We start from the raw sequence: 72,089 nt of genomic DNA on the forward strand, positions 1-72,089 counted from the left end.
CAAATTTGTTTCCACTTAAAGGGGAAATATCTAATATAGGCCAACCTGTAGGACATCCATATAGAGAATATAATACTATAACAACTCCAAAGACATGTCAATACAACCAGGCATCTAGAGCAATGGTAAAGATCATGCATTCCTTCCTCTGGGTCCTGGGTTTGACTCCTAGGTATTGAGGTTTTTTTTTAATTTATTAGACCCCAGCGGCACAAAAGGTACAAGTGACACGCAAGCCGTCGGGTCCCACAGGCCAGATGGAGATGGAGAAAGGTCCCACAGGTACATGTGACACGTGAGCCATTGGGTCCCACAGGTCGGATGGTCCCACAGGTATACATGACATGCAAGCCATTGGTTCCCACATGTTAGATGGAGATGGAGAATGGTCCCACAGGTACACGTGACACATAAGCCATTGGGTCCCACATGTCGGATGCTGAAGGGTCCCGTTGGTACACGTCGGACAGAGAAAGGACAATGCGGAGACTTTTATGATGAATTACAAGTGTCATAGATGAGTTACTGTAGGTCCCATAGGTACACGTCGGATGGAGAAGGGTCCCACAGGTACACATCGCATGGAGAAAGGATCGAGCGGAGACTTTTATGATGAATTGCAAGCATCACGGATGAGTAATTGTAGGTCCCACATGTACACATCGGATGAACAAAGTACCATGTGGAGATCTATGATGAAGCGCCGTTTGTTATAGATCAAATATTGTTGGTCACAGATGTGTAATTAGTTCAATGACAAAGCCCTGTTCTTCACAGTAATAAAGGAGATCATCACAGATGAGTCACGCGAGTGATCTGCGATGAAACCCTATGGTCTTCTATGGTGTTTTTGTGATGATGTCTGATTTCATCATAGATAGGGAGGGTTGGAGGATCATCACCACTGATCTATGATAAAATAAAAATATTTGTCATAAAAAGAAATCTTCTATGATAGTTTCGGATTCGTCATTAAGATTTTAGTTATAGAAGTGGATATTTCTCGTAGGGATCCAAGTGTTGCTTGACTCCCAAGTTACTCGATATGACTTGCGCCGGCAGCTAGACATGACCCACTCATGGGGGCTACATACATAGGCATGCCCAAACATCACTACTATAGATTTACTTTTCACTATGGCCACTTTCACTGCCGTAGCGATAAAAGCGTCGGTGTGATACTTCCACCATTGGTTGGATCAATAGGGAGGCCTCGTAAGGAATGAAACCGGTAGTTGAAAACCATCAATGCGGCGGTGGTAGTGGGGTTGAATTCCACCATAGTTTAGAACGCTGAGCCGACTGGGATAGGCATTATGGCCGCCGGCGCTACATGACCGTTTGGTGTACCGGTCGTAGTAAATTCAGCGTGAGTTATTTCCCCATTTCCCAAATACCCACAACACAGTTGCATCACCATTACCTTCCTATGGAGTATGCCTCATCTTCCCTGATGCTTATATTAACTGCTCCTCTCTGCTTCTCCATCTTCAAGGTTGCCCTATTTAAGTCGGGGCTAGATGCACTTCTTGGCAATCCACACACTCCTTCCTTAGATATAGATTGATATAGACAAAGCTCTTGAACCAACCATCTATATTTTTTTTATCGCCATGGCGCTCCTTCTCCAACTCCTCTAGCAGCAGCAGTGCTGTTGGGAGAAGGCCTTCAAGATTGGGTACTATCGGCTTCTAGAAGCAGTGGGGGTGGCTCGATCTAGGTGCTAGTGGAAGTTTTGTGACTAAGGTGGTTCACTTATTTGGGCAAGCCAAGGGGAGTACTCAATGCACTTTGGTATCCCTAGTTTGCCCTGCACATTTCTTGTGCCGATTCACCATCCTGGCGCCCTGGCGATCCTCCTTCCTCCGGAGCAGCAGCGATGATGGCGGTGCTTCTCTTCCACGCCCTCCTCGTGACCATGAGATGTGAGCACCACCATATCCTAATTGACAAAGAAGTTACTACACAAGAAATGTGGACAAAAATGGTTTCCTTCATTTTTTCCTACTGCTAAACTTACATGTTGACAATTAGTCATCCTATGCAGGAATGCACATGCTCAGGACCATGAGAGGTGGAGATGCTCCTCTTGCTCTCTCTCTCTTGACCGTGAGAGGTGCAGCAGGGAAGGTAACACACCTCACTGAGATGCTCCTCTTCTTGCTCTCTCTCTCTCAACCGTGAGAGGTGTAGATGCTAGTGGAAGTTTTGTGAGGTGCTGCCTCGTCCTTAGCTTGCACTGCCTGTCTCTAGATTCGACTATGGGATGTACCAGTACTCGATAGGTCTTTGTTATTGTACACCTAGTAGTCTTCGATAGGTCTTTGTTATTATACAACTATGGAATGTAACTGAAGTTATGAATGAAGTTGCTGTGATGATCGTTACTGTGTCGTTTATATATAGTTTTTTCTTTAAAAACAATTAATAACTGAATGGCGATGCTTGTGACTCTATTTTTTAAGTGTCGTAGTATTTGCCTTGGATACATAGACGTGAGATAAAGCACCTCATTGAGATGGTGCTGGGGTGGAAGTATTTTCCTTGGTTAATTTGCAAATTGTTTTGTTGTGTTTGCAAATTATCCTTATTGTAGCTCCCGTCGCCATTTCATATGGCGATTCAGCATTAGTGTTAAATCGCAAAGTCAAGGGAATCAAATGGTCCATGTGATCTCTTTCCTACTCCATTGCCTATGACTCGCGTGGGTGGCCGTGGATGTCACAGATTTGGACTGTTGCCTTTCCCGCTCGTGTTTATTAGTGGAGATGACTTGAATAACTTGCATTAAGAAATTGGATAAATGTGCAAGGGAATCTGAACCGCATCATACAAGAAGGAAGGTAACTGTAATGAGTTTAGAAAAGAATCATACTTGCGTATCATTGTATTAAGGAGAATGAAGAGTTTATCATACAAATCCCCATCATCCAAATATATACATATCAACATTGATCTACACAGAATCTACCACATTGATCTGAAGAAACTATCACACTCATTGCGGATCCTACACTCCTCGCTGTAGAACATAGCCCACTCCTCCCAACCTTCCCATCCTACATGGACGCCGCAGCCTCCGCCTCCACATTGATGTCTATCGGGGACCAATACTAGGGTACCCAAAGAGGAGGGGCTAATGGTCATCCACATTAATTCATCCAAGCAGTCAAGTGCGTGACTACAGGTCCAACCTACCCATAGGCGTGCAAGCTCCGCTTCGCCTGACCTCTGGGAGTGAACTCCGCCTCGCCCAACCCTTGGGTTTGCCCTCCACCTCGCCTGGCCTCTAGGGGCAGACTCTGCCTCGCCCGACCCTTGGGTTTGCACTATGCCTTGCCCGGTCTTTGGGGGAAGACTCCGCCTTGCCTGACCCTAAGGCCGTGGGCCCCACCTAACCCCAAGGCTATGGGCTCTGCCTCGCCTGACCCAAGGGTTTGCGCTCTACCTCACCCGGCCTCTGGGGGAGGACTCTGTCTCGCTCGACCCTGAGGCCGCGGACCCCGCCTTACCCTAAGGCCATGGGCCCCGTCTCACCCACCCTTGGGCTTGCACTCCGCCTTGCCCAGCCTCTGGGGGAGGACCCCGCCTCACCTAACCCCAAGATTATGGGCTCTGCCTCGACCGACCCTAAGGCCGTGGGCTCTGCCTTGCCCGACCCCAAGGCCGCGAGCTCTACCTCACACGACCCTTGGGTTTGTGCTCCACCTCACTTGGCCTCATGGGGAGGACTCTGCCTTGCCCGACCCCAAGGCCATGGGCTCCACCTCCCCCGACCCTTGGGTTTGCGCTCTGCCTCGCCTAAACCTAAGGTCCATAGGCTCTGCCTTGCTCGACCCTTGGGTTTGCGCTCCACCTCACTCGGCCTCTAGCCGTAGACTCCGTCTCGCCCGATGGAGACCCATGCCACCGCCAACCACTCTAGGTCCAAGTGTATGGGTCTAGGTCAAAGCTCTGACACCAGGGAAGAGACTGGCATGCCCCGATGTAACCCATGGCCACAATGGGCCATACCCGAAGATTCACATCAAGAACAACATCGGGTGTATTGGTGTTGTTCTGCCTAACCCTCATGCAAACACTAACACGCACGTCAATTCACCATGATGTCCACTAGGATAGAGTGGAGCGCCATGACCGGCAGACGACGCCTGTGCATGGCACTAGTGATGGATAGGGCCACAACATGGAGCCATCACTATTGACATCTATAGGGTCAGCGGGACCCATGTGAAGGATAAGAGGGACTCGACAATCCTGAAGGACTTCCTCCCTCTCACTCGTTCTTCTCCTTTCCTCTGCTATAACCCGTGCTTTCCCTTGGCCTATAAAAGGGAAAGCAGGGCACCCCATGAAGGGGATTGATTCAGGCCAGACCCGATCAAATCATCATGAACCCATCGAATCACCTCGAAATGATCAGAGCACGAGATAACAAACACACAAGCACACGGTTGAGCAGCGACTGAGCTCTTGGCACCCGTTCATTCTTTCCACTAGAGACTTGGGACACGCCCCTATCTCACCCATTTGTAACCACTACTACAAACTTTCAGTGCTAGTAACATGAGCAGCAACGATGAACTAGATGTAGGGACATTTAGCCTAAACTAGTATAAACCTCGTGTCCTCTTAGCACACCATTCAAGCTAGACACGCAATATTAGAAATTTACTCGTCATTGGAAACTCTAAACACCGACAAGTTGGCACACCAGGTAGGGGCCTTTTGCGTGTCTCGACACCCATGCCAGGCCTCAGATGGCTAGTCACAATGTCAGCTGGGTCTCGGGCACGCACGTGCACTTTAGGGACCTGGACTTCATCATCACGACGGAGGGAGAGTTGGCGTAGGCTCCCACCACCGTCCACCCACTCCACTCTGCCGGCCTCAATGTGATCACCGAGGCGCTTGAGGAGCTATAGCTAGATGCACCAGAGGCCCATGCCCCTAGGAGCAACCAGCTCCTCGGCTTCGACTACGGGAGGTTAGAGCGCCAGTTCGATGCCTTCCTAGGACCCTGACCGTCCTAGGAGGACTTGCACCATCTCACCTTCTCATTCACCAATGTCATGGCGCAGCTTGCCAAAGGAGAGCCACTCTCCCTGGAATACCTAATCCAAAGTGCCCCGATAGCGCTCCCATCCGGACTTTGCAATGCCGCAAAGACCGTTGGCCACCTTATGGCACAACACACGCCTCCATCCCCCATGAATGACGAGTTCGTAGGGATGAGCGAATATGTCGCGGAGTCTATCCATGACCTCCTCGCATGAGAGTCAGAGTCGCCCTCTAGCTCTGACTCCAGCAGAGGGAGCCATCACCCCTCTCCTGAATGTTTCATGGTAGGTACCCCCAAGGGACATGTCAAAAGCATCCACAAGGAAGAGGCTACCCCAATGAATGACCTCGATGATGAGGCTGAGGGAGATGCAGGGGCCCCACCTTGCCTGTGGGTGGAGCAGCTGAAGGCCCGGCACCAAGAGCTCGAGGAAGCACAACTCTAGCTTGAGCAGGAATGTGTGAAGCTCAAGCGAGAGATTGAGTGCCACGGAGATGGTGGGTGTGCATGCGCCATGGCACTTGACGTGGTCAAGCAGCTTCTGAAGAAGGCCTCGATCCTGGTCCCCCCAAACCATGGGGAGCTGCTTCTGCTCTATATTGTGGCCACCATGCAAGTGGTCAACGCCGCCCTAGTGGTAGAGCGAGAAGAAGAGGGACACGCCCTTAAAGTGCAGCGTCCCATGTACTTCATTAGAGAGGTCTTGTTAGATTCCAAGACCTGCTACCCCCAAATACAAAAGCTCCTATACACCGTCCTTATCGCCAAGAGGAAGTTGCGTCACTACTTCGAGTTGCATCTGGTGACGGTCGTGACGTCCTTCCCTCTCGGCAAGGTCGTCCAAAACCAGGATGCCATGGGAACAATCATGAAGTGGGCACTCAAGATGATGGGTCAAGGTATTTCATATGCCTCTTGGACGGCTATCAAGTCCCAAGTGCTGGCTAATTTTGTTGCAGAGTGGACCGAGGTCCAAATACCGCCAGCAGCCATTGACCAAGAGTACTAGACGACGTACTTTGATGGATCGCTGATGAGGAAAGGCGCTGGTGTGGGGTTAGTCTTCATTTTTCCCCTTGGGGTATGCATGAAGTACATGGTTCTCCTCCATTTCCCCTCCTCCAACAATGTGGCCGAATATGAGGCGCTCATCAATGGCCTGCGCATCGCCATCAAGTTGGGTATCCGATAGCTTGACGTTCGGGGCGACTCCTAGCTGGTCATCGATCAAGTCATGAAGGAATCAAGCTGCCACAATGCCAAGATGACTACGTATTACCGAGATGTTCGCCAGCTAGAGGACAAGTTCGATGGTCTCGAGCTCGATCACATCCCAAGGCATCTCAACGTGGTGGTTGACTCACTGGCGAAAGTGGCATCGGGCCGAGAGCCGGTGCCAACGGGCGTCTTCACTAGTGATCAGCATAAGCCCTCAGTCCACTATGAGGAGCCAAAACAAGCCAATGATGGGCCGCCCGCCCTAGGCTCAGGGGCTGACCAGTCGACGGCTCCATCCGACCCCAAAGTCATGGGGCTTGAGGAGGATCCAGTGATAGAGCATGACCCTCTAGCCGACTGGAGGACGCCCTACCTCAACTACCTCCTCCGTGAGGCACTACTGACAGACAAGACGGGGGCTCAGCGACTCATATGTCACGCCAAGTCATTTGTCGTTATCGATGGTGAACTCTACACGCGAAGCCACACCAGGATCCTGCAGCGCTGCATCCCCATCGAACAGGGGAAGCAGCTGCTGAGCCATATCCACGGTGGGGTCTATGGTCACCATGCCGCACATAGAACCCTGGTCGAAAACACATTCCGACAAGACTTCTACTGACCGACTGCAGTAGCCAATGCCGAACAGATTGTGCGTACCTGTGTAGGGTGTCAATACTACGCTCGGCAGACCCACTTGCTAGCCCAAGCACTCCAGACGATCCCCATCACATGGTCATTCATGATCTAGGGGCTCAATCTGGTCAGACCTCTCAAGAAGGCACCCAGGGGCTATACACACTTGCTTGTCACCGTAGACAAGTTCACAAAGTGGATAGAGGCTCGATCGATCTCCGTGATCAAGTCCAAGCAAGCCATGCTGTTCTTCCTTGACATCGTCCATCGCTTTGGGGTCCCGAACTCCATCATTATGGACAATGACACACAGTTCATCAGAAAGAAGTTCCTCTGATTCTATGATCAATACTACATCCACGTCGATTGGGCCACCATGGCGCACCCCCGCATGAACGGGCAAGTCGAGGACGCAAATGGCATGGTCCTACAAGGCCTCAAGCCTTGGATCTTCAACCGGTTGAACAAGTTTGGTGGACTATGGGTCACGGAGCTTCCCAGCCGAGCCACCGGCTACACACCATTTTTCATGGTCTATGGTTCCAAGGCCATCCTCCCGACCGACCTTGACTATGGATCACTAAGGGTTAGGGCGTATGATGAACAGGGAGCCAAGGCATCCCTCGAAGATGTCATGGACCAGCTAGATGAAGCATGCAACGTCGCCCTCCTCTGCTCGGCCAAATACCAGCAAGCGTTGCACCAGTACCAAAGCCATCAAGTATGGGGTCGGGCCTTCAACATCGGGGACCTGGTGGTCTGCCTTGTCCAGAGCTACAAGAACCGCCACAAGCTCTCTCTACCATGGGAAGGACCATATGTCATCGCGGAGGTGCTCCGACCAGGCGCCTACAAGCTCAAGACCATCAACGGCATAGTCTTTGTCAATACCTAGAACATCGAGTAGCTACATCGCTTTCACCCTTAATATATGCACACTTTCTCTTCTCAGTTTTGTTATCAACTCCTTGATCTTTAGTGACACATGATCCCAACAAAGGCAGGGGGTCAGGACTCACTCAGGGCTAATAAGAGCGTAACTATCTGATAGACATTCTCTATGACCGACCCTTTCTCATGTTAAGACCCAGAAGCGAGGTTTGCGAAAACAAACGCTAAGTAAAACTAGTCGGACTATGAGAAACCTATGCCCCAGCAGCTACGGCATCTTTACTCACCAGCGTGATCAGAGTTTTTTCCGCACCCTGGGCTTTTTGGCCTTAGCTATGGAAAGAGTTAGTACGCATCTAAGAGTATATCCACCTGGCAAACATTCTCTATGCCAGACCCTCTCTCATGTTGAGACCTGGAAGCAAGGGTTGCGGAAACGAACGCTGAGTAAAACTGGTCGGACTGCGAGAAACCTATGCCCCGGCAGCTACGGCGCCTTTGCTCACCAGCGTGATCAGAGTTTGTTCACCCATACCCTGGGCTTTATGGCCTTAATGATGGAAAGGGTCAAAACACACTAACCTTTTTATACGAAAAGGGGACAAGGGTTAAAAATCTATTAGGCCATAACGAAATTTAAGAGCTTGTCCACTTAATACAAGTTCTCCACCTGGCGTAGCTGTCTAACTAATTTCTTAGGGGGATGATCTTATCCTCTATCTCTATAGGTAAGTCCTATATTAGTGGGTCACACAAGTCAATCGAACGGCTTGGCCACTGCCGAGAGATGGGTAAGGAGCAGTAGGATGCCCCATGAGGGTTATTCTAACTCTGTCATGAACGACAGACTTAGATTCTACTCGAACATATCCGGTAAGAGCTCCCCAAACCAGTCACTCATGCCATCGAGGTAATTCCTATGCCAGTGGGTCACCCAAGTGGATTGGACAGTTCGAGCCGCTATCGAGGGACGGGTCACCCTTAATTTACACATGTTTTCTCTTATTAATTTTGCTATCGAGCCCCTGACCCTAGCAATGGCAAGGGGTCGGGTCTCACTCGGGGGCCAGCAAGAGTGTCTATTCGGTAGACACTCTCTATGCCCGACCCCTTCTCATGCTAAAACCTAAAGGCAAGGAGTGCAGAAACAAACGCTGAGTAAAACTAGTTAGACTGCAAGAAACCTATGCCCCAGCGGCTACGTTGTTTTTGCTCACCAGCATGATCAGAGTTTTTATCCCTGCACCGCGAGCTTTAGCCTCCGCCTTCCTAGGAAGGGTTTGGAGGGGCCCACCTATAGAATCTCCATCGAGGAGAGGCCGGTAGGTCACCCAAGTCGATCGGACAGCTTGGCCCACTGCCGAGAGATGGGTAGGGAGCAGGGGTATGCCCCATGCAGGTTACGCCAACTCCATCTCAAACGATGGACCCATATTTCACTCAAACATATTCAGTAAGAGCTCCCCAAACCCATCACTTGAGCCATCGAGGAAACTTTACCAACCCCCGCTTCTACTTTCCGGTGCATGATCATTCATTCATCCATTCTCATGCATGCATTCATACATTCATTCATACATTCATCCCATACATCCAAGCATTGCATATGCAATTGCTGCATCACAACGCTTCACGTCACGCCACGAAGCGATAGTCGTCTCATTCGATATGAGTGGCAACCGACCAAGGTTCAAAGGCCGACCTGTGAAGGGATCAAGGACACCTCACGTCAAATAGAACCAGGGGAGAAAAACATAGATGAGCCCCAGCGGCTCTTGCCCGACCCTGCTTAGAAGAGGATAGGGACATCTCAACCTTCTCGGTCGATCCTAATCTTGAGCCAAGCCCATAGAATCTCCATCGAGGAGAGGTTAGCAGGCCACCTGAGTCGATCTCCAGAATGACTTAGGCATCTACCGGGAGGTGGGTTAAGGAGCAGTGGAATGCCACATGAGGGCTATGTCGACCCCATCAACGAACGACAGACCCATATTCCACTCAGACATGCCTGTTAGCAAGCTCGCCGAGCGCGACACTTGAGCCATCGAGGCAAGTGTCGTTAGCTCAACCCCTCTGCTTATGGAAACTGTAGATGAGGTGACGCATGAAACTCGGCCAACCCCTACCGAGCCCAATGGGGCTCGAGGGCTCGAGTCGCCCGACCCTAACTCGGGAATCCAATTGACTAGGGTTTGAAGGCCGGCTTGCAAAGGGATAGAAGCCGCCTCACGTCGGACAGAGCCAGGGGAGAAAATGTGGATGAGCCCCAGCGGTCTTTGCCCAACCCGCTCAGAAGTAGATAGGGTCATCACGACCTTCTCATTCAATCCTAACCTCTAGCCAAGCACATAGAATCTCCATTGAGGGGAGGCCAGTGGGCCACCTGAGTCGGTCTCCAGAATGACTCGGGCATCTGCCAGGAGGTGGGTTCAGGAGTAGTGGAATGCCACATGAGGGCGATGCCAACCCCGTCACCAATGATGGACCTAAATTCCACTCAGACATGCCCGTTAGTGAGCTCACCGAGTGCATCATTCGAGCCATCGAGGCAAGTGACATTAGCTCAACCTCTCTGGTTGCGAAAACCATGGACGGGGCAACGGTCACAAAGACAAGCCGACCCTCGACCGAACCCCCCGCTACGCGTGGGGGCTCGAGGAAAGTTGGACTCACAAGGAGATCGAATGCGTGGTCGTAGAACGATGGCTCAGATCTTAGGGAGGGGGTACGTGCGAAAACTAAGAATAACATTTTTAAAACAAGAGACTCTTTCTCCTACTAGTTTCGCTATCCTCTCCTCGATCTTTAGTGACACCTGACCCCAACAACGGCAAGGGGTCGGGTCTCACTTGGGGGCTGATAAGGGTACATATATACCCTTTCTGAAACAATCGCCATGCCCGACCCCTTCCTCATGTTAGAAAACCTAGTGGCGAGGTTCGTGAAAACGAACGACAGAGTAAGGCTGGTCGGACTGTAAGAAACTTATGCCCTAGCAGCTATGGCACTCTTGCTTACTAGCGTGACCAAAGTTTCTTGCCTACACCTCAAACTCTATGGTCTTAACAAATGGAAGGATCAGAACACATTAACCCCTTTTCACACATAAAAAGGGAGATAAAACAAATTTGTTCACATCGAAATAAAAGAACAGACTTGTTTGAACAAAACACAGGGGTCAAAACTTGTCCAATTAATACAAAAATGATCGTCCGACCCATCTAACTAACTAGCCCCTCCGAGGAGAACTACATCTTCTATCCTGTTTGCCAGGTCTTACGAAAGGGGAGCCACCACCACTTCCATCTCCTCCAGCTCATGGACTTCATAGCTAGTCACATAGCCGTGGCTCATCGTCTCTAGATTGATGCTATCCCCATAATGAGAATGAGCAATCATGAAGGACTGATTGACTCTGGCGTGAAGGGCACTACTTTCGAGCTGGCACACCTGAGCCATGATCTCAATGGCTCGAGCCGTGAGCGAGCTGGTCCCCTCCGACCGCACCACCTAAAGGCCATCGCAGACCACTTCGAGGGCGGCACTCAGGATACTGAGCTCATCACTCTCCACCTACAGATTCCTCCTCACCTCGGCGAGGTCCATGGCTAGCCTGGCAGAAACGCTCTTAGCCTCTAGCTTCTGGGTCATCGTGCTTTCGAGCTTGGTCTAGAGGGAGCCAACCTTCTGTTGCGCATCGTTGCACTCTTGGTAGGCCTGGTCGTGCTCACAAAAAGCCTAGTCGCGCTCCTTGTGAGTCGTGCCACATTCCGAGCAGAGCCTCTCCGTAGTTTGGAGTAGCTCATCCCTCTCCTTGCACAACTGAGCTACCGCCTTAGCATCTAGGCTCATCCTCTTCTCTAGGGCCACGAGCTTCTCCTTAGCCCCTAACCTTAGATCCATTTCCTTCTCAACCTCACCTAGAATGTTAAGGATCCACTAATGGGTCTTGGTGTCCCTCTGGTGTAGCTCATCCCACTCCTTCTTGAATCTGGTAGCTTCTTCTTCATCCTTCTATGACCTCACCGATAGGGCCTCGAACGCTTTCTTGGACTCGTAGGCATCTTGACGGGCCTCGGCCACCCACGACTGAACATTGGCCACCTCCTCGGTGAGGGGAGTCAGCTCGGCCACCCTCTGCTGGGTGGCAACAAGCTGAGCGATCACCTCCCCATGTAGCCATGCCTCCTCGATGAGGCGGTCCTAGGTCTCCTTCTATTGACAAAGGAACCGAGACTTCCCCAGGCTACGAGCTATGAGGGACTACAGGAAGACGATGATTAGGATACAAAAAATAGAAAAAGGAAGATAAAGGCAAGAAGTAGGATGAAGCAATACCCGGCCAGAGGGAACGACGACATCACACAACGCGCCCGTGGCATGGTTTAGGGCCTCGAGCACGGATGCGATCCAAACATTGAGGCTCTCCCGCTCCATGCTCTCGGTGGCGCCGTCAAGGGTGAAAAGCATCGATGCCGGATCCTATGGATTCGTCCATCAGAGCATGGGCTTGCCCCGCACAGGCGGGCCGCTGCACACCGACGTCAAGACTAGGGTCGACTCCCCACCGGCTCCAAGTGCCGCCGACCCCTCTCGCTGTGACGTCCTCACCAGGACGCCCCCTCCGACGATGGAAGGGATTAGCGGTGTGGATGCCGACCTCTCTCCCAACACCATGACTCCTGGTGACCCCTTGGCAATGTCCTCCTCCATTTGGTCCATGCCAGGAACCATTGCTTGGACCACCGTTGGAACGGGTTGCGCCGGTGCCTCGGGTGTCGCTGCGGTTGCACCCGGCTGTGACCCATTTGTCACGGCCAGCGCCACCTCCACTAGTGTCAGCAGGGTCATGACTGGCTGCGCCACACCCACCATGATTGGTGCCATGAGCATGGTCGGTAGCCCCATCCGTCTCGCCATTGGCAGCGGTATCGCAGCCATCACCAGCTGCTCTGCGACCTCCGAAGGAACCCCTTGAGCGAACACGGTCACACTGGCACCGCTCCTGCCTGAAACGGGCATGACACCAGCCGATGGATGTAGCCTCAATTGGAGGGCGACGCTCTTCTTCAGCACCAGCGCCAAAAGATAATGCTGCCTACCGACGCTGCAAGGGACAAAAAGCAAAAGTCACAATGAAATCCGACCGAAACAGAAATAAATAGAGGAATCGATAGCTCACCTCAGCGCCGTTGGGCGGTAGATGCATTTGGGGGGCGAAGCCCCTGACCCTCGCTCTGACTCATCGGAACAAGGTTGTTTTGAGCCCGCCCCCTGCTCTTGGGCAGAGGGGCCGGCTCCCCTTGGCTCTTGAGGCATGATGGTGGAGCCGCCCGCCTCTGCTGGCACCTCGGGCGTGATGGTAGAGCCACCCACCTCTGTTGGCTCCTAGGGCCAGCCGACGGTATGTCCCACCTCTGCCAGCCCCCCAGACATACCCTCCCCTCTATGGAACAGGAAGGGTCCCGACACCTACAAAGACGAACCGATACCTATCAGCGCATCCTCGTTCTCTAGGTTTTCCCACTTGATATCATCGGCTACCTTGTCATCATCATCATCGTCATCGCTATCGGTGTCCTCCCCCCGTTCCTGCATCTGCAGCTTCTACTACTTCTTCCTCTTCTTGTCCTCCTTCGCCTTCCTTAGCCGCTCACCCTCGGCGTGATTCACCGTCCTCATGACCGAAAACCTTGGCAGCAGTGCTAGGTGATCCATGAGAATAAGGTCCCTCAGCTGGTCCCATCCCTCTCAAAGTTAGTCTCAAGGGGTCGGGAAATCGATCAAAGAAAAGGCAGAAGAAAGGGGGACTTACGAAGACGATGTAGCCTAACTCCGACCGCATCGGAGGATGCCTCGGCACCGGGTAGATGAAGTCAAGGGCGGCACCTGCATCGTCCCACAAAGGCTCCATTGCCTCTTTGATGTGTTGCGCGATCTCAGAGTTGGGGAGCGTCCCCTCGGCGAGCACCGTTCCATCAAACGACACCTCAGGCGCCATCGCATACAACGAGAGTGCGCGCGTCATCAATGGCGCCACCCTCCTTGCGTGGTAAGCCCTGATGATGCCCGACCCCTTTAGGCCGTTCTCCTTCAAGATGTGGATGGCGGCGATGTGGTCTCAAATCTTCTTCTTGACCTTCTCCAAGACGCTCCACTTCCTCCACTGCTCCAGGGCCTCTTCGATCAGGCGCCTGGTGAACTCCGGCAGAAGGGTGGCGGCATTGTTCTTGAGGTAGAACCACTGCGAGTGCAACCCCTTGTTGGACGTCGAAAGCCGCATGGACGGGTACTCGCCGACGCAATTGCTCCAAAGTTGGATGCCGGCGCACCGCATCGACATGTGCAGCTCCTGCCTACCACTCTTTTCCCTCTTCTTCTAGAGGGTGATGGCGAAGAAGTGCCTCCACAAGTCGAAGTGGGGGATGATCCCCAGAAATCCCTCACACAGGGCGACGAACACCGCCATGTGCTGGATCCTATTGGGATTGAGATGCTACAGCTCGATCTTGTAGTAGTGCAACAGCCCCCGAAGAAATTTGTGAGCGGGGGTCACGAACGCACGCTAGTGGAAGTGGGCGAACGACACCACATAGCCATCTGGCGGCAACGGCAAATCCTCCTTGCCGGGTAGCAACCACTCCTTGGCCGAGGTCCGTGCGCGGAGAAGACCGCGACGGACGTGGCCCTCCATGCGCTGGAAGGTGATGTTGGAATGGCACCACGGATCCATTGCAGGTGGGGGCAGATGGATGTAGGCTTAATGGTGGCAAAGATGCGGAGGCAGGAAACCTAATCGATGGCGGCGGCGGCGTGGCTACGGAGGCAAGGATGCAACGTATGGAACTCGGGGGGGGGGGGGGGGCTAACCCTTTGGTTTTATAGGGGTGACAGGCGCAATGAAACCAACCTCCCACCTAGATCTCTGCACCTGCCACGACATGCCACCATGACTCACCACGAGGCGTGCGCACGCAACCTGTGTTCGTTCATCGAAAAACTCGCTGGACATTTCACCTTCCCGAACGGGCCATGACCCGTCACAGGTAAAAGGGATACGGAGCTAAAGACGCTCCTATGGCCCATCTAGGCCTAGGAGTTCGAAGGCTGGCCCACCGATGGGTTCAACAACCGCTCTAGGCACCTTTAGAGTAAGGGGAGGAAAAGGATCGCCCCGCTAGCGGCCAGTACCCGAGCGCACGAGCGCTGCAGGCATCTCGGCCCACATTCGAGTCTCGGCCGGATTCGATCCATGGTTTTTTCTCAAAGAAAGGCAGAGAGCCCTCGAGACCGATCGAATGGACCCAAGAACTATATGGATTGAACGCTGAGAATCTGGAGCCAGTCACTAGCTGACCCAAGCCGCATCCCCACGAACGGGATGTCAGGGCCACACTCGGACTAGCCCGTTGATAGCTCATCGAGCACCATGATTCGTCCATAGAGGAAAATCATGACATAGCTCGGCCCCTCCATTTTTATTGGAAAAAGCGCTTGAGGGGTGACAATCACGAAGATGAGCCAATCCTTGGACTTCCACAAATGTCGAATGCTCGGTCACAGAACGACAGACCCCCATAGGGGCCGAAATCAGAAAAGACCTTTTTTGACCTACCAGATCTCACGGCTATACCCCCGAGGGGTCTGATCTTGACGAAAGGAAATCACTGTCCCCAGGTCACGTCGTGGGCGACAAAAGAAGGCCAAGGCCCTCAGAGTCCTCCTGTTCAGAAAAAGCCTCCGAAGGAGTATTCTACTCCTCCACAGGCTCGGGGGCTACTGTCGGGGACCAATACTAGGGTACTCGAAGAGGAGGGACTAATAGTCATCGACATTGATTCATCTGAGCAGTAAAGAGCGCGACTATAGGTCCAACCGACCCCTAGGCGTGCAAGCTCCGCTTCGCCCGACCTCTAGGGGCGGACTTCGCCTTACCCGACCCTTGGGTTTGCGCTCCGCCTCGCCCAGTCTCTGGGGGCGGACTCCGCCTCGCCCGACCCTTGGGTTTGCGCTCTACCTCGCCTGGCCTCTGGGGGAGGACTCCGCCTCGCCCGACCCTGAGGCCGCAGGCCCCGCCTAACCCCAAGGCCGCGGGCTCCGCCTCGCCCGACCCTTGGGTTTACGCTCTGCCTCGCCCGACCTCTGGGGGAGGACTCGGCCACGCCCGACTCTGAGGACACGGGCCCTGTCTCACCTCGAGTCCGTGGGCCCTGCCTTACCCCAAGGCCACGGGCTCCGCGTCGCCCGACCCTTGGGCTTGCGCTCCGCCTCACCCCGGCCTCTGGGGGAGGACTCCGCCTCGCCCGACCCCGAGGCCACGGGCTCCGCCTCACCCAGCCTCTAGGGGAGGACTCCGCCTCGCCTGACCCTTGGGTTTGCACTCTGCCTCATCCAGTGACCTTCTTCTCGCCTCCTTTTCTTCACCAAGTTGATCCCAATCAACTCCAACAACTTCTCCTTTGCAAATATGCTAACATCACCAAGTGTACACCACCATGTGAATGTGTGTTAGCATTTTCACAATCATTTTTTAAAGGATTAGTCACTCAATTCACCACACCACTCAATCCTAGCAATGATGCAAAGTTAGATCACTCTAATGGCACTACATGACCGATATGCAAACAAGTTTGCCCTTCTTGATAGTACGGCCATCTATCAAAGACCCGGTCATAAACTTCTCTACACACCTATGACTGGTGAAATGAAATGCCCTACAAATATACCTTTGTCTTGCGCATTGCATTTCATCTCCTCCATCGTTGATGCAACATGTGCACCAACCATATCACAAATGATATGATCCACTTCATATCATCACGTGACCTTGTTGGTTTATCGATCTTGACCTCACTTGCTTTTCACCATTGCCTTCGTCCATCGACGTCAAGTCTTGCTCAAGCTTCACGCCACGCTGTCCATCGCTTCAAAGCCTCTAACTTGCCGTTCACGCTTATAACCGGTCCATCAAGCAAAGTCTTATCTTGATCTTCTCCACCTTAGTCACATGACTCAATGTCATGTCTCATATGCAATGAGTCCCTTCATCACATGTGTGAGCGTTGCAACAAATCCAAGCCACCTTCTCCGTCATGGTATGAGTTGCTCACACAAGTGTATCTGTGAACTAATCACCAGTGTATCTTATATTTAAATACATTAGTCCACCTAGGTTGTCACTCAATTAACAAAACCAAACAAGCTAGTGACCTTTCACGCTGGCATGCTCGCCAACTTCGTGATCGCAACTCACCAAACTCCTTTTATAATAAGATGTGATTTTCAACCTTTTCTTCTTGGGGAAAACAAAGCTTGTCTGAACAGAAGCAGAGGTGGTGAGGCCGGAGAGAAAGTCCACACAACTTCTATGCTGTGGAAAGTGCCAAAGGGGTATGTTATTTTTTAGGCTGGCTGACACACTACTGGCTGTCCTGAAATCCACTGTTATGCAAGGCAACAAAATTAAAAGTGGGACATGGAGTTGCATTGCTGCTGCCACTGCCAGTGGTAGGCAAGATTCCATTCCATTCCTTCTGATTTCTGAAGAACCAGTAAACACCAAGACTACTTCATCTTCCCTTGCAGTAAATTTGAAGGTTTGATCAAAACATACTATATAAGAAAAGGAGGCATCTATCTTCACTACTGTAAGCTGTCTGAAAAAAACTTTCACTCGTTATGTACACATCAAGTATAGAAGAAAACTTTCACTAGTTATCTGTAAACTGCATTTTGAAAGAAAATCCAAAAGAGCCCAGGGCTGTCCCAGGGGGCGTGCAGCCTGGGCGACGGCGCAAGGCCTCCAAGTATATAGTACCATTACTCATATAGCTAAGCACAGCAGGTATTTGTTTGATTGTTTCGTTAGCCCGATAGCATCGCCCATTAGCAAGCCTATTGGCCTGATAGAAAATGATTTTTCGGCCAGCCGCATGGATGTCGTTTTGTCTCCTGACTGCTGCGATCCCAATTCCCAAACCTGATTGTCTCGACGTCTCCTATCGCCCTATCGGCCTCGACGCCGCGTATCGCGAGCGTAACAGACTGACGGCAACGCGGCGAGGCACCCAGGTGAGGCGCTGAGGCCCTGAAGGTAATTAGTCATTCATATTTCTGTTTTTTTTTCAACTCATTCACAGTCGTCACAACGAACTATAGCGAGTAGCAGGTCGATCTCTAAATTTTGTTCTTTTGATCTTTTCATCTAGACATCTACTGGAATAGTGCTCAAAGATTGAAGCCATGTATACTGCAAATCGGTCTAGAAAATTTGAATCGGGTTGGCAAAAGGGTAAGAAAAAACAAAGAATAGAGAACTCAGAAAGGAGCTATGGATAGGTTTATTACAAAACAATCACAATCACAAGTGTCATCTGATAATCCGACACCTGACCCGGGGCAAGCAATTGACACTAATGTTGACAATGATCCTATAAATCCTCCAGAAAATAATATTGAAGTTGAGGAAGCTCTTCCTGACAACGCAAACACTCATATGGACAATAATAGTGATGACTTGAATCCTTCTTCGGATGCCGGTGAGCATATCATTGGAGATTTCATTTCAAAGAACACTAAAAGAATGATGTTATTTAAGTAAAGATTATGCAACATAGGTACCATTCTTGACATATCTTATTGCAAATGTAATACATTATATAGTATATTTTATTTTAGTCCTATTTTTTCTAGGCTAGTAGGCCTCATTTTTTTAGTTTCGTCCAATGCCTCGGATTTCCATGGGACGGCCCAGAAACAGCCTATGAATCAGACTCTGCAGCTCTGCCGGCACTTCCCTGGCGACCCCTCGGCGCCTACGCCGGGTTCTTACCAGGGGATTCCCGAAGGACCTGACGTGGATCCACTTGGGCACAGACCATTTCTCGCCTTGGATCACCGGGCAGCTCCCGTGGAGGCTGAGCGGGTCTGGCTCCCCGTCGACGTGGAGGCCGAAGAAGAGCACGGCGTCGCCATTCACCGGTTTCACTGCATGCAATGGAACAAGCAAATCTATCAGCCTCGCCATGTTCAGACTTCGATCAGGTTCTCGGAGGTTTGGAGCCTGATGCTTCTGTTCTTGAAGACAGACATGGTGTGTGTGTGCCAGATTTTTACAGTAGGTGTGAGTGAGATTACCTGCCAATCCTTTGTGTGCACACTCAGAGAAAGTGTCATCCATGGGCTGGGATTCCTATCCCTGCGTGCTGGCAGTGTCAGTATACCACATTCATCAGTTGATAAATAGAGCACTCTGAGTGGACAGACACCGCAAGAACATGGAAATGGAGTCTGTGGGTACCTTGGCATTGGGGAACACGGTCTCGCCTCCCTTGTCGACAGTGGACAGGTACATGAGCACGGTGGCGTACCGGTGGCCTTCCAGGACCTGGTTGATCTTGTCGTTGAAGTAGTCGAAGTGCGGATCGTACCAGCATTCTCTGTTGAAATCAAATCACCCTTTGGTTATTACGTATGTCAAACGGCCTCACCGGCCTGAATGTAGTAAATATACAACATCCTAAACTGAAGAGAGTCATAATATATCTGAGTATGCATTGCATGCTACTAATTTCACCTTCAGGAATTCATTCAAAGAAAAATCCATGCCGCAATCCTCTCTTCGATCCTACTCACCACCGGGTCCTTGGCAAAACAAGAAGAGATGAAAACACGTTACTGTCACTCTGTCAGTCAATATAATGGAGCTGGCAAAATTCAGCAACAAATTCATTCTCAGCCATTTGTAACACCACCAAAATCCTGAACTGGTCCTGGCCGGCCGGATGGTGCGAACACTGAGTGCTGTGCCAGGAAGCATCAGCTGCCTGCGGGCTGCAGCCATCGTCAATGGACCAGGGATGGCTACTGATCGATCTCTGCAGCCTTAGTAACTGCTGCACTGCACAGAGGGGAGGGAGGGAGGGAGGGGCGGTCAGTGGTCCGATCCGGCGACTGACGCCGGCCGGCCTGGATGTTTACGGGTTGCCGGCCGCCGGGGCAGTCGGATCTCCAGAGGAATGCAGCTGCTGGTAGAGCATTGACCGACCTTGCAATAGCTGTTTGCTGTGGGAATCAAAGATTTTTTTTTTTGAGATCGTGTCTTGGCACGTTTCATTAAGCAGGAGTAAAAGTTTTGTTACAGAACTGTCGAGCTACAGTAATCCAAAGATTACCGAAACCCACAGCCCACACCTCTCACACTTCTCGCACAAGGTTGTGATTACACGAGATACTATTTTGTGACTAAGACAAGGATACACCTGAAATCTCGTCCATCCCGACCATATCCAAGTTTATGACCAACGGGTCAAATTCCCCAACGAAAAGAAGCTGCAGCGCCTCCTGCTTGGAGGCCGATAACGGCACCTGGAAGGTTGATTTGTACTTGCGCACCGTGTCAGAGTCGACGTTGGGCGAGCTTGCTACGACTTCCGGCTGAGTCCGCTTCGTCTTCCATGACGTCCTCGACGACGACCAGTGTCTCGTCCTGCAACCTTCCATCCGTGGCAGGCACGGCGGCTGTGGTGGCTGGGGGTGGTGGCACGGCGACGGAATTGGGTCCGGCCGCCGTGGGGGTGGCGTGGAAGGGGGTGGCGAGGAGGGATAGGGAGGGCGACAAGCTCGGGGCTGGGGCAGACTAGTGGGCGGTCGCCGAGGTCGGAGCATCCAACAGGGGCGAGGTGGGCTCCTCGGCCATCGGCTGCGGCGGCCGTGCGTCAGGACCGCCGTCGTTGGCACGGGACCCATCTACCGGTGGGGGACAGCCGGCGTGCACACACTTGGCCGCGTCGCCAGGGCCTGTTGCTGGGAGGGCAACCTCCAGGGGGCTTCGCGAGGCCGCTGCGGGCCGCGGCGAGGGCGGCCGCGAGGCGGCCTTTGCTGCAACAGAACCCGCGCGCGGCTGGGAGGTGGCCGCGGCACTGGGAATCGACTCCGGCGTCGACAAGGAGGCAGCCAACGGGGATCCGCTCGGGTCAGATGCGGGCGGCGACCGCCGCTCGGCGTTCTCGCCGTCGACGTCGCTGGCAGTTATACCAGAACTCTGCTAGCGGAATGCACTTCAGCCACTGTCGTGGGCACGAATGGACGAAGCAGCGGAGGTACGTCTCCAAACATTGGTTGACTCGCTCCGTTTGGCCGTCCGTCTGTGGGTGGTATGCCGAGCTCATGGGCAGTGTGGTCTGGGCAAGGCAAAAGAGCTCGCGCCAGAACACACTGGTGAAGATGCGATCACGGTCACTGACGATGTGTGTTGGCAGCCCATGAAGACGGTAGATGTTGTCCAGGAATGCTTGAGCCACCTGCTGCACAGTGAATGGATGTAAGAGTGGAATGAAATGGGCAAACTTGTTAAACCTGTCCACGACGACCATAAAGCAGTTTGCAGCACCGGATCGTGGGAGTCCGATGAAATCCATAGACAGGACTTGCCAGGATTCAGTAGGAACCAGCAGTGGAGCCAACAAGCTAGGGTAGCGAGCACGATTAGGTTTGCCCTGCACACAAACTGAACAAGCAGCCACAAAATTCTTGACATACCACACCAAGCAAATAGTTTCTTAAGCTTGCTGAATGTAACTGGGAACCAGAGTCACTATCGGATTCAGCTTCTTTGCCGAGTGCCTCAGGCACTCGGCAAAGGCCGATATACACTCGGCAAAGCCTTTGCCGAGTGTTACACTCGGCAAAGGGCGCTAGGTAAATAGTTTATCGGCAAAGACCTCTTTGCCGAGTGTATTTTATCAGGCACTCGGCAAAGCCTTTGTCGAGTGATAATCTAACACTAGGCAAAGAAAAGTCGCCGTGACGGCGAGCGCCACCGTGACGGCGGCTTTACCGAGTGTCAAGGTCAAGCACTCGGCAAAGGTCGCCGCTCTGCCGAGCGCCGTTGGCTCAGACACTCGGCAAACAGGCGACCTTTGTCGAGTGCCTGACCCGTGGCGCTCGGCAAATCTGTGATGTTTGCCGAGTGCAATGGCCTTTGCACTCGGCAAAGCATCGTACGTGACATCTTGTGCGAAACCTTCTCAATTTTTTATCACAGCCTCCACATATGATATCATGACATCTTGACAAGTTTCATGATTTTCGGACTTCCTTTGTTTTTATAGAATTTAAAAACAACTCGACCGTAAGTTCGTGATCATGTTTCGTGAACAAGTTGTTCGAAATTAGTGGTCTATTCCTAGATACGGCCTCACATTATACTAAATAACATGAATATCATTTTTCCATTCATTTTTTTCATTATTCGAATGACTAGCTGTTATAATTTGAATTATCCAAAAAAATTCAATTAAATGAAATAAATTAAAGAAATATAGAAAAAGTCCGAGAAATGTGCCACATTGGAACATGAAGTACCAGGTATTGTATGAGGACTGCAGAAAAAGTTTGGAGATCAAAAGTGAAAAAAAAATGGTTTATCGAGTGTCAAAAAATGACACTCGGCAAAGGAGCATCTTTGCCGAGTGTCAGGATAAGACACTCGGCAAAGGATTAACGGCGCTTGCCGGCCGTTAACGGAGGCGGCCCTTTGCCGAGTGTTCTGGTTTGTCGAGTGCCGAGCCGTCCTGACACTCGGCAAACCACCTCTTTGCCGAGTGCCAGTTGTTTACCGAGTGCCAGTTGTTTAATTACCGAGTGTTAGTTGTTTACCGAGTGCTTTCTCTAGAGCACTCGACAAATAACCTCTTTGTCGAGTGCCCGATAAAAAACACTCGGTAAAGTCTGAGATATTCGGTAGAGAAGTCGTCTCAGGTAGTGAGTGGCCACCCACGGCGCTGGTGTGCATAGCAGACATGAGGTGCTGTTGGAGAGTAGTATTGTTCCCAATCCAAATACGGTCACGCAGCCGGAGTACGCCATCAGTCAGCGTATAAGGTGGGTGCGAGTCGGGGGCCAGACTCAACTCCTGGGTAAGTTTCAAAGCTGCAGGATCTTTCTCATACCCAGCCACAACACCAGTAAGCCATGTCGGAGTGACAGAAGATATAGCGTGGACCTGAGAAGACGGTGAAGGATGACGGGAAAGCGCATCAGTTGCCTGGTTAGATGCTCCAAGTTTGTACACAATCTTGTACTGTAATCCCACCAGCTTGGTACAAAGCTTGAGCTGCCATGGCGTATGTAGCATCTGGTCTGTGATGTGTACTCTCCGTGTGCTAGTCAGTGAAGATGGCAAACTCTCCGTGTTGAAGATAAGCGCGCCATTGTTCAACTGCTACCAGTACAGTCAGGTACTCCTTTTCGTAGGTTGAAAGACCGTGAGTTCGGGGTCCATGTGCCTTACTGACAAAGGCCAGAGGGTGGCCGTCATGGAGTAACACTGCACCCACACCATAATCGTTGGCATCCGTCTGAATCTAGAACGGCTTCACGAAATCCGGTAATGCTAGCACCGGGGCTGACATAAGAGCTTGCTGCAATGCTTCGAAATCTGACTAATGAGATGGTGTCCAGATAAACAGGGCCCCCTTCTTGAGCAGGTCGGTAAGAGGTCGAGCTATGATAGCAAAATACCGCACAAACTTGCAGTAGTAGCCTGCGAGACCGAGAAAGCTGCGTAGCTGTTTCATATCCTATGGAGCTGGCCAATCTTGGATAGACTGCACCTTGCTGGGATCTGTTGCAACACCTGATGAACTGACAACATGTCCCAAATATGATATGATATGCTTTGCTGGGCAAACCGGCACTTGGAGAGCTTAACCTGCCATTGATCTCGGGCCAGAAGTGATAGCACTTGCTGTAAATGTGAGAGATGTTCTTCAAAGGTCTTGCTGTAAACCAGTGTGTCATCCAAGAAGACAATAACACAACGGCGAAGAAGAGGGTGCAGTGTCATATTCATGGCTCCAGGAAGGTATTTGGAGCGCCTGTCAACCCAAATGACATGACGGTGAACTCGAAGTGACCCCAGTGGGTTTGTTGGGAGGCATGTTAGATTGACCTCTAATCCTAAACTGGGCCCAACGGCCCAGTTGGGCCTTTGATCCGCGCCCTGATCGGGGGCGCTCAGTCCACTATAGTTGTAGGGCCCCTATCACACTACGCAATAAATAGAGGTGAGGGCCGGTGGCTCAAGTCATGAGGTTCGCCAGAGCCGAGCTCCCCACCGACACCTACACCCTAATTCGATCTAGAGGGACGCAGCCAGTGATGGAAAGCCACCAGCCGCGCCGCCCCGCTCCACCGACGTCGACGGCTTCATCGACCTCTTCCCCGAATATCGCTGCCCGTGCGCAGACTTCATGGACGAACGAGATGGCCGATGCTTCTGGACCTCCCTCCGTAGTGTCAGGTTCGACACCTTCTCCTTTCCCTCTATGTCTCTCTAGTTTTACATGTATTATGATGTGCTGCATCTTTTATCCCGAATAAAACCATTCTACCGGCTAGATCTATGTTTTTAATGATCCTAGAAAGTACAACATTGGTATCAGAGCCAGTTTTCTAGGGTTTTAGATCAAGAATGGGTGAACGATTAAACACCGAGTAGATTCGTTCGGATCTGAGAAAAGAAGAGGGTCACCGAACCCTAACCCTAACTGGGTGAAAGAAAGAATAGAAGGAGGGCTCGGCTTCAAGTCTACTCGAAACCAAACCCTAAACCCGCAATCAATTCGGGAAGAAGAAGAACAGAGCGAATCCCTAACTCTAACCCGAAACCCTAACCCTAGATCCCCAATCGGTTGAATCCGAGAAGAACAAATCAGACCCAAATCAGAAGGGGAAGAAGGGGAAGGGGAGGCCTACCTCAACCGCTGCTGACACCGCCATAGTGTGGCTCGTCGACATGCGGGGAGAAGAAGGCCGAGCCGGGTGCGCTGCTCACCGGGCTCTGGCCAAGGAGACGCCGCGGCCAGGCCGCTCGACGGTGGTGCGCTCACCCCTGGGGAGCATGCACGCCGGTGAGGGGGCCGACGACGGCGTCGAGGCCCTGCTCGCTCTCATCATTGCTTGCTCTTCGCTCAGGCTCGCGTGGCTGAGTGAGAGAGAGAGCGGGAGGGAAGGAATGGCACTAGGGTTTCGCCTGCGCCGGCCATAGGGGTTTTGTTTACCCGGTAAGGCCGCTCAGCCATCGGATCGGCGTTGATGACTCAGATCGAGCGGGCCGTTTCGCGGCTTAGGTGGGCGCGCGCGGTCGCGGCACTTTGCCGGCCCAGGCCCACGTTGTGGCCTAGGTGCGGCCGGGCGCCGCGCAGAGGTGGTGGGTCGAGCCGAATTGCCGGCTTCGGGCCTAGTAGCAGTAAAGAGGGAGCCCAATTTTCCTTGTTTTCTTTTTCAGTAAAATTGAAAAATAGAAAATGGCTCAAAAGAAATAAGAAAAAACGAATTTTTCCTATGGGTAAAATTCAAGAAAATAAGTTCATTTTTTCCGCTGCATATTTTAAAGTTGTTATTTTCGTTATTAAATTCGAATCAACGGGAGAATTTAATTTTGAAAAATGGATATGTTTTTAGCTTATTATAATATTGTTATTATTCTAACCAACGTTGATTAATGGCAATATTATGATGAGTTTTGTCATGCATTAATTCTATTTCTGCCCAACGGTGATGTAGAATTAGTATAGAGGACAATTGTATGTTTTAATTTTGATCAACGTTGGAACTAAGACATGCAATTGTTATTATTGTGTTTATGTTCTCACTCTATATGAATTGTATTTTCAGGCGGGGACAACTTGATGCGTTGTATCAAAGAGATCTCCACTCTCAAAGATGACAACTACACAAAGTGGAAGAAAAAGATTGACCAAACTTTCATCTTGGCTGAGGTGGACTAGGTAGTCACCTCACCGTGTCCCACTAAGCCTGTGGCACCGGTGAGAGAGACAAACGAGGCTGATGCCGCTTGGACAACCAGAGAGAGGGATTTTGTATCCCAAAAGATGTCCTATGACCTTGAGCATAGAAAATGAGTCACTGCCAACAAAAAATATATGGTTGTGATAAAGAACATAATTGAATCTACAATTGTGGGCTCAATCCCAGAGTGTGACATCGTCACCGAGTACCTTGATAGAATAAAGAGTCAGTTCACTGGCTCTTCAAAGACATGCTACCCAACTGATAAAGCAGCTGGTGATAGAGAGGTACTCTAGAAATGGTGGCATAAGAGAGCACATACTAAGGATGAGCAATTTGGCATCCAAGCTAAAACCAATGGATCTGGCTCTCAAGGAAGAGTTCCTTATCCATGTGATTTTTGCTTCCTTGCCAAAGGAGTTTGACACTTTTGTTGTCAACTACAACATACAGCTCGAGAAGTGGGACTTAGAGAGGCTCATGGCTGTGTGTGCAAGAGGAGGAGAGAATGAAAACTGTCAATGGTGGCACTATCAATTATCTGAAAGACAACAAGAAAAAGAATACTAATGCTAACTCCTCCTCAAAGTCAAAGGGAAAGGGTCCCATGCTGCATCAGCCTTAGCAGAACAAGTTCACAGTAGAGAAAGACTAGTGTCTCTATTGCAAGAAGATGGAGCATTATAAGAAAGATTGTCCCGATTACTTAAAGATGATCATGGCAAAGAAAGGTGAGAACATTATTACGTTCATAAATGAATCCTTGTGTCGGGTACCTTAGAACGGGGTGCCCCGAGCGAACATCAAAGGGGTCGCTTAAGTCCCATCAAAAAACAAAGCTAGAAGGTAAGCCGTGGGCCCCTCAACCACCATGACCAGGCCCACCAAGCCCTCCGCCTCACCTCGAGCCTCGCGCAGGAGGTCTCGGCGTCCTGACGCAATCTCCGCCTCGCGCGAGGCCCCCCACGGAAGGCCTCGGCAGGGGGTGCATTCTCCGTGTCGCGCGAGGCCTCTCGCGGAAGGCCTTGGCAAGGAGTTCGATCTCCGTCTCGCGCGAGGCCTCATTCTCCGTGTCGCTCGAGGCCAGTTCGTCCATGGCCCATCGCCCCCCCCGCCTCGGCCGACCCTTCCGACAACGCGTCGTGTCTCATTAATACTTCAACCACTCCCGCAATCTCCACCGGACGAGGGCTCGATGCCATAGAATGGCCAATGGGACCTGAGGTCGCATCAGCGCCATACCGGCTGGGACAGGGCACGGCGGGGATTACCGGCCACTGTGTTCTGACGCTGTGCCCACGATCAGTGCCCACACTACACTGTGTCCCACGATCCCCGCCTCGAAAACAACATTGCATGGACAACTTGTCCCGGGTCATCACCACCTCCAAGCCGACGCACCAGATCAGCCGCCCACTCGGGGCCTCGGCACTGTGCACCAAGGTCTTAGCTATCTTGGGGTTCGTGCCCGCCGAGACCCCCCATTGCGGTGCAGCCTCGACACTGACCAAGCCTTGGCCTCGCGCATAGTCCGTCCACAGCGGTTTGCACGTCCACCGCCGCACCCACTCCGAGGCAGTCCTAGGGCTCTCACGACGCACAGGATCAGATGGGACTAGCACGCCGCCCCAGTGCTCCAAGGACGGACCACTCCGACGACCACACCACCACAGGAACAGGCCACAGGGCTCGGACATGCCGCCCCTGTTGGCACGACGCCGCATAGTTAACACATGTACTGTCCTTGTCCTCCCTTCAACTATAAAAGGAGAGGACTTGGGCCACTTAGAGGGGATAGAAAAAAGAGGAACACCTTGTAACACACACACACACACACATCCTAGCCGCCTGAGAGGAACGTCTCAAATGGCCCACACGACGCCTTGCCGAGACCTGGGACTAGCTCCCTCTCTCCCCTAGCTTGTAACCCCCTACTACAAGCACTTCGGTGTGAGGAATACAAGATCGATCTCTCAAACTGGACGTAGGGCATCGATTGCCTGAACCAGTATAAACCTTGTGTCTCTTTGCATCACCATCCGGGATTAGGGGCACGCAGTTCAAATTCACTGGTTGGTTGAGGACCCCCCGGTCCGAAACACCGACACCTTGTATGTACAGTATTTGAAATCTACTTAGTGGATTGACTCAGGTGCAACTGTTCATGTTACTAATTCTTTACAGGGATTCCGTTCGACGAGGACTACGCAAAGAAGAGAAAGACACGTTAAAGTTGCAAATGGAGTCTGAGCAGATGTTGAAGCCATTGGCGATTTTTCTCTAGAGCTTGCTGATGGTTTCATACTTTTACTTAGAGATGTACTTTATGTTCCCTCTTTACAGAGAAACTTAATTAGTGTTTCATGCTTGGACAATGATGGATATGATTGCCATTTTGAAAATGGCAAATGTAAGATAACATTTAATAATGCATGTGTTGGTCTTGCTATCTTACAAAATGAGCTTTATTTGTTATCACTATGTAATTATGTGAATGTTGTATGCAATGATGGGAACGTTGCGTGCAACAATTGTAACAACCCAAAAATCCACACACCAAAAATGACAACTACAAAATTTTTTGTTTAAGCCCTATGTGATGTTGAGTGACACATGTAGAAGCCAAACTCTAGTTTTGGATTGGATGTGACCCAACTAGGTTAAGATCACGAGCATAGTTTGGTTTATGCCACATGAGTAATTAAATTCCTAAATAAATAAATCATGCATGCATCCTTAATCCCACTTGTGATTTGGATTCTCTTACCTTATGTGATGTTTAACTAACTCTAACTAAATAAATCAAACCCTAACCATATTGGCAACAAATAAAAGAGAAAAGAAAGAAGAGGGTGCAGTAGCAGCCCAGGCCTGCTCGGCCTTGCGAGCCAGCCTGTTCGGCCTAACTCGCGCCTCGCCTGCCCTTCCACGCGCACAAGCCGCTGACAAGCCGAACCCACCCATCAGCCATCACGCACTACACGCTGCCGCATCAGGACAAGCTAACAAACGAGCCCCCTCTATCAGCCGCCCAGCTACAGCATCATCGTCTTCCCCACACTCCCTCCACCGCGCGACTAGGAGCCGACCACAGAGCAGGTGCGGGCCTGGGGTCACACACATCGCATGACCCTGTCCCCCACCTTAGCGCTGCGCCCACGCAACCACCCCTGCACGCGAGAGCCGTCCGATGCGCTCGGCGCATCACCAGCCGTCCCACCATCTGCCATTAGAGAAGCCTAGAGCATGGCCTATAAAAGGAGGACCCCAAGCCCTAGCCCTCCATTCACCTCGCCGCCACCGTGCGGTTCACACCAGCACACTAAGCCGAGGGACGAGAGGAGAAGGAGAGGCGCGGAGAAGGAAGCCGCTGCGGGGAGGACCTCACCGGAGCTAGGAGCACCGCCCCGATCAGCTACAACGACATAGCTGCTCGGCACAGCACTGCATCACGTCATCACGGCCTCGCCTCACCACCGCACCATCATCCTACCGCCATGAACCCTATGGTGAGCCATCTTGCTAAGACCACCTCCCCAACCAAATAGAACGTACACCGCCACGATCAAAACCTTGCTGAAGCTTCATGCTCTGGCCTAGCCCAACTGGTTAGCTAGGGAGACCGCCATGGCCACACTTGTCGAGACCCAAGGCGCGCTATGCGCGCTGCCATCAGCCAAAAGGAGGACTCTAGCCATAACGTTGTACATTGGAGCAGGAACACATGCATGGGCACGTTCACCATGGTCAGGAGTACACCTTTGGTGAGACCATCGCGTCTTCTGCGTCGCGGTAAAGGCAACGTTGACACCCCAACTGGCTCCGCCATGATGAGAGACGCACCGTGCTCACCTTAGCTGAGGAAGAAGCCCACCGGAGCCTTGCGTTGCCGCACCGCACCTCGTCGGAGCGCCACCGCCTCCGCTTTGTTCCCACCACCATGGCCGGAACCACTGGGAGCACCAGGAGCTCCTTCAACACACCCACCATGGCCGTAGAGGCACCGTGGACCTCGCACGCTCCTCCAACTGGGCTCTCGCTACCACTGCAGCCCTGTCCATGCACGCCGATGAACCCACGTTGTCGTTTGCCGAGGCCAATAAAGTGATCGGAGAGCTTTGCCGAGGCCGGTAAAGTGATCAGAGAGTTTTGCCGAGGCCGGTAAAGTGGTCGGAGAGTTTTGCCGAGGCCGGTGAAGTAGACGGAGAGTTCGCCGAGGCCGGTAAAGTGGTCGGAGAGTTTTGCCGAGGTCGGTGAAGTAGACGGAGAGTTCTCTGAGGCTAGTAAAGTGATCGGAGAGTTTTGCCGAGGCCAGTGAAGTGGTCGGAGAGCTTTGCCGAGGCCAGTAAAGTGGTCGGAGAGCTTTGCCGAGGCCAGTGAAGTGGTCGAAGAGCTTTGCCGAGGCTACTGAAGTGGTCGGAGAGCTTTGCCGAGGCTAGTGAAGTGGTCGGAGAGCTTTGCTGAGGCCAGTGAAGTGGTCGGAAAGGTCGCTGACGTGGTCGGAGAGGCCGTCGAAGTGGTCGGAGAGGCCACCGGTGACCTCACCGCCGGTGGAAGCCCCGTCGGGGAAGAAAAGGGAATTTTCCCCTCGCCAGCCACATGTTCGAGCACTAAGTGAATGCGAACCTAACCCTGGAAAGGAGTACGTGGACCAACAGGAGCATGACAGATGTCAGCACGATATTAATTCAGCCTATTCCCATTTTCAGAAATGATTGAAACTTCAAGAATTCATAACTAATTCATACAAACTTAGAAAAATACAAGACCAGGACCAAAATCCATCTACAATCGAGCTCTATGTAATGAACCCATGTTTGAGTGCATTTGGCTCTTCTAAATTTTCATTGCTTCTTTGTGCTATTCTATAGACGTCGCTAACGCAACTATAATTCGATCATATGTAGACTCGGAGGAGAACCAGACGGACGAAGATCGTGAGTACCGTGAGGAGTACGGAGACGACTACACTGAAGGTGCCACATTCCACCCAACCTCGTAGCACCTATTACGCATGGCTAATATAGATCTGCTATTGCTTTACTTTATTGTTATAATCACACTATGATAGGACTTGCATGATAGTATGCTTACTTGATGACCTTTACCTTGACGCAACCTTAGCCCCGCTCACCCTACTGTTAGGCTCACACACTTGCTGCTATAGTTCATTGCTTATTACTTCTACTACGCCTGTACTACATTGATGCGTGGTGGAAACTGGTGTTATCTGGACTATGGGGAGTGTGCTACGTGTGTGACTTGGGTGCGTGGAGGGTGAGGGTTGTGTCGACCGAGCTAGAGTATACAACGAGCCTAGGGCGAGTCTTGCCATGTGGTCTACCTGGGCACTTGGATATGGAATACCTATGGAGGGTAAATGGTAATTGGAGGTGGCCTTGGGTGTGAACCTGTGATGGGAGGAGCCCAGGGTGGAGGTGCCGTGGTGGCACGTAAAATGGAAACCCTGATGAAGACATTCTGGCTTGGTCAATCCCTAAGGACTTACTAGTACTCAGACTCACCGGGAATCCTTTACATCCCACTCACCCTATATGGTGCGGGACGGTCAGACTACTTGGTAGAGCGATGCCACTACTGCTAGGCAAACATGTGCAAGGAGGTACGGGGCACGCGGTTTTTCCCCCACACCCTTTCGAGACTTCAGGGGGCCTTGTGTACCTAGCTCTTGACATCCGGAGGGCCCAGGCTCTGTCTATGACTCACAGTATCAGCCATCCCAGACTAGACTTGGGATGTTCTAGGGCTGAGAGGTAGGGTGGCATCGTTCTAGGCTAGCAAGCGATTGGAATTCTGCCTAGGAGATTCTAGACTCCAAGGATGGCTAATCTTGTGGACATGTAAAACCTCTGCAGAGTGTATGGTTGATCGATCAATACATGTGCCGACTTGTCGGTTATGGACCTTTCCTGGGTTTCGCTTAAACTAGATAGTGAGATGAGTCCTTCTCTTCTTCCCTAGTGAGAGAGTGTCAGTTGTAGACAGGGGCTACAGGCCATGAGACAGCGTCGAGAGGGAGTTGGCCTGTCGACTGAGCGATGGTATGATGATGGTATGGTAATGATGTGGTGATGATGTGGAGATGGTGGTATATCGATCCCAGGATCGAAACCTGGCTCTGGACGGAAATGGGGTGGAATGGGTGTGGGAATGGTGTTAAAACTTGACCAACTGTTATTATATACTCGATATGCTAATACATAGGAAGCCCCAGCCTTATAGGTTCCTTTTTGATTATATCCATCTTGCATCCAATTTCTACAAAGCAATGCTCATTAGGGTGGGAGTGGCCAGTACAAATTGTACTAATAAATTTTGGCACACAGGTTCTGCTGAGGAGTATAGCTCTGAGGAGTTTGACAGGTTGAGGGGTTCGTTCCTACGCTCGAGTTTGGCGATCTTATCTTCAAGCTATTCTGAATGAATGCTACTTTGATTCCGCCAATGCGGTGATATAATAAATTATGTAATTCTGCACTATTTTGTACTCTGATATTATCGTTATATGGATGTGGTATTCGACTGGAATTTGGGTAATATGATCGACAACGGTCATAATACACTTCGACTCTGTGGATTTCCCTTCGTGGAAATTTAGGTCGCTTCAGTTGGTATCAGAGCCATACTTGACCCTAGGACGAAACCCTCTGAAATGGACGATAGAATAGGACGTGAACAACCATTCTTTCGGTTATATACCAACCCTGCATATACTTTGATGCAAGGCTTAACTATTTATTGATCTGCTAACACCTGTTTCCTTAAAACATGTAGATGGCAACGAACGTCGAATGGCCGCCTCTAGGACCGCTACCATTAGACCACGCCAAGCTTACCTTCGACCTACGTGAGCTCGGGGGTTTTGCACAGACCCTTTGCCGAGTTCTCATCACGTTAGGAGTCCCTAATGAGCTTGTCAAGGTCACCTGCACTGGGAAGTTAGCTTAGGAAGGAGGAATCGAAGGACCAGTTGTCACCTCAGTCGAGTTCCCAGCTAGCACTACCTTACCTTCTACCCCAGCTTTCACCGAGTTGACTGTAGAGGACACAGTTGAGGAGGGACTGTGAGCTGTCTCACATAAGGCACTTCGCAGAGTGATGAGGGACCACTACGAGCACCTGAAGACAACAAAGTTCCGTCTACTTCCCTAGGCCCTCGACCTTAGCCTTACCCCTAGTGAGCAGAGTTTCGCAGCCGGCAGAGTTATCTTTTCCGAGGAGGACTGATGCCTTCGTGTCTTGGCTATCCACCTACTAGAGCAGGATAGGTACGTGACCCAGCTTGAGCAGAAGAGATGTTAGAACCAGGCCCTTCTATGGGAGTACCAGGAGTGAGACTCACAGGGAGCACAGGAGCGAGCTAGTCTGCTCGAGACAATTACCAAGCTACAGGACGAGCTCAACCATCGTGAAGAAGTCCACAGAGCCGAGGTCACTGACTTATAGGACAAAGCAGCTGACCTAGGCAATAGGAACTGCTACCTCGACAGCAAGGTCTTGGAGTTGCAGAGAGAGTTGGACGACAAGAAGGCTGAATCCAATAGCAGAGGAGACAGAGAGAGGTTCAAGGGGATTGATATGCTGAAAGTCCAATCTCAGAACAAGACCATGACTCAAAAGCTAAAGGAGTTCAGGAAGAAGGCCGTTCGCATCCAGGGTCACCTGATCAAGGCACACAGGCAGAACGAGTACCTACAGGACAAGTGTGAGAGGATTTGGCAGGCTTGGCAGAAGTCTGACAAGAAGTGCCTCAGGGAGATGAAGGGTATGTGGGGTTAGCTACCCAAGGAGATTCGCAGCAAGACGAAGCCTAGGATAGAAGAGTTTGAGTTAGCCCTGACTCGTCTTAACCTAGACGCCTGCCCCACCCTATCTGGAGCCAAGCCTACTAAGGAGCTCGCCGAAGCCTTGAAGTACATGTCCCGACTTCACAGGTCTGACGAGGAGATCGAGATCGAGAACAGTCGTATCCCAGCTGCGATGTATGAGTTAGAGTAGATGACCTTGTGTGGTCATGATGAGTCATGTCAGTGGCTTCCATAAGTGTACCCCATGATGTACCCCTTATGAGATGTAATATGAGACACTATGCGTAGTACGATTCTCGTAAGTCTCCAAGTGTAGCTACTAGAGATGATGCTATGTAATAAAACCCATGTAATGAATGTTTTGGATCTTATTGCATCTTATGGATCTTATTGCTCCTTTGTAATGAGTGTTGGATAGTATAAATGCTTTTTCTTTAAATCGTAAAAAAAAATCATGTAATCATACTGAATTATAAGCACTTATGGCACAAACACTAAAATTCCTATGATCCGTGTTGCAGATGCCGAACCGCCGATCTGTTCGCCTAATGAACTATGGACGTACGCCCACCCCTGAACTAGATGAACCAAATGGGGGGCATGGTGGCAACAACCATGGCCATGGCCGTGGCCATGGACGTGGAGGGATACCCTTTAACCTAGAGAATACCCCGCCACCTGTTGAGGAGAACATTCCGCCACCACCACCACCGAACCAGGTAGAAGTGATGGTGCAATAGACCTAGCTTCTTGCAGCTCTTGTAGAAGGAGCAAACCGTTGCCAGGGAGGTCAGCAGAATGACTTCCAAAGGAAGCTAGAGGGATTTCTGAAGCTGAGGCCACCTACCTATGATGGCACCGACCCTGACCCGCTTGTAGCCGATGACTGGCTCAAGGAGGTGGAAAATAAGCTCGACCTCACCACCTTCACCGATGATGAGTGTGTTGGAGCTGCCACACACCAGCTCACAGGTGCAGCACGTGCCTGGTGGGACAGTTTCAGTGATTCTCATGAGGACCCTGCCAACATCTCATGGGATGAGTTTGCCAAAGCATTCACTGAGTATCACATTCCCAAGGGTATCATGGAGGCCAAAGCCAAGGAGTTCCGCAACATCAAGATGGGAAAGGATAGGGTGACTGAGTACACTACTCGTTTCACCAACCTTCTACGCTATGCACCTTCCTATGTTGTGAACTCTAAGAAGGAGAAGCTGTACTATTACCGCAAGGGACTTAGCCCGCACATCAAGCTGAAGTTTGGCGGTATTGAGAGCAGCACGCTATGTGCTCTAGTGGATCGCTGCATCCAGATCGAGAAGGACCATGCTGAAGCCAGAGAGGAGTACATGGAGAGGAAGCATAAGCCTGAGGAGTCTTTCCATGGCCGTGATCACAAGAGGTTCCACAGAGATGCACCATCCAGGGAATGCTCTCGCCACAACAGGGATGATAACCCTAGATCGAGTAGGGGTGGTGGAGGCTACACCACCAAATACTCTCGCCCTACTCAGGATCGTTACACCTAGGACCGTTATGCTCAGGACCATTTCAACCGTTCCCGCTCAGCGAATGAACGTCCAGCACAGAACTGCTCTGCACCAAGCACTGGAAACTGGAAGGCACACGCGCCAACCCCTACAGGCGGTGCGCCTTTCACCTACTTCGCTTGTGGCCAACCGGGTCACAAAGCCGCTGAGTGCCCTCAGAACTCAGCCACTCAGAAGTCTCAGTTCAAGGGAGCTGCTACTCATGGACGTCTCAACCATCTAGACGCTGAGGAAGCACAGACTGCCCCTGACGTTGTGTACGGTATGTTTTTAGTTAATGGCAATACTACATCAGTTCTGTTTGACTCTGGAGCAACTTGTTCTTACATATCATCCAAGTTTGCATGAGAGCATGGCCTGCCTGTAACCCCACGTGGAAAGCCTATCATCACCAGCTCACCTTTAGGAGACCTAAAGTGCACCCACATCTGTAAGGGAGTGTGTATGACCATTGAGGGTCTTATCTTTAAAGCCGACCTAACCCTGTTACCTTCCACAAACCTAGATGTCATCTTAGGTATGGATTGGCTAACCATTCACCAAGGTATCATATCATATTCACCTAGATACGTCCAAGTGATCCACCCATCAGGCCAAGTTATTAGATGTGAACCCCAGTCTGGAAAGTCCACCTCTATCCTATGTGCCCTTAAAGCAAGTTCAAAATCACAAAAAGAGGAGAAGGCAGTTCATGATGTGCCTGTGGTCAGAGACTATCCCGATGTATTCCCTGAAGAATTACCGGGTATGCCACCAGACCGTGATATAGAGTTCATCATTGATCTTTTGCCGGGAACATGACCCATTGCCAAGAGACCCTATCGCATGTCAGTTGACGAACTGACCGAGCTCAAGAAGTAGCTTGATGAGCTCATCTCGAAGGGATATATCAGACCCAGTGCTTCACCCTAGGGATCCCCTGTTCTGTTTGTTAAGAAGAAGGATGGCTCAATGAGAATGTGCATTGATTACCGGAACTTGAACACAGTCACCATCAAGATCAAGTACCCCCTACCAAGGATCGATGATTTGCTTGATTAGCTTCGAGGAGCCAAGTATTTCTCCAAGATTGATCTTAGATCTGGCTATCATTAGATGAAGAATCGAGAGAGTGACATCCCAAAGACAGCTTTCGTGTCTAGGTATGGGCAGTTTGAGTTCACTGTGGTGTCCTTTGGATTCACGAATGCTCCTGCCTACTTCATGAACATGATGAATAAGGTTTTCATGGATGAACTGGATAAGTTCATGGTAGTATTCATTGATGACATCCTTGTATATTCACCCACCGCTGAAGAACATGAACATCATCTGAGAACTGTGCTTGAGAAACTAGCCCAACATCAGCTCTACGCAAAGTTCAGCAAATGCGAATTTTGGCTACAGAGAGTTGCCTTCCTAGGCCATGTACTATCAGCTGAAGGTGTCGCCATTGACCTAGCCAAGATTGAAGCTGTGAAAGAGTGGGATCAACCCCGTAATGTGACAGAAGTCAGAAGTTTCTTGGGATTGGCTGGATATTATCGCCGATTCATTGAAAACTTCTCCAAGATAGCCCGTCCAATGACCAACCTTCTGAAGAAGACCAAGGAGTTTGAATGGACGCCCGAGTGCGAGCGAAGCTTCCAGGAATTGAAACAAAAGCTTACCACAACTCCTATGCTAGCATTGCCTGATATCAGCAAAGATTTTGTGGTCTATTGTGATGCATCCCATCAAGGACTTGGCTGTGTATTGATGTAAGGTGGAAGAGTGATAGCTTATGCAACCCGACAGTTGAAAGAACATGAGAACCGTTACCCTACTCATGATCTTGAGTTAGCAGCAGTTGTGCATGCCTTAAAGATCTGGAGGCACTACTTGATAGGCAACAAGTGTGATATCTACACTGATCACAAGAGCTTGAAGTACTTTTTCACTCAAGAAGATTTGAATATGAGGCAACGCCGATGGCTAGAATTGATCAAGGACTATGACCTAGAAATTCACTATCATCTGGGAAAAGCTAATGTAGTCACAGATGCTCTCAGTCGCAAGAGTTACTGTCACACTTTGATCACTAAGTCCGTACCACCTGAGCTCAAGGAAGAGATTGAAGATTTCCAACTTGAGATACTACCGCATGGCTTATTGAATGAGCTCCTCATACATTATGATCTCACAGATCGCATCCATCAAGCTCAGAAAAATTGTGAAGAGATCGAACATCTCCATGGTCTGATGAAACTAGGCTACAAGACCAACCACCATGAAGATGAACAAAGAACCATCTGGTTCAAGGACAGAATCTATGTACCTTCTGATCCAGCACTGCAAGAGGAAATTCTGTCAGAAGCTCATGATTCTAAGTACTGTATTCACCCTGGAGGTTCAAAGATGTATCAAGACTTGAAGAAACACTTTTGGTGGAAAGGCATGAAGACAGACATCGTAGGACATGTGGCATGATGTGACACCTATAATAGAGTCAAGGCTGAACATCAAAGGCCTGCAGGATTGCTGAAGCCTCTTGACGTCCCCGAGTGGAAATGGGAGAGCATATCCATGGATTTTATAGTTGGATTGCCCCATTCACAGAAAGGCAATGACTCCATCTGGGTGATTGTAGATTGTTTGACCAAGGTCGCTCACTTTGTACCAGTTAAGACCAAGACCGATGCCAAAAAGTTAGCAGATCTATATGTTGAGCATATTCTTAGACTGCATGGAGCTCCCTCTAAAATTGTATCTAATCGTGGTCCTTAGTTTATGTCCCGATTCTAGGAAGCCCTGCACAAGTCCATTGGAACCAAACTTGATTTTAGTACCGCTTATCACCCACAGACAGATGGACAGACTAAACGAGTGAATCAGATCTTAGAAGATAGGCTTCGTGCTAGTATACTGAATTATGGCTCTGATTGGGAGAAATGCCTACCCTATGCAGAGTTCTCTTACAACAACAGCTACCAAGCCAGTATCAAGATGTCACCATTTGAAGCTCTGTATGGCAGACCTTGTAAGACACCTTTGATGTGGTCTCAACCGGGGGAAAGATCGTTCTTTGACTCCGCTAAAATTCAAGAGGCGGAAGAAGGAGTTGCTCAAGTGAAGGAGAATTTGAGAATTGCTCAAAGCCAATACAAGAGCTATGCTGATAAAAGAAGAAGAGAACTTGAGTTCAATGTCAGAGACTTCGTCTATCTCAAGGTATCCCCGCTACGTGGAACTGTCAGGTTCCATGTAAAAGGAAAGCTTGCCCCTAGATTTGTTGGCCCATACAAGATACGCAAGAGGATTGGAAAGCTCATCTACGAACTTGAGCTACCTGAGGAATTGGCGGGTGTACATCCCGTATTCCATGTCTCACAGCTACGCAAGTGTTTGAGAGTGCCCGATGAAGTAGTTCCAACTGATACACTCGACATTCAAGATACTCTTGAGTATAAAGAACATCCTATTTGAATTCTGGGTAGAGACACCAAAGAGACCCGAAGCAAAACTATTCCTATGTGCAAGATCCAATGGAGCAATCACACTGAGAGAGAAGCAACATGGGAGAAAGAGTCTGACCTCCGGCTACAATACCCTTATCTCTTCGAAGAGTACATTACGCTTTAATCTCGGGGACGAGATTCTGTTAAGGGAGAAGGACTATAACAACCCAAAAATCCACACACCAAAAATCACAACTACAAATTTTTTTTGTTTAAGCCCTATGTGATGTTGAGTGACACATGTAGAAGCCAAACCCTGGTTTTGGATTGGATGTTTAAGCCCTATGTTTAACTAACTCTAACTAAATAAATCAAACCCTAACCATATTGGCAACAAATAAAAGAGAAAAGAAAGAAGAGGGTGCAGTAGCAGCCCAGGCCTGCTCGGCCTTGCGAGCCAGCCTGTTCGGCCCAACTCGCGCCTCACCTGCCCTTCCACACGCACAAGCCGCTGACAAGCCAGACCCACCCATCAGCCGTCACGCACTACATGCCACCGCATCAGGACAAGCTGACAAATGAGCCCCCTCTGTCAGCCGTGTGACTGAGAGCCGACCACAGAGCAGGTGCGGGCCCGGGGTCACACACATCGCATGACCCTGTCCCCCACCTTAGCGCCGCACCCACGCAACCGCCCCCGCACGCGAGAGCCATCCGATGCGCTCGGCGCATCACCAGCCGTTCTGCCATCCGCCATTAGAGAATCCTGGAGCACGACCTATAAAAGGAGGACCCTAAGCCCTAGCCCTCCATTCACCTCGCCACCGCCATGCGGTTCGCACCAGCACACTAAGCCAAGGGACGAGAGGAGAAGGAGAGGCGTGGAGAAGGAAGCCACTGCGGGGAGGACCTCACCGGAGCCAGGAGCACCACCCCGATCAGCTACAGCGACATAGCTAATCGGCACGGCATTGCATCACCTCATCACAGCCTCGCCTCACCACCATACCACCATCCTACCGCCACGAACCCTACGGTGAGCCATCTTGCTGAGACCACCTCCCCAGCCAAATGGAACGTACGCCGCCATGATCAAAACCTTGCTGAAGCTTCGTGCTCCGGCCTAGCCCAACTGGTTAGCTAGGGAGACCACCATGGCCACGCTTGTCGAGACCCAGGGCGCGCTATGTGCGCTGCCATCAGCCAAAAGGAGGACTCCAGTCATAACCTTGTACATCGGAGCAGGAACACATGCACGGGCACGTTCACCATGGCCAGGAGTACACCTATGGTGAGACCACCGCGTCTTCTGCGTCGCGGTAAAGGCAACGTTGACACCCCCAACTGGCTCCACCATGATGAGAGACGCACCATGCTCACCTTAGCCGAGGAAGAAGCCCACCAGAGCCCTGCGTTGCCGCACCACACCTTGTCGGAGCGCCACCGCCTCCGCTTTGTTCCCACCACCGTGGCCGGAACCACTGGGAGCACCAGGAGCTCCTTCAACATGCCCACCATGGCTGTAGAAGCACCGTGGACCTCGCACGCTCCTCCAACTGGGCTCTCGCTACCACTGCAGCCCTATGCATGCACGCCGACGAACCCACGCCGCCATTTGTCGAGGCCGGTAAAGTGATCGAAGAGCTTTGCCGAGGCCGGTAAAGTGATCGGAGAGTTTTGCCAAGGCCGGTAAAGTGGTCGAAGACTTTTGCCAAGGCCGGTGAAGTAGACGGAGAGTTCGCCGAGGCTGGTAAAGTGGTCGGAGAGTTTTGCCGAGGCCGGTGAAGTAGACGGAGAGTTCGCCGAGGCCGATAAAGTGATCAGAGAGTTTTGCTGAGGCCAGTGAAGTGGTCGGAGAGCTTTGCCGAGGCCAGTGAAGTGGTCGGAGAGCTTTGCTGAGGCCAGTGAAGTGGTCGAAGAGCTTTGCCGAGGCCAGTAAAGTGGTTGGAGAGCTTTGCTGAGGACAGTGAAGTGGTCGGAGAGCTTTGCCGAGGCCAGTGAAGTGGTCGGAGAGCTTTGCCGAGGCCAGTAAAGTGGTCGAAGAGCTTTGCCGAGGCCAGTGAAGTGGTCGGAGAGCTTTGTCGAGGCCAGTGAAGTGGTCGAAGAGCTTTGCTGAGGCCAGTGAAGTGGTCGGAGAGCTTTGCCGAGGCCAGTGAAGTTGTCGGAAAGGTCGCCGATGTGGTTAGAGAGGCCGTCAAAATGGTCAGAGAGGCCGCCGGTGACCTCACCGCCGGCGGAAGCCTCATCGGGGAAGAAAAGGGAATTTTCCCCTCGCCAGCCACATGTCCAAGCACTTGGTGAACGCGAACCTAACCCTAGAAAGGAGTACGTGGACCAACAGGAGCATGACACGTGTCAGCACGATATTAATTCAGCCTATTCCCATTTTCAGAAATGATTGAAACTTCAGGAATTCATAACTAATTCATACAAACTCAGAAAAATACAAGACCAGGACCAAAATCCATCTACAATCGAGCTCTACGTAATGAACCCATGTTTGAGTGCATTTGGCTCTTCTGAATTTTCATTGCTTCTTTGTGCTATTCTATAGACGTCGCTAACGCGACTATAATTCGATCATATGTAGACTCGGAGGAGAACCAGACGGACGAAGATCGTAAGTACCGTGAGGAGTACGGAGACGACTACACTGAAGGTGCCACATTCCACCCAACCTCATAGCACCTATTACGCATGGCTAATATAGAGCTGCTATTGCTTTACTTTATTGTTATAATCACACTGTGATAGGACTTGCATGATAGTATGCTTACTTGATGGCCTTTACCTTGACGCAACCTTACCCCTGCTCACCCTGCTATTAGGCTAGTCACACGCTTGCTGCTATAGTTCATTGCTTATTACTTCTATTATGCATGTACTACATTGATGCGTGGTGGAAACTGGTGTTATCTGGACTATGGGGAGTGTGCTGCGTGTGTGACTTGGGTGCGTGGAGGGTGAGGGTTGTGTCGACCGAGCTAGAGTATACAACAAGCCTGGGGTGAGTCTTGCCATGTGGTGCTACCTGGCCACTTGGATATGGAATACCTATGGCGGGTAAATGGTAATTGGAGGTGGCCTTGGGTGTGAACCTATGATGGGAGGAGCCCGGGGTGGAGGTGCTATGGTGGCACGTAAAATGGAAACCCTGATGAAAACATTCTAGCTTGGTCAATCCCTAAGGACTTACTAGTACTCAGACTCACCGGAAATCCTTTACATCCCACTCGCCCTATATGGTGCAGGACGGTCGGACTACTTGGTAGAGCGATGCCACTACTGCTAGGCGAACGTGTGCAAGGAGGTACGGGGCGCGCGGTTTTCCCCCCACACCCTTCTGAGACTTTAGGAGGCCTTGTGGACCCAGCTCTTGACATCCGTAGGGCCCCCGCTCTGTCTACAACTCATAGTATCAGCCATCCCAGACTAGACTTGGGATGTTCCAGGGCTGAGAGGTAGGGTGGCATCGTTCTAGGCTAGCAAGCGACCAGAATTCTGCCTAGGAGATTCTAGACTCCAAGGATGGCTAATCTTGTGGGTATGTAAAACCTCTGCAGAGTGTATGGTTGATCGATCGATACATGTGTCGACTTGTCGGTTATGGACCTTTCCTGGGTTTCGCTTAAACTAGATAGTGAGATGAGTCCTTCTCTTCTACCCCAGTGAGACAGTGTCGGTCGTAGCCAGGGGCTACGGGCCATGAGACAGCACCGAGAGGGAGTTGGCCTGTCGACTGAGCGATGGTATGATGATGGTTTGGTGATGATGTGGTGATGATGTGGAGATGGTGGTATATCGATCCTAGGATTGAAACCTGGCTCTGGACGGAAATGGGGTGGAATGGGTGTGGGAATGGTGTTAAAACTTGACCAACTGTTATTATATACTCGATATGCTAATACATAGGAAGCCCCAGCCTTATAGGTTCCTTTTTTATTATATCCAACTTGCATCCAATTTCTACAAAGCAATGCTCATTAGGGTGGGAGTGGCCAGTATAAATTGTACTGATAAATTTTGGCACACAGGTTCTGCTGAGGAGTATAGCTCTGAGGAGTTTGACGGTTGAGGGGTTCGTTCCTACGCTCGAGTTTGGCGATCTTATCTTCAAGCTGTTCTGAATGAATGCTACTTTGATTCCGCCAATGCGGCGATGTAATAAATTATGTAATTCTGCACTATTTGTACTCTGATATTATCGTTATATGGATGTGGTTATCGATTGGAATTTGGGTAATATGATCTACAACGGTCATAATACACTTCGACTCTATGGATTTCCCTCAGCAGAATTCTACACCAGGTGAACCTCAGCAGAATAGAGTAGCTGAAAGATGCAATCGTACCTTGATGGATATGGTGAGCAGTATGATAAGTTACTCCACCTTACCGTTGAGCCTCTGGATAGAGATGTTAAAAAACGCCATTCATATTCTCAATAGAGTGCCAAGTAAGTCGGTGCCCAAAACATCGTATGAGTTGTGGACAAGAAGAGTACCCTTACTAAACCACTTACGTGTCTAGGGGAGTCCTGCTGAGGCTAAAGTATTTAATCCAAACATTGGGAAACTAGATCCCAAAACAGTAAGTTGCCATTTCATTGGCTACCCAGAAAAGTCAAAAGGCTTTTGTCTCTACTGTCCAGACAAACATACAAAGTTTGTGAAAACGAGACACACTGTCTTCCTAGAGGATAAAATGATGAGGGGGAGCATGGTAGCTCGAGAAATTAACTTTGAAGAGAAGCGGGTGTATGCGCCCACTCCGATAATTCATGAGCCATTTTTCTCACTACCTGTTGTCGCTGCACCAACAGTGCAAGATACTATGGTACCAGCACCTGTTGTTATTCCGCCTGTGGCAACAATGAATGACGATGAGGAACCTGTTCTTCAGGATCCTGTAGAACCTATTGTCACACATAAGGGGGAGCAACAACAGCCTCAAACAGAAGATGTGCCAAATATGGAGGCCCCTAGAAGGTCTCAAAGAGTTAGAAAATCAGCTATTCCTGCTGACTATGAAGTATACAACACTAAGGAATTTCAAATGGAGGATGATCCTACCTCATTTGAAGAAGCCATGAGAAGTGATCATTCATCAAAGTGGCTTGAGGCCATGGAAGATGAAATGAAATTTATGAATGCCAATAAAGTTTGGGACTTAAAAATAATTTCTAAAGGAGCCAAAATAGTAGGCTGTAAATGGGTCTACAAAACAAAACTTGACTCTCAAGGGAATATAGAGAGATATAAAGCATGACTTGTGGCAAAAGGCTTTACGTAAAGAGAAGGGATTGATTACAATGAGACCTTTTCTCCAGTCTCATGTAAGGATTCCTTCATAATCATAATGGCATTAGTGGCACATTACGATTTAGAATTACATCAGATGGATGTAAAGACGGCATTTCTCAATGGGGATTTAGAGAAAAATATTTACATGGCACAACCAAAAGGTTTTGTCATGGAAGAAAAAGAACGAATGGGATGCCACCTAAAGAAATCTATTTATCGATTAAAACAAGCTTCAAGACAGTGGTACTTGAAATTTGATCAGACAATAATAAATTTTGGGTTTAAAGAGAATGTTGAGGACAATTGTGTCTATGCAAAGTTTAAGAATGGGAAGTTTATCTTCCTTGTCCTATATGTGGACGATATCTTACTTGCTAGTAGTGATGCCAGTCTACTACTAGAGACAAAGAAGTTTTTGTCCTCAAAATTTAATATGAAAGATCTTGGTGAAGCCTCGTTCGTTCTAGGGATCGAGATTCACCAAGATAGAAGTAAAGGGGTATTAGGATGGTCACAAAAGGCATACATAGAAAGGATCTTAAATAAATTCAATATGCACAAATGTAGTCCCTCACCTACTCCTATAGTCAAGGGCGACAGATATAGGGATTCTCAATGCCCCAGGAACCAGTATGAGATCGATCAAATGAAAGCGGTTCCATATGCTTCAGCTGTCGGAAGCTTGCAATATGCTCAAGTATGTACGTGTCTCGACTTGGCATTTGTTACCGGAATACTTGGTAGATTCCAGAGCAATCCTGGAACAAAACACTGAAAATTAGTAAAGAAAGTCTTGCGTTATTTGCAAGAAACGAAAGGCCTCATGATGACGTATAGAAGATCTGATTCACTCCATATAGTGGGATATTCAGATTCTGATTATGCGGGAGGTGATAAAAAATCCACGTCTGGATATGTATTCACTCTCGCAGAGGGGCTATTTCATGAAAAAGCTCAAAGCAAACCGTCACTGCATCGTTCACAATGTATGCCAAGTTTATAGCGTGTTATGAGGCAACGGGACAGATGAACTGGCTAAAGAAGTTCATACCCGGTTTGAAGGTGGTTAACGACATCTATAGACCACTTAAGTTATACTGCGATAATAATCCGGCAGTACAGTATGCTCACAACAATAAGTCAAGTGGTGCTGCCAAACACATTGACATAAAGTATTATGTTGTAAAAGATAAAGTCCGGGATCATGTCATAAGTCTTAAGCATATAAGTACCGAAAAAATGCTCGCGGATCCGCTTACAAAATGCTTACCACCCAACGTGTTCAGAGAACATGTAGCCGGCATGGGTTTAAGAGAAACCTATAATTCCTAGGCAAAAGAAGGCCCAAAAGTTAAGTATCTATTTTAGAACAGAGTGGTGTGTTGTAGCTGTTAAATCTATCGGCAATTGACCGTGACGATGAAACGTGCTCTATGCGCTAATCTGTAATAGAATGAACAAAAGTAAATGATATGAAATTGAAAGATGGTAGAAGTTCAAGGGGGAGATTGTTATATTGATCTCCAATCTTAAACTGGGCCCAACGGCCCAGTTGGGCCTTTGATCCGCGCCCTGATCGGGGACGTCCAGCCCATTATGGCTAGAGGGCCCCTGTCACAAGGTGGGACCGGCGGCTCAAGTCATGAGGTTCGCCTGAGCCGAGCTCCCCACCGACACCTAAACCCTAATCTGATCTAGAGGGGCGCAACCAGTGACGGGAAGCCACCAGCTGCGCCGCCCCGCTCCACCGACGCCGACGTCTTCATCGACCTCTTCCCCGAACGTCACTGCCCGTGCGCAAACTTCACGGACGAACGAGATGGCCGACGCTTCTGGACCTTCCTCCGCGGTGTCAGGTTCGACACTTTCTCCTTTCCCTCTATGTCTCTCTAGTTCTACATGTATTAAGATATGCTGCGTCTTTTATTCCGAATAGAATCATTCTACCTGCTAGATCTATGCTCTTAATGATCCTAGAAAGTACAACAAGGTCGTCTTGTGTTCTTCCCCCAGAGCCAATCTAATTTGATTAAAGCTTGCCCGCAAATCCAAAACTGAAAACCAGAAAGCACCTGAGAGTTCATCAAATAGCTCGTCAATAATTGGAATTGGGAATTTGGACTTGATTGTGAGTGCATTAAGCATGAGGTAGTCCACGTCGAATCGCCAGCCACCATCTTTTTTATGGACCAGCAACGCTGGTGAAGAGAAAGCGCCTGTGCTTGGTTGAATCAACCCAGACTGCAGCATATCTGTAACTTGAGCTTCAATCTCTGATTTCAGAGCAGGCGCATAGCGATATGGCCGAGCTGACACCGGCTGAGCGCCCTGTACTAGAGGTATGGTATGGTCACATGAGCGCCGAGGAGGGAGACCGACTGGCTCAGCAAAGACTGCAGCAAACTCATCAAGAATACCTTGGACCGCCGGATCAAGTGGAGGTGGAACAGTCGAAGTAGAGTCACTGGCAATGTGAAATAAATGAATCAGGGAACATGTTTCAATCTCCGGTAGTTGGCCTTGGCGCATAATCTGAAGTGAACCATAAGGTATCATCGTCTATTTGTGATCCCAGTGTACTTTCATTGGTGAGAAAGCCTCTAGCTAATCCATCCCAATAATCAGATCATAAGAACCCAATTGAATGACCTTGAGATTGGAGTGAAAAGTGTAACCCTGAACTGACCATTCTGCCATAGGTATCTCCTGAGAACAGAGTATGGAACCCCCACCGGCAACTTGGACAGAAACAGGTGATGACAGCTTGCGAACATCTAGGAGGTTGCCTGCTACCGAACTGCTGATGAAAGAGTGACGGCTACCCGAATCAATCAGAATAAGAATGTCCTGACCTTGGATAGTTCCCCTGAACTGCATAGTTCAGTTGGCGCAGTGACCAGAGACTGCTGCTGCGGACAGAAGAAGAAATAGCTGCTGTTGGGGAGCTTCAACCTCAGCTGTAACATCAGTATAAGTTTCCTCTTCTGCTAGCTCGAACGCCCCTTGGCAAAGATTCCAGACTTCTTGGAGAGCATGCAACTGAATAACTGGTGCACATTTGTGGCCCGGTTGCCAGCGTTCACCACAATGGATGCAGAGTCCCCGGGCTTTGCGGTAGGACCGCAAGGTTTGCAGCTTGTCGTCCACCGGTGTCGGCTTGGGCGGGTAGCGGCGCTCCTCGTGCGGCTTCTTGTCGTCGGGTGGCGGTTGCACGCCAGCACGGACAGGAGGTGGAGGCAGAGTCCGTGCGCCCTTCGCTGCCGGCTGCTTGGTGAAGGGGAAGCCGTCATTCTTGCGAACATCTCGACGGCGCCCTGGCTCCAAGGCTTCCTCCTGCAAGAGAGCCAAAGTACACGCAATATCCAAATCCTTGGGACGCTGAACAAGAATGATAGCGCGAATATCATCATGAAGGCCATCAATGAATCTTATAGTGTTGGATAGATGATCGGAGTTGGGTGTATAAGCTGGGAGTTGCTCAATCAGATCCACAAACCGATCTACGTAATCTTGAACGGTAGTGATTTGCCTGATGTGGAATAGTTGGCGAATAAGGAGTTCGTGCTGATCGCGGCAGAAACGTTCACGAATCATACGACAGAAGGATGGCCAGTCCAGACCGATAACTTCTTGTTCAACCGATTGGAGCTAGCGGCGAGCGGCCCCGGTGAACTGCGTGGTTGGGCACTTGACCCACATGGAGGGATCGACGGCGTACAGATCAAAATAATTGTGGGCACATGTCATCCAGTATTGGGGGTCGTCGCCGTCGCACTTAGGGAAGTGCATTTTAGGAAGATGGCCAAGTTCAGGTGGGTGGGCCGTAGGATTGGGATGAGGTGGTGGTGGGTGGGGAATTTAGGGATTGGGGTGAATTGAGGTGGAGGGTTTGGTGGTGGAGGATTGGGTGCGAGCTGTGGTGGAGGATTTGGGGATGGAGGGTTGGGGATGAACTAAGGTGGATGGAGTTGTGAGTGAGGAACAGGAGTACCGGGATTGGGAGGGAAGGACATACCATTGGCCGGGGACGGCACTATGGTCGTGACCGATCCATAGGCCGGCACCTGTGTAGTCACGGCGACGCGGTGCCCGATGGGCCAGTCGACCGTGCTTCTGCCAGGATGCTGCTCAGCGGTGGCCTGACGCGCCATCAACAATGGTTGCCGGGGCAGCATCGCGATAGACATGGGAAGGCGGCATAGCAAATAGCGAATGTCGTCAATGTGACCGTCGACCTCTTGACACCACGATTGCAGCTCCCCGACGGCTCCCTCCAGCGCCTCCACTCGGTCATCTCGCTCGTCGCGGATCTCAGCCAGCTAGATGAGTTTGAGATCCGCCATGTGCTGCTCCAGATCTGAGACGCGCGAGTAGAAGTGAGCCCCCAGTTTTCGGCGACGATGGCGGCGGTGTACTAGGAAGAAGAGAAGCTCTCTAGGGAGGCGATGCGAGCTTCGACGGCTTCCTCGCGCTCCTGGAGGGCGGAGGACATGTCCTCAAAGAGCTTCTCCAGGTGCTCCCAGTGCTCGGCGGAGCGCGTGTCGAGCTCCTCCATCTTCTTGAGCATTTCGTTGAACATCTTGGAGACGACGGGATCAATAATCTCTCCCTTTGCTCATTGCAATCGGGTGAAGTGCTCGTGGGAGACCGACGCCGACTCTAGATCTCACTGGCGCCCCCGGCTCGACGGTTCTGATACTAGGTATGTTAGCGACCCGATCGGATCGAGATCGGACGCCAAGAAGATGAACAGCGACCACGAGCCAATGAGGTCCCGGATTATAGAGTAGCTATGAATTCTGTTACAAGTAATTGGATGATTCCCCTCTCTAGCTCTCTGCCTCTCTTATCTACTCCTTCTCCGCTAGGACGCACCGGAAGCAAGCCCATTGTGGGCCGTGGACCTTGGAACTCTTGCGCGGCCCGCCTGCTTCTCCTTAGTTGCTAGGCTTCCTTGGGCTGGCTTAGGTGAGGAGCCATGACACCCGTCCCACTACATTGAGAGGTTATGGAGCTTGAGTTGTTGAGGCCCAGCCACGGTTCATCGGCTGACGATAAAGGTGACAACAGTCAACCTCCATTGGTCGATGTGTCCCTATCTGCACAATTGGAGGCGTGGCTATGTATCCCGCTTCAGACAATCAGACCCCATTGATCAGCAAACCGAAGCGGAGGAGGTCCAGGACACCTTCAACGGTGATATTGCTACGCCGGAGAGGGAGGCCGGCTGTTAAAAACAAGGCCTCTAACCCGATTGTCGAGGCACAAAATGTGCTGATGCAAAAAGCTGGGAGTCGCAAACATGGCGCATAGTCCGGACCCTAGGGCTTGGGATAGATTCAAGGCCACCTTTGTTGCGCCATTGTCAGCCTCCAAACATGAAGCCCTTCAGGTGCTTTTCTCTGCTAATTTCGATCTGGTGGCCATGGAGCTGAACTTCGATGGCCTCGAGCATGACACTCCTTAGCCCCTTGTTCAGGACTGCTTTGGTTTTTGCCGCCATGCTTGATTACCTTTATGGTCACTAGTTCTTTTGTAATGAGAACCACGTGAGATTTAGGTTCAGGCTCGGTAATGTTCAATTACCGCCCAACCTTTATATCGTTAAACTCTACTTCTGCTAAATGAAAAACTTGCTTCGGCACGATCGTGAAAAAAAAAACTACATTGTGATTTGTTTTAGTGTGTGGTGGGGACTAAACTAGAAGAAGAAAAGATGGAGAAAAAAACAGATCCCGCTGGCAGGATCTCATCGTGCATGCTACCCAGATTTGAATAAATATTTGACTGAACCGTGCGGCAAGCTCTATAAATTGACAAAAAAAACTGCCAAAAGTAATGAACTGGCCACGAGGGAGGGAGGGAGGGTACGTGGCGCTTCTTGAGGAACATGCCGGAGCTGGTGCGCGTCTGGCGGTAGTAGCCGGACTGGTTGTGCGCCACCATGATCCCCTCTTCGCCTGTTCAATTCATCAATCGCCGGCCGTAGCCACAGGTAGTAACATCCGTTACTTGTGCTGCAAATAAAGCCCATCGATCGATCACCGGCGGCGGCGCCGTCGCTCACCAGAGTCACGAGGTGGTCGCGCTCGTCGTCGGAGAGGAACCCCTTGTACATAAAGATGGCAACGGGGAATTCCCCGTCGGAGGTTGCCTCCCCATCCCCGTCCCCGCGGGGAGAAAAAATCCCCGTCCCCGTCCCCGCCAAAGCTCACGGGGACGATTTCTCCCCCATCCCTGCCCCCGCGAGGGGAAAAATCCCCGTCGGGGATCCCCGTCCCCGCATTTGTTCATCACCATTCAGGTTAATTCATCATCATTCACATGAGTTCATCGACACAATATTAGAGTACACCACGAATCACAATCCAAAAATAGCTAAATAGCAAGAAGCAGGATATTAATCATCACAAAGGTGTAGAACTAGGGTTATTGCTGTTATATATACTCAGAAGACATTGGGCCTTCGTGGGCTGGTTGGGCCATCAGGAAAGAGAGCAAAGCCTGTATATAAATGGGGCGGGGATGCGGGTATCGGGGACGGGGAATGCTCCCCCAGACCCGTCCCCGCCAAACCCGACGGGGGACGTTTTCTCCCCGTTTAGATCCCCGTGGGGGCATATTTGACTCCATCCCCGTCCCCTAATAGGGGAATTTCCCGCGGGGAATCGGGGATCGGGTCCCCGTTGCCATCACAACTTGTACACGAAGATCCTGCATATGCAGATCGATGCGCCGGAACGAAAACCACGAAACAAAAACCTCGTCAGCATGCATGTGTGTCCTCGCTCCTCCTACTACGTGCTCGATGTCGCTGTTTATATACCTTGGCTGCCACGAGAGGGCCTTGACACGAGAGGAGTTGAAAGGAGGCGCCGGTGCGATGACGGCGGCGTCGTCCTCGCCAAGCAGCAGCACGACACGACGGCGGTGGCGGCCAGGAGGAGCGCTAGGACGAGCAGCACGACGCGGAGCCTCATGGCGATCGCCGATCACTGCAGGTAGGACGGTCCTGTGTTTTCTTGGGCCTAGAGCGAAACACACAATCAAAACCCAAATAAATCTCTATAGATAATAACAGTACTCAATATAATTGAGTCTGTCTATCTGTCGCTTGGGTGTTTTGGCTCGCGAGAACCCTCGATTTTTGTCAATTGCGTTGGTCGCTACGCAGGCATGCAGCGCCAGGCGCCTTGGCCTCAACGCCAGCGGACAGCTAGAGTGCAAAAGGCTGCTTCATATTTTTGGACTAGGCCAAGCTAAAAGCTGTATTCTGATTATAACTCTATGCCTTAATACGTGTACAGACTTGCGTTGAAAAAGTTTTTGTGTTGTTTTTAATATGTGTGCACATAGCCGCGGGGGCCTTGGAGCCGGAAAACTGCCGCAGGCCAAGCTATACGATCGCATTTTGTGACATCATTTATGTATTAGTTGTTACATTTATTTGTATCCACGTGTTAGCTAGGTTCACACTCTAGTGCTTACTATTTTACTTTTATTCAATATCTTCGTTTTATTAATACTCCCTATGTCCTAATATATAAGGCATAACCACTTTTTTTCATGTCTCATAATATAAGGCGTGCTCTCTCTAGACACAGGTACATCGATGCAGTAATGCTAGTATTGAAAGAGAGAATTAAATACGTTCATTGGTCTTTGAACCAGAGGTGATTACACCTTATATACTAGGACGAAGAGGGTAAAGTATATTCCGGGTCACAAACCCTACTCTTAGTCACTAAAATGATATAAACATTCGTTTCAGTCTACACCACGCCACTTATGATGTTCGACTTCTCCGCCCAAGTGTTATATATGTAGCGGTATTAATTGTTTTATGTATAAAAAAGAGTGCTTACAATTAAACTATCAGTATTGATATGTCATCATATTATGCCAGCGGTAGGCCAGATTCCACTCCATTCCTTCGGAAGAACCAGTAAACACCAAGACTTACTTCATCTTCCCTTGCAGTAAATTTGAAGGTTTCACCAAAACATACTATATAAGAAAAGGAGGCATCTATCTTCACTATTGTTAGCTGTCTGAAAAAAAAATTCACTCGTTATGTACACATCAAGTATAGAAGAAAACTTTCACTAGTTATCTGTAAACTGCATTTTGAAAGAAAATCCAAAAGAGCCCAGGGCCATCCCCGGGGGCGTGCAGCCTGGGCGACGGCGCAGGGCCTCCAAGTATAATAGTACCATTACCCATATAGCTAAGCACAGAAGGTATTTGTTTGATTGTATTGTTGGTCCGATAGCGGCACGGACGTCGTTTGTCTCCCGACTGCTGCGATCCCAATTCCCAAACCTGATTGTCTCGACGTCTCCTATCGCCCTATCGGCCTCGACGCAGCGTATCGCAAGCGTGATGGACGGACGGCAACGGCGAGGCACCCAGGCGAGACGCTTTGGCCCTGAAGGTAATTAGTCATGCATATTTCTGTTTTTTTTTCAATTCATTCACAGTCATCACAACGAACTATAGCGAGGATCTCTAAATTTTGTTCTTTTGATCTTTTCATCTAGACGTCTACTGGAATAGTGTTCAAAGATTGAAGCCATGTATCCTGCAAATCGGTCTAGAAAATTTGAATCGGGTTGGCAAAAGCGTAAGAAAAAACAAAGAACAGAGGATTTAATCCAATCTCAGAAAGGAGCTATGGATAGGTTTGTTACAAAATAATCACAAGTGTCATCTGATAATCCGACACCTTACAAGGGGCAAGCAATTGACAGTAATATTAACAATGATCCTGTGACAACACAAATACTCATATGGACAATAATAGCGATGACTTGAATCCTTCTCCGGATGCTGGTGAGCATATCATTGAAGATTTCATTTCAAAAACACTAAAAGTATGCTATTCAAGTAAAGATTATGTAACATAAGTACCATTCTTGACATATCTTATTGCAATGTAATACATTATATCATACATCTTATTTTAGTCCTCTTTTTTCTAGGCTAGTAGGTCTCACTTTTTTAGTTTGGTACAATGCCTCGAATTTCCACGGGACTCTGCAGCTCTTCCGGCACTGCCCAAGCGACCCCTCGACGCCTAGTATGCTGGGTTCTTCCCGCACTCTCCCGCCGCAGCCCACTCCGCGCAATGCTTGCTCTTGTCGGCGCATCCTTTGGGACTACAACCGGGGCATTCTCGTAGGACCTGACGTGGATCCACATGGGCGCAGACCATTTCTCGCCTTGGATCACCGGGCAGCTCCTGTGGAGGCTGAGCGGGTCTAGCTCCCCGTCGACATGGAGGCTGAAGAAGAGCACGGCGTCGCCTTTCACCGGTTTCACTGCATGCAATGGAACAAGCAAATCTATCAGCCTCGCCATGTTCAGACTTCGATCAGGTTCTCAGAGGTTTGGAGCCTGATGCTTCTGTTCTTGAAGACAGACATGGTGTGTGTGTGTGTGCCAGATTTTTACAGTAGGTGTGAGTGAGATTACCTGCCAATCCTTTGTGTGCACACTCAGAGAAAGTGTCATCCTTGGGCTGGGACTCCCATCCCTGCGTGCTGGCAGTGTCAGTATACCACATTCAGTTGATAAATAGAGCACTCCGAGTGGACAGACACCGCAAGAACATGGAAATGGAGCCTGTGGGTACCTTGGCCTTGGGGAACACGGTCTCGCCTCCCTTGTCGACAGTGGACAGGTACATGAGCACGGTGGCGTACCGGTAGCCTCCCGGCCGGAGCTGCTGGTTCACCCTGTCGCGGAAGTAGTCCAAGTCAGGATTTATGATTTTGGTGAAATATTGCCGAAATTTTCAAAATATCACCTTTTTCGTTGGGGTCGGAAAATTTTTTATATCTGTCATCAAAAATTTTCGGTTAAACTATCTTCAACTCCAAAATTACACCAAACCACACTAAAATGACCCTCCATATCCTGTAGTCTTATCAAAGCCCAAAATTTCTTCAAAGTTATTTAATTTCTCACTCACACATTCAACGGCACTAGCATATGCAACTCGCCCACCGTCAACACGCTTATTATCGCGGCTCTACTTCTGTGATATGTTATGTTATTTTGTCGATGTTATATAAATTTGTAATGGATGATGGATTAGAGAATTTTTCTAGTGAAATGATGCCAAATTTTTTTAGAAAAAAAAAACTCAATTTGAATTTATTTAAATTTGACCTGATATTTCTGAAATTTTCCAGATTTCGTATTTATTGCCGGTGACAAAAAAAAATCTTACCGGTATCCTAAACCCTGGTCCCTGTGCGGCTCGTACTTCTGTCCGTGCTGGTAGCGCTGTATCTGCATGTTCTCAGCATTCTCTGTTGAAATCAAATCACACCCTTTGGTTATTACGTATGTCAAAAGGCCTCACCGGCCTGAATGTAGTAAATATATATACAACATCCTAAACTGAAGAGTGAAGACAGTCATAATATATCTGAGTATGCCTTGCATGCTACTAATTTCACCTTGAGGAAGAAATGTCCATGCCGCAATCCTCTCTTCGATCCTACTCACCACCGGGTCCTTGGCAAAACAAGAAGAGAAAACACGTTACTGTCACTCTGTAATGGAGCTGCATGCAGCATGCAGGTCACCCGTTGAAAAATTCAGCAACAAATTCATTCTCAGCCATTTGTAACACCACCAAAATCCTGATCTGGTCCCGGCCGGGCGGATGGTGCGAGCAGTGAGTGCTGTGCCAGGAAGCATCAGCTGCCGTCAATGGACCAGGGATATATGGCCACTACTGATCGATCCCTGCAGCCTTAGTCAGCCTGTTCGATTGGCTGGTTCGTATCGTTGCTGGTTTGTGAAGAAATACTGCTGGTTAGTTTGTGTGAGAGAAAAATACTGTTCCGGCTGAAAATTTACGATCGTTTACGACAAGCCAAAGCCAAACGAACAGGCTGAGTAACTGTTGCACTGCACAGTGGGGAGGGAGGGAGGGAGGGGCGGTCAGTGGTCTGATCCGGCGACTGACGCCGGCCAGCCTGGATATTTACGGGTTGCCAGGCAGGGACGGGCCAGAGGTAGTCCAAATAGGCTCAGGACTATCCACAAATTTAGGGCCTGTTTGACATGGCTCCACTCCACAACTCTACCAACTCTAGCAAAAAATTCAGCCAAACACACCAACTCCAAAACTCCATGAAGCTGTAGTACAAATAGGGGTGGAGTTTTGGAGCACCTCTTTTGCTGCTCCAAAACCCCTTTCTTGAACCTCCTCGTGGAGTTGGTGGGTAATTACCCACCAATGCCACTCGTTAAAAAAAAAAAAAAAAACGATTCGTTTTCTTTTCTCGCGAACCCGCGCGTTGTGACTTCCTCCTGCCGCCGTTGCTTCTCATCGGGCCCCTCCCTCACGTCCGGCCGACGGCCACGCCACGGCCCCATCGGGCGCGCCTTCGCCGGCAGGCGGCCGTGCCTTCTTCACGCGCCAGCTCGGCGCTGCCTCCCTCCACCGCCAACGGACTACGACGCATACGGGTGCTGAACCGCTTCACCGCCAAGCACAACTCGTGGCTGCAGCGTGAGGTGGCGGAGCTGCGAGCGTCGCGTCCGGGGGGCGCGACTCCTTCCTCGCGCTCCTCCACAACGCCTCCTTGCTGGGCTTCGACGTGACGAGCACGCGCAAGGCCTGCTGCGGCGGCGGCAGCGAGTACAACTTTGACTGGCGGCGGATGCGTGGGTTCGCGGGGGCAACGGCGTGCGTGGAGCCGGCGGTGTACCTGAGCTAGGACGGGATCTACATGACGCATGCCACGTACAGGGCCATGTCCAGGCTCATCTACCATGGAAAGTACTTGGAGCCGCAGATACTCACCTTCCCGGAGAAATATGGCTACGATCTTCATACAGGATAGATAGGGATATGCTATAAGATAGAGGCACGTACGTAATGAATCAAGCTATGAGCAAAGTACACGTTGCAGCAGCAATGGTGCCATCACGATTTCATCTAAGCTAAACATAGGAGACTTCTGAAGAAGAAGATGGGGTAGAGAGGATGACAAGTGGGACCTGAATTGGGGGACAACAATGGCAATTCACACTGAAATCGGTTTTTTTTTTTTGAGCTGAGAGCACCCATCTAGCTAAACACCACATTTTAGTTTTGGAGTTCTGGAGTGGAGCTGGCTCCACCTGGAGTTTTAGAGTGGAGCAGCTCTATCCAGAGCTGGAGTCATGCCAAACAGGGCCTCAGTCTAAAATCTTATTACTACCCTTCGGAGCCCATGAAAAATTGGCCCAAACGCTCTCCTTCTAGTTTCACTCGGTCTCGTCTCGGCCCAGGTGGGGGCGACTATTTTTCGACCAAGGTGGCGTGGAGGCGCGTGCCGACCAGGGAAAAATTATTTCCGTGAGCAGCAGCTGTATGCATGCAAGGTATTTGGAAAAGTCAGCCAACCATTTCTATAAGTTTTAAAAAGTTGTAGCTGCTAAACTATGATTCGAAATTAAATTTTGATTTCACCATTATGTTTGTTACAATAATATATCCTTCAAAACAAGATCTCACATGAATATATTTAGATAAAATTTTATTAATGAACATTTATCTTATAAAGATAGAATAAATTTATTTTATTGAGAGGAGGCGATGTTCTAGATCTCAAGATAAGATTCCGCCTTCATATGACAAATGTTCTCATTAAAAAAATGATTCATATTTTGAATAAAAACATTCTAGGGTACGATATTATAATATCCATGAAATAGAGAAAAGATGAATAACAAAAACTATAACATATATAGAAATAGATAAATAACATGACATAAATAGAAGCAAGAAAATAATAAAAGACAGAACCTTTGCATAAGGAAAACAAAAGGAATAAAAATAAAAGACCACGTAATAGTAGAAAATTTAAAGAACATCACATGAATACTAATTGAATACATAAAATACATTATAGAACATCACATGTATAACGTGAACATCACATAATACATCCTAGAAATTACATGTATACTACATGAACATCGCAAAATACATCCATAAACCATCACGTGCATACTACACGAACATCATAACCATCATAGAACCTAACATGTATACTAAGTGAACATCACATATATATTATATGAACATCACATCATAGAACGTCACATGTAACTACATGAATATAAAGAAAATATCAAACATCACATGCATCACATGAAATTTAGAAAATAACAAAGTAAAAAAATAAATTAAATTAAAATAACAAAGAAGAAAAGAAAAATAAAAAACATGAATAACAATTGCTAAATATATAGGAAAAACTTAAATAAGAAAGAGAAAAGGAAAATTAAAAAAATCCACATGCATACTACATGAACATGATATGTGTCTCATGTCACAAATAAATAAATAAACTTAAAAAACATAAAACATTAAAATGATTAAATCAAAATTTAGAGTAAAATAAAAATAGAAAATAAAAATAAAGTGAAAAATCTACATAACAGAGAAAAAGTAAATACAAGAAAAGAAAGAAAAATAAAAAACATGAAAACGAAAATAAAATAAAGAAAAGAAATTACTTAGAATACAAGAAAAGAGATAAAAGAAAGATAAAAAGATAAAGAAAACAAAAATATAATACAAAGCAACAAATAAAAAGGATATAATAAAAAAACACATAGAACATCACATGGATAATAAATAGAAGCAAGGAAAGAAAAGAAAAAAGAAAAAAGATAAGAAAAAGAAAAAAAAAGAAAAACAATAGCACTTACACTATTCGATTCAATGAAAAACAAATAGCCCAATATCAAAGTGCTTCACAGCACGCTGGTACAGACGAAATGGGCTGAACAAAAATGTTGGGCCAAATTAAACACCAGGAAATAAAACAGAAGGGGAGGGGTCGGTGGTCAGACGGGATACCCGGGTGCGAGCGACCATCCCAAGCCACGCGCCACCCCTCCCGGCTGCCCACCCCACCCCATCGGCCAGCCCACCCCATGCACGCGGCCCCACCGGCTCCGCCAGTCCGCCGGTGGCTGATATGTCTCAATCTGCGCAATTGGAGGCGCGGCTATGTATCCTACTTCAAACCCCGTTGATCAACAAGCTGAAGCTGAGGGGGTCCGGGACACCTTCAACGGTGATGTCGCTATGTCGGAGAGGAAGGCTGGCTGTTAAAAATAAGGCCTCCAACCTGACTGTCCAGGCACAAAATGTGCTGATATAAAAGCTAGGAGTCGCAAACATGACGCATGGTCTGGACCTGGGGCTTTGGACAGATTCAAGGCCACCTTTGCTATACTGTTGTCGTCCAAACATGAAGCCATTCAGGTGTTTTTCTCTGGCCTCGAGCACGACACTCCTTAGCCCGTTGTTCATGACTGCTTTGGTGTTTGCCACCGTGCTCGATTCTTTTTATGGTCACTATGTAGTTCTTTTATAATCACAACCACGTGGGATTTGGGGTCTGGCTCGGTAATCTTCAATTACCGTCCGACCTTTGTATCGTTAAACTCTACTTCTGCTTAATGAAAAATGTGCTTCGACACGTCATGAAAAAAAAAACTACATTGTGATTTGTTTGTGTGTGTGTGGTGGGGACTAGCTAAACTAGAAGAAGAAAAGAAGAAAAAAAAATCCAGATCCCGCTGGTAGGATCTCATTGTTCATGCTACCAAGATTTGAATGAATATTTGACTGAACTGTGCGGCATGCCCTATAAATTGACAAAAAAAAATGCCAAAAGTAATGAACTGGGCACGAGGGAGGGAGGGTACCTGGCGCTTCTTGAGGAACATGCCGGTGCTTGTGCGCCCCGAGCTATAGCCGGACTGGTTGTGCGCCACCATGGTCTCCTTCTTCGCCTGTTCAATTCATCAATCGCCGGCCGTAGCCAGAGTACCATCAGTTATTTGTGCTGCAAATAAAGCCCATTGATCGGCGGCGCGGTCACTCACCAGAGTCACGAGGTGGTCGCACTCGTCGTCGGAGAGGAACCCCTTGTGCACGAAGATCCTGCATATGCAGATGCGAAAAGCACGACGAGCACGAAACAAAAATCTCATCAGCATGCATGTGTGTCCTCTCCTCGCCCCTCCTCCTCCTCCTTCTACTACTACGTGCTCGATGTCGCTGTTTATATACCTTGGCTGCCACGAGATGGCCTTGACACGACAGGGGTTGAAAGGAGCCGCCGGTGCGACGACGGCGTCGTCGTCCTCGCCAAGGAGCAGCACCGGCACAACGGCGGTGGCGGCCAGGACGAGCGCCAGGACGAGCAACACGACGCGGAGCCTCATGGCGATCGCCGATCACTGCAGGTTGGACGGTCCTATGTTTTCTTGGGTCTAGAGCGAAACACACAATCTGAGTCTGTCTATCTGTCAGCTCGGGTGTTTTGGCTCCCGAAAACCCTCGATTTTTGTCAATTGCGTTGGTCGCTGCGCAGGCATGCAGCGCCAGGCGCCTTGGCCTCAACGCCAGCGGACAGCAAGAGTGCAAGGCTGGTTCATCGTTCTACTGGTTGTTGGCTTGTTGCCCATGTACTTTTGGACTAGCCCAAGCTAAAAGCTGTATTCTGATCATAACTCTATGCCTTAATACGTGTACAGACTTGCGTTAAAAAAGTTCTTGTGTGTGTTTTTTTTAATATGTGTGCACATACGGTCTGTTCGTTGGTTGGTTTCTGGACTGATAAGGTTGGCTGGTGCTAGTTTGTTGTGAGAAAAAAATATTGTTGGCTGGCTAATAAGCCCCTGGCTAAAATCAATGAACGAACAGCCTCAGCCTAATAGCCGCTGGGACGCCTTGGTGCCGGAAAACTGCCGCTGGCCACCCCACATGTTAAGCTATACCATCGCATTTTGTGACATCATTTATGTATTAGTTGTTACATTTATTTGTATCCACGTGTTAGCTATAGGTTCACACTCTAGTGCTTACTATATTACTTTTATTCAATATTCCGTATCCTCGTTTTATCAATAAAGTATATTCCAGGTCATAAGCCCTACTCTTAGTCGCTAAAATGATATAAACATGCGTTTCAGTCTACACCATGCCACTTAAGATGCTCGATTTCTCTGCGAAAGTATAATATATGTAGCGGTATTGCTTTATGTATAAAAAAGAGTGCTTACAATTAAACTATCAATATTGATATGTCATCATATTATAGCCAAAAAATATACAACTACTTATAAAATTTGTTGTCACTGAGATTTATTTAATGTAGTTAAAAATGAATTTTCAGTGTCATTGGTATATTATTTGATAGCAAGCATTTTTACTATCGATAAACTAAAAAGATATATATTTATTGCTAATGTCACTAGTATAAAAAAAATTTAGAGACGGTTAAAATCGGTTTTAAGAGACGGTTTAAAAACCGCTACAATGCTACCGATCTTAAATATAAGTGATTTTCAAAGACGATTTTAAAACTGCCTAAAATCATTTAGAGTCCAATAAAAATAAGAAAAAATATTTAGTATGGCTAGAGGCCTAGGGGGCCAACCAGACACTTGTGGAATTTAATTTTCGCCACCAGCCACTTGTATGAACTAACGATCTCTCACTCCACGTGGCCCGTCCCCTACCAATACATCACACAGTCACTTGTGTTGAGATATACAATGCTATCCATTTATACTAATACGTACGGATCTTATAATTAATATTTAGGATATTAAACGATCTTAAATGGGAAAATTTTCAACTACAAAGTTTTAGATCTCTTCAAGCACTACAACTTTCATATAGAACATTTCTCCATCCAAGGTCATTTGAGAAATTTAAAATTGTGAAATTGAAAATCTGAGACTTAATTTATATATTTGGAACCCTAAATGATCTCAAACAAAAATTTTATCAACTACAAAGTTTTAAATCTCGTCGAGCTCTACAGTTTTAATATAAATTTTGTCTTCAACGACTTCATTTAAAAAAGAAATGAATTTATTTGTGCTGCAGCTATTTTAAGAATAGTTGACTTAGTCAACTGTCTCTGAAAATCGATTTTCAGTTTCAGAGACGGTAGACATAAGCAACCGCCCTTGAATATAGCATTAATCGTCCCTGAAAATGAATTTTCAGCGATGGTCATGGAGCTACAGTGTTCCCCGACGACATTAGAGGTGGCGTGCTAGTTTAACTGCCTTTGATTGAAAAGGGAGGCGTTTCTGAAAATCTTTTCTATACTAGTGTGTAAGACTATATACATGTACTTGGTATACATGTTGAAACATAATAACATTTATATTTACTTTGGATTTTACAGTGGTAGAACCGGGTAATTTAGAAACCCATATAACATACTCGGTGTTATTTAATTATTTTCATACAATAACTTATATATAGTGACAATTTAGACGTAGAGTCACACAGTCAATTATGCCACCCGATCACTACTATGTTGTTGGAGGACCGCCACATAAGGCCACCAAGCAAAGATAGCGCCATCAGTTACCAAATCCTCACAGTTGATACGACTATCACCTGGTTTGATCATGGAGTGAAATACAAATAAAAGGCAGGGGTGTGGGTCACATTGTCTCACCACATCTACTGGATCATCTCACCTTGACATTGCCACATTGGGTCCATTATTGAATTTCTCCACACAAGGGAGAGTGTCTCTTCAACCCCCCACCCCCACCCATACGATGACACTCCACACAAAAAATGGAGGGTCACCGCGTCGAAGGACACCATGCCTTCACCGAAAGGCCACAAAGCCCTCAAGCACCAGATCGCCAAGTTATAAGGGCAACATAGCCAATCACTAAAAACTCTCAAGATCTAAGGCCTAAAACATACAAGGATGCACTATAGTGTTTATCCTAGCTTTGGATATGCCTTAACAGCGTGTTTGGATAGTGGAAGGACCACGTGCGGCACCAACTCATCCGGCATGGGATCATTTCTAGCAGCTTCGGATGATGACGGACGGTGTCGTCCGGCCGTTTCCAACGGAATGAGATGAGGACGCGTTTATGCTGGTGGACGGCTGACCCGGTGATGGACGGAGTGGATCCCTCCACCAAACCAAATGCGCTGTCTAGGTTTGGACGTAGGTTCGGATCGTTCCAGACCGTTCCGCTCCTTAATCCAAAGACGCTGAATGTCTTCAAAGGCAGGATGCTGTGTACAGACACTTGATCTAACTCGTAACAGCCTTGGGGCACTCCAGCACAATCAAGCAAATGCGAAAACCCCATAGATATAGCCTTAATTCCCTTTAAAGTGTTGTTGAAAAAAGTTTGCTAGTTTCGTGCGCACCACTAGATTATCCGCTAGGCGGTCCTGGATACAACACGGCGTCATCTAGCGATGTATATTCCCCAGACGACCGTTGAATCTTCACTTGTGACTGACACTAGGCCCTATTCACCGATGATCCAGCGGTATGTCATGTGATGTCCACAATATCATCTGGCAAGGTATTTACCATTGGTCTTGACCCTTCACGAGATGATCATTCGGGTTGCTCCTATATGCTACTTGCTACACCATATCGTCAGGTGGCGGTAATGCTCCATGTCTTCAACTTTGCCAACTCTTGGATGTGCATCGGATGATCCGCTGGATGATTCTTATTTTTAGCGTATCATCAATCCGTAGTCACTATCTTCCTGGCTAACTTAGGGGCCCTAAGTTAGGGCGCGTTTGGATAGAAGTATCGGTTCCGTTTCTTAACTGAATCACCGGAAACGGTGCAAAACAGGTTCGTAGGTGCATGAATCGGATCTGAAATGATTCTGGGTTTCTACGTGAGAACATGAAACAGACACATGCTGGTTTCTACCAATTCTATTCTGGTTTCTCCTATATAATAGTGATTTTATTTTTTCGTTAATCCTTTTGAAGTACTCGTACAACACGTTAAAATGGGTTGTAGTTAAGTTGTTCTTCACCCACAAAAATGTTTAGAATTTTTTTTGAAGCATATTTTTATTTACATAATTTTTTATTATAAAAATATTTTTTGAAATCAAAATCCAGCCTAACAGTCAAACGGTTTCATAAAATGATTCAAATTCTTCACCAGAAACGTTTCTTCAGAGAATCTGAATCCGAAACGTTTCTATGAGAATCTAGATCTCCCTATCAAATGCACCCTTACTAGACTCTACCGTATGATCCGGCAGACTTGGCCAAGTGATTCGGTGAACGCTCTAGTGGGGGAATCTTCGTCATTTTTTCACTATTCAAACTCGGATCTTGATCAAACTTTAACCTTGCATCCATAGGACCCATTATAACATGTCTAACGCATCATTAGCGCTCATGATAGTCCTAAGTTTCTGTTATCATCTCGGTCACCAAAACTAAAAGATATGATCATAGGCATGTGATCCTTACAAAAGCTCGCATTTAAATATTTTGGGTCTTACCGGATCCTGCTTAAAGTGGGACACATTGCTTATAAGTTGGAACTTTCTTCTTCATCGTCTATTCACCCCGTGTTTCATGCCTCTCAGTCGAACAACAGATGGTCGGTTTTGTCTCTGATGACATTGAGCTCTTATTGTAACAGACCGGGATTTCTAAAATAGAAATTCTGACTTTTTTGCCCCTCTGTGATAGTCCTAGGATATCTCGGCTATCACGGGCATCTAAATTACACCTGATTACAGAGTCATACAACATCAGAGTGCACAAATAGTTATATTACAATAGTTTGGATACAACTAACAACAATCAAAACACCGTCATTCTGTCGTGGAAGCGAAGCTTGACGGTCTCCAATCCAGAGGCATCCTTGAGTGTAGAACAAAACTAGCTACTAATCTCAACATCACTGCAAGTCAAGAAATCTGCACACTGTCAGATGTGTGCAGGCCATGGTCAGCACCGATGAGCTTTAGCGAAAAGTAGAAAATAAAGGGATCTGACGATCCTAAAAATTTGGCTGTGGTTTACATTATTAGCCCATGCAGAAGCGTAAATATTATATATATATAGGACCTATGGCCTGCACACATCTGACCATGGCCTGCACACATCTGACATGTTACATTCCGTTGTTAACTTAAATTGTCATAACTCTGTTAACATGTTTATATTCCGCTATTACATTAAATTATTCATAACTCGGATAATATAATTACACTCCGCTGTTATAGTAAATAAAAATTGTACTCTGATGTCGTACTAAAAGTGATGTAAGAAAAGGTTAAGAATGTTGTAAGCTTTATTCTCTCATTTGTGATCCTAATGGCAAAAATATAGATTTTTGGGTTCTCCCCTAGGGTGTGTCCGACGGAACCGAGTAATTTAGTGTGCTCCCTCGAGTGCTTAGTGTCTAATGAAAGACAAGCACTTCTGTGAGGCATTAGATTAAGCGGTTCTACCACACTAAGGTATGGCTTGAGGCCGATTAGACGAGGGGCATGCGGAGGCCGCCTCGTCGACTAGACTGAGAGAATAAGGGTGTTGTGAAGGATGATGAGAGGTGAGATGTGAGATGTGATGATGAGTAGACGGTGAGAATGAGATTGTGGTTTGGGATTTGAGAAGATATCTCATTCTCACCATCTACTCATCATCACATCTCACATCTCACCTCTCATCATCCTTCACAACACCCTCATTCTCTCAGTCTAGTCGATGAGGCGGCCTCCGCACGCCCCTCGTCTAATCAGCCTCAAGCCGTACCTTAGTGTGGCAGAACCGCCTAATCTAATGCCTCATAGAAGTGCTTGTCTTCTATTAGACACTAAGCACTCGAGGGAGCACACTAAATTACTCGGTTCTGTCGGGCACACCCTAGGGGAGAACCAAAAAATCCACATTTTTGCCATCAGGATCACAAATGAGAGAATAAAGCTTACAGCATTCTTAACATTTTCTTACATCACTTTTAGTATGACATCAGAGTATAATTTTTATTTACTATAACAGCGGAGTGTAATTATATTATCCGAGTTATGAATAACTTAATATAACAGTGGAATATAAACATGTTAACAGAGTTATGACAATTTAAGTTAACAGCGGAATGTAACATGTGATCAGGATTACAGCGGAAATAAATATCTATTCATGACATATTGAAGTATTGATATATAACAACTATAACAACATATTATAAACTTTCATTTATAAAAACATTTGGTGAGAGTTATAAATAAAAACTACAATCGCAGCGTAACGGAATCCTCGCTGAGCCTACCAGGAGGTATCCACACACAAGGGTCAGCTCTAGCATCCACCTGTCACCTGCAACAGGAGGAAATAAAACCCTGAGTACTCAATTGTGCTCAGCAAGACTTACCCGATAGGAGGAAAGAAAAGACTCCAAGGATATGCAAGGCTATCTGGCTTGTGGGTTTATTGTATTTGCAGGAAGCATTACTAAGCATGCGTCCTTACATTCGATTTTTATTAATAGTTGTATTGGTTTATTAACTAACCATTTTATGTAAGCACCTATGCTACTTTCAAGTAGGTGGTAAGCAATCAGATTTCCTTTTCCTTTCATCTTTCATCTTTTAGTTCTTACTACGGTGCTAGACACGAAACAAGTCGTACCGGATCACCCGGTGATTCACGAATCAATGCCCCAAGCTGGGTACCTCGAAAACATAAGCCCCGCTTGTGCCCAAGGCACAAGCAGGACCAACCCATCACCCTCCTGTCCTAGGGTCCTAGGTCCCTATCCAAACTGGGACTCTAAGCCCCCACCCTGAGTTCCGGACTCAGTGCGGTGCAAGGACCTCCTCCACCAAAACAAAACCCTGACAGTCGGTTCGGAAAGAGCCGAAACCCACGACAAGAAAGCAATAAGTCTTCCAAGCGCCCATACCCAAGTATGTGCTCGGGATAATAAGTCTATGACTTGCCTTGATGGCTTATGCAACGATCGATCCTTAACCGACACAGACAGGGAAAGCAGTGTAACTAAGCCATGCCCCGCGTCCATGGCAACACAACTTCTTACACCCACCAATACACAAACCATATCCCTGCCCGATCACCATATTTCTTTCCACCATTTATATTTTCCGAGTGACAATAATCCAATAATATATTTCTTATCTCTCGCGAGTGACAGCCAATCACTCAACTTCTGTCGGTTCCTATAGCATAGCAATCTACCCGATCCTATCATACTAGTAAGACTCATAGGATAAAGATATATATATATATATATATATATATATATATATATATATATATATATATATATGCAAGTGAGTTTTATTCAACTCCTTAAAACTTAATGCACAAATATAATTTAAACTACAGAAAAGTAGGGGTTATGCACCGGGACTTGCCTGGGTAAGATATATATTAAAAAGTTAGTATCTGCATCTTCAGATCATCCACCATCAACTAGATAGAAAGCCTATTGCGTTATCTCCTAGAGAGAATACCATTACACCATCTTCCGATTCTCAATCATCCTTCATTTGATCCGTTGACCCATCATCGTACCTATATGATATGCATTGATGCAAATGCATAGATGTAAATAATTAACGACAGCCAAAATGCTTAGAAATCCGATCACGCCTCACAAGCTAACGAGCTCGTTCTAACGACGTCCGTACTTAGGCTACGTATCCATGTTGGCGAATAAGATGCTATTACCCAATAATTATTTTAGTTACATAAACTCAAGTTGTTTCCTTATTTTATTCTATTGATTTACTCATTATTCAAAATAAGACATCATTATCTATTTATGAAACTAATTATTCTGGAGCTACAAAAATTATAGTGGGTACCTAATATTGCTAGGAGCCTACCGTAAAAATTTCAGATCCAACAATATTACCAATTTATCATGGAAATTCCTACAAGTTTATATATTACAATATCAAGTACCTTAAATTAATTATATAGCTTCTAAGAATATTATCAAACTATGTGAACAAAATATACTAATAGGTAGATCATAATTTTAGAGACTCAAAAAAACTGGTTGCATAATTTTTGGATTCCTATACCATCTTATATTGATTTTACAATTTTATTCCCGGGACTAGATTAGCAATCGCTTTAGAACTAAAGGAACCAACAGCTAACAACCGGCCCAGCAGCGAGGCAGCCTGAGCGGGCGGGCAAGCAGGCGCGAGCGGCCCAGCGCGGTTGGCAACCGGCCAGCCTAGCGGGTGCGTGGCCCAGGCACAGGCGGCAACCCAGCCAGACGGCCCGAGACCGGCCCAGACGGCGATTCACGGCCCAAGCGGCACTAATCGGCCCAGATGGGGCGCGAAGAAGGCTGCGGCCATGGAGACGCAGGGTGAGCGGCCCAATAGACCAGCCCACGCGAACAAACCCATAGGTGCGATGGCAAATTTGCACGAGGACCCCCGAGTTCTCCACAAATCAACCCGCAGTCCAAACACACTATTCATGGGAGTCACGTTTACGCATCTAGAACCCTGAAAGAGCGCTTAATCTTATACTCACCCTTCTCTACCTCCCAACAGTAGCGCGCGGAGCAGAGAAGTAGAGGACGGCGGCACCGGCGACCAAAATCCGGACACAGGGCGACAAGCTAGCGGTGAGGGCGAGCCACACGGTGAGGTGACATCCGACTGCACCCACGCCCAGCCCTAGCCTGGCCCGCAGTAGCCCAAGGCCGTCCGACCACGGCAGCTGGCGGCTGCCGGTGGGCATGGTAGGCGGTAGCGGCGCAGCAGCGATGGAGGGAGGCCGAGAAGGCGAAGTGCAGACCCCTAGGTACTGGCGGACCCAACGCGCACCTAGTTGGGCGGTACCATGGAGGTAGAGCCCCACGACAACCGCAGGGAGAGCTAGGCGGACGGCGTCGGGGGAGGCCACTGCGGCTCGCGAGCACATGCGAGGAGACGGCGGCGGTGCAGCAGGCAGCGAAGGAAGCAGCCATGGTGGCTGTGGGGCATCGGCATGCGGCATGGCAGCCCGACAGCGGTGGCCGAGGAGCGGGGAGATGAAATGGCGCTGTTGGCATGGGCAGCGAGGACACGGCCGCGTTTGGCATAGGCGCACAGGGGTGGGGCGGCACGGCCGGGCGGTGGTGGGAGCGGCCGTAGGCATGAGTAGCGCCCGGACACGCGCACGGTAAAGAGAAATAGTGCTCGCGAAGGGGAGAAGACCCACGGCGGTGGCACGTGCTCACTCGCGAGGAGCGGGGAAAGGAGGAGCGACTACAGCGGACAGAAGCTGGAACGCCTCCTCTCGGTTGAAGAAAAGAAAGGGAGAGAAGAGAGTGCACAAGCCGACGAGACAGCAGTGGTAGCGAGCCACGATGGTGGCAAGGACAGGGCAAGGGATACAGGCGCACGGCACAGCGTGGCCAGTGCCGATGCACGTACAAGTAGAGAGTGGACAAGGCATGGCAGGAGCTGGGCCACGTGCTGCAGCAGAGATGGAGCGGCGCTGCTAGACCATGGGGTGCTCGGCAGATGCAGATAGTATATATATATACAGAGAAGTGCTGGCCGCTGAGATAATGCTAGAATGTGCAGTCAGGTGCCCGCTCATGTACGTTTATCTGCAGCAAGAAATCAAGGCAGAGAGAGAAGGAAAAGCAAAGACCGAGGACAGAGCGAGCAGCGACAAACAAAGGCAGACAAGACAGAGGCAGGCAGGGGTAGACACCGAGAGAGTGAGATAGAGAAAAATAGGGCGACGACATTTACACAGCTCGACCATCGTTGCCCGCGAAGTACCGTGAAACGACTCGACTAGCTGGACGTGAAGACAGACCACGACGTTGCGACCATAACAATAGCGCGACGGGACAATGGAGGCAGACCACGGTTGAGCGATAGTGATGGCACACGTGCTGGAAGCCTGGTGAGTGGTAAGCGCTGCATGTAGAGTCACTGCGCTTTGTACGACGGACGACACATCAATCGCCAGCAGTCGCTGCTTGTCATGCTGCTGATGCTGAAATAATAAAAGTGAAGGCAGGGGCAACGCGGTGCGACGCAAATAAATCAGGTGAGTAAATCAGAGCAGGGGAAAACACCACCGTCGTACCAGCAAGGCAGGTGGGACGAGTGGCCAGCGGCACTCTCGTTTTTATATCTATTTTGTTTTAAGTTTTAACCCGATTAACTTCCACCAATAATTATTTCACGCAAAAGTTCATACTTCGTACTAACCCATAGAGACCAAATATTTAAGCGCTATTTAATTACTTTGCTCAATATAGTTTGCGAAAAATGACATTTTAAACATAAACTCAATTTAAATTTTTAAAATCCGAGAAACTCGTTCTGGAAATTTTATTAGGCCTAAATCACGGTACTAAATAAGCTCGTAACACCAGGGGTGTTACACTTAGCTTCAGGGGGAGAGAAGCAAAGCATAAGAGAAGACTAGTGGGGTGAAACAGTTCATAGGAATGATCATGACCGAGATCACGGCTATTCGTATAGTTTTAACTCTACAGAGTGTGTACACCTGGACCCAACAGGATCACCATCATCGACGTTGCGCGGTGTCGACGAAATATGGTCGGCAGTCTACCTAGGGGTATGCCCAAGGTAGTAGATTATCGGCAGACAGATGCGCAAGCCCCAAATAAGACGGTGACGCAAGACAGACACAAGGCTTTATCCAGGTTCGGCCGCCGAGAAGGCGTAATACCTACGTCCTGCGTCTGATTTTGTATTGCTGTATGTCAATGAGAGATATTTTTTAGAGGGGTCCCCTGCCCGCCTTATATAGTTCGGGGAGCAGGGTTACAGATCTGGATACTAATCCTAGTCAGTTACAATTGCCATATGTGGCCGGATAAGGATTCCTATTCTAACCGACCAGGATCCTGCTTGGTCACCAAAACCGTCTTGATTCCTTGTGCGGGACTCCGATCAGGTTAACTGGGCTGCACGTCGCCTTTCGGGTGGACCAAACTCATCGATCCAGGCCAGCCTAAGCTTAGCCGTAAGGGTACAGGGGTTAATACCCCCACAGCTAGTCCCCGAGCATCATGTATTATGCTGTGACACGCTATTTTAACCTTCTCCGACAAGTGAGGCTTGAGCCCTTGATGCCTCCGACCACCGTCATCACCGGAGAAGTAGGTTGTCCAAAGAATGTATGGTGCTCTTCCGAAAAAAGAAAAAGATTTCTTGTCCTGAGAAGTGTGCCCACTTGTATTTCTGAAAAGAAATGTAAGTGGTCTGGAAGCATAACGTCCTTGAACATCAGAAGCGTAGGGGTCGAGTAAACAAACACATTCACCGCAAGGTGAAGTGTGCCCACTTAGTCCCCAAGCCTGGTAGTAGGTGACGTAGGCACGTGGTGCCAGGGTCTAAAAAGAATTCCTAGTTTAGTTGAAAACTAAATTGTTGTACAGGCAAAACAAGATGCACCGGTAGGTGCATCGTACCGACGTAGTCCCCGAGCTTGCTGGAAAGCGAAGTATGAGCCTTGTAGCAAGGTCTAAAGAAATGTCTCTTAACTGTATGTGAGTATAAATCACATGTAGCCAAGGAAAACCATTATTCAAGCAGTGGTCGGGGGAGTCCCCGAGCACATTAATAATCCTTACAATCATTCAAAGCACAGAGGTCGAGTGGACAAACACATTCACCACAAGGTGAAGTGTGCCCACTTAGTCCCTGAGCCTGGTAGTAGGTGACGCAGGCACATGGTGCCAGGGTCTAAAAAGAAATTCCGCTGACGTTAAAAATCCAATTGCCGTACAGGCAAAACAAGATGCACCGGTAGGTGCATCGTACCGACGTAGTCCCCGAGCTTACTGGAAGGCGAAGTATGAGCCTTGTAGCAAGGTCTAAAGAAATGTCTCTTAACTATATGTGAGTACAAATCACATGTAGCCAAGGAGAGTGAACTCCGAATAGTGGTCGGGAAAGTCCCCGAGCACAGCATTGGTCATAGCATTTACTGAGTACGGTAATGGTCGGAAAAGTCACCGTGGTCGGAGTAGTCCCCGAGCACGGGAGTGGTCTGGTCAGTCCCCGAGCACAGTAGTGGTCTGGACAATCCATTATCGCGTGTGCCGCTTGTACTATTATTTGGTGTATTTATTTGTCGCCGTACTCTGTCAAGTCCAAACTGACACATCTTGGTCAAAAAAGCAAACAGGTACAGCACGGCATTCTGCCCTCTTACTCTTTCTGGCAAATTGTTGCTTGGCACCTGTATAGAGGTGCATCAGTGTGGGCCCTCTGACTTTATCAGCGAAGAGGCGCGTACACTGTAAACGAAGGGGCGTGTTTATTGGCATAGATCTCGAGGCGGTGTGAACAACCGTCCGCTGCGCGTGCGCACGTCTCCTAAGAAACTCGGGCGGACGAAACGACGGAACTCTTTGTTATTTATAATGTAGATCTGGCAAGTTACTGTCACCGTTCCCCATTGTCATTCGCCGCCGCCACCTTCGTCTTCCTCTTGCCAAACCCTATTCCTCCAATAAACATCGCCAAATCCCCTCGCCACCGCATCCACCCCCCTAGAAAGGACAGACTAATGGCGAGGAGAGACGCCCAGAAGAAAGGCGGAATCATGCGAAAGAGTGGTGGAAGTCACGGAGCAACGAGTAGACCATCAAAGACCTCATCGCCATGGGGGTGCTCCACAACAAGGCACTCGCTAGATGGCGCGCGCCGGAAGGAGAAAGCTTCCCCGATCCACAACCAGGTGAGATTGTGGTTTTCGAAGATTTCTTCAAACGGGGTTTTGGGATTCCAGTGCACCCTTTCCTTCAGGGTCTCTGCTTGTACTACAAGATTGGGATTTGCAATCTGCATCCCAACTCGATTCTTCTTGTCTCCACCTTCATCCATCTCTACGAGGCTTATGGTGGCTTCCAGCCCCATTTCGACCTCTTTCGCCACCTATTCTGTCTTCGGAAGAAAGGGAGCGGTGGCTCAAAGATCGCCGGAGGCGTCTACCTGAACCTGCGTGATGGCATGAAGGCTCAATACTTGCACTGCCCCTGGAACACCTCATTGGACGAGTGGTACAAGAAGTGGTTCTACATCCGTGAAGAGCCGAACACCATCACTCTGTGCGACGTGGGGCTGATTCCAGAGAAGAAGAATAGCTAGTCGAAGAAGCCCGAGAACTTGGAGCAGATCGCCGAACTGCTCGGGATGATCCCGTGGGGAAGGCTTGATGGCCCAAGCGTGGTCGGCAACTTCATCAGCCAAAGAATTTAGCCCTGCCAGAAAAGGATTCATCCTGGCTTCGAGTACCAAGGAGGTGCTGATCCAACGAGGACCAGGAAAGAGCCACTTGACAAGATGGAAATCAAGGCCAGGATTGGAGAGTTGTTCAACCTGGCTGATCCTAATTATGTCGTGTTGAACGCCATCGAGCACGCCTTCAAGCTGGCTCGACCTCCCCCAAAGGTAAATGACGCCTCCTTTTAACTATAGAGTCATGTTGTAGCAAGAAAATAACTGTTTGTCCCCATTTTGTGTCTCAGTGTAATGGTCGTGACCGG

General features: G+C 48.8%; 2 pseudogenes; both read right to left on the reverse strand.

The window, feature by feature from the left end:
* Positions 1-18,518: 18,518 nt before the first annotated feature.
* Positions 18,519-50,699, reverse strand: LOC136548193 (probable prolyl 4-hydroxylase 6; annotated as a pseudogene).
* Positions 50,700-52,612: 1,913 nt separating this feature from the next.
* LOC136548194 (probable prolyl 4-hydroxylase 6) lies at positions 52,613-58,971 on the reverse strand (annotated as a pseudogene).
* Positions 58,972-72,089: the final 13,118 nt, after the last annotated feature.

The sequence above is a fragment of the Miscanthus floridulus genome, chromosome 4, assembly GCF_019320115.1.
Source record: "Miscanthus floridulus cultivar M001 chromosome 4, ASM1932011v1, whole genome shotgun sequence".
Lineage (NCBI taxonomy): Eukaryota > Viridiplantae > Streptophyta > Magnoliopsida > Poales > Poaceae > Miscanthus > Miscanthus floridulus.